General features: G+C 39.2%; 1 protein-coding gene across 10 annotated transcripts; it reads right to left on the reverse strand.

The window, feature by feature from the left end:
* Positions 1–10243: 10243 nt before the first annotated feature.
* ZNF644 (zinc finger protein 644) lies at positions 10244–58687 on the reverse strand. Of its 10 annotated transcripts, none has more exons than XM_084210937.1 (9): positions 58589–58687; positions 39397–39452; positions 30131–30236; positions 26857–28900; positions 25872–26427; positions 25099–25704; positions 22444–22566; positions 15090–15192; positions 10244–14596 (listed from the first exon to the last, which is right to left on the reverse strand). In XM_084210937.1, the coding sequence occupies exons 4-9, from the start codon at positions 28867–28869 to the stop codon at positions 14404–14406; spliced, it is 3594 nt and encodes a 1197-aa protein (XP_084067063.1). In that variant the 5' UTR covers positions 28870–28900; positions 30131–30236; positions 39397–39452; positions 58589–58687; the 3' UTR covers positions 10244–14403. The 10 variants fall into 10 exon arrangements, with proteins under 10 accessions (XP_084067063.1, XP_084067059.1, XP_084067058.1 ...); XM_084210933.1 differs by adding an exon at positions 45199–45276 and having other exon boundaries at positions 25872–28900; positions 58589–58605; XM_084210932.1 differs by having other exon boundaries at positions 25872–28900; positions 30164–30236.
* Positions 58688–72089: the final 13402 nt, after the last annotated feature.

Raw genomic sequence — 72089 nt, forward strand, 5'->3', positions numbered from 1 at the left:
GCTGGAGGGGCCCTTCCCTGCTGTCTCCTTTCAGCTTGTCCCTCCTGCACAGGTGTTCAGCATGGCAGGACACCGTGTGCCCCTCACCTGGCTGCAGCCCAGCTCACACAGTCTGCCCTCACTGCCCTGCCCTGTGCCAGGTGAGGAGTTTCAGTGGGTCAGACCACTCACAGCTGGGCCACACCAAAATGTTTAAGGTGCATCCGTAACCAGACCTCTGAGGTGATCCCAAATCTGGGCATCAGTGCTGTCTGTAGGGCAGGATGTGAGTCCTTCCTTGTTCCATACCATAATACCAGGGCCTTCCCTCAGTAAATGAGAAATAAGCTATGAAAAATATATTGCTTGCATAAATATCATATTCCTAGCCTAAATCTCTTCCCACATTTCTAATCACACTTTGCTACTATTTCAATTACTGACCTAATGAGTTTTTTTTCTATTATTGCAAATTGCCCATGATGTTAGGAAGGACTGACCTTAGAAGACTTCAGTAATGTGAACTTATTACTTTTGTGTCATCTTTTCTTGTACCTTTTAACCATAATTAGCTTCATAAGCAGCTTGCGCTCACCCAGAAATTAGTTGTAGGGTATTGAGTAAAGAACTGAACACATGAAACATTCAGCCTTATGCACGTCTTTGCAGGGAAGCTTTGCACATAGTATTTCACATGCATCATTTTCATGTCACCAGTGAGATCAACTGAAATTCTTTCTTTAATTAGGAAAATTTGGCATCTCAATGCTACAATTTTGCTAATTTTTAAATTAGAATGATTAGAATAAAGGTATTTAAAAATATTTTCTGCTATGTATTTCTATTGAAAAGATTATCCTCCTTTATTTGGGTTTTGCTCTATTGTTTCCAGAAGATAAATAAATTATCTGGCACTTCTTAGGAGCAGACTTTGATTACTGAGAAGCCTATAATTTCTTGGTATTTGATAACCTTTTATTAGGGCTGACCTCTGGGGACTCTCCAGACAAGTGGCCACACAAAGTCACAGTTAGAGAAGGGGATTCACCCATCCAAGTGTGAGAAGGACTCCTTTGTAATGAACATTAAAAAAAACCCTCTACTTTCATCTTGCTGTAAGAGCCTCTAGCACAGCATATTTACAGAATAATAAAACAGAGCTTCAGGCCTTTTCCTCTCATACATCACTAACAGGATTCTCATCTCACACTCACATGCTCTGTACACTGCAGAGTTTTTTGCATCTCTCTTCTCGTGGCAAATAGTCTCAAATACACTAAATGAAATAAATCTTCTGCTACTGTTCTCACACAAGAATTAAATCAGGGCACAAAACTGGCTGAGAATATCCCTGTGATAACTTCTGTCCCCTCCCCCTCTGTGAGTTACCCAGTCCTGCCGTGGCACGCCTGCTTGCGTGACTCATTTATTGTAGCCTAGAACAAACCATTATAAGATTGCTATTTATTCATGCTATGAAGAAGAAACTTCAAATGAAATGCCTAGTATCAAAAGCTATACAGATACAAAGCTAAGATGCTTCCCCTATCAAAGAGCCATGCTCTAAAGAGACAGGAGGTGGGAGGAAGGAGCAGGGCGTTTTCAAGTACGGTCATCAGAGCCAACTGTGTGCACAAATAAAGGGCAACCACTGCTCCCAGAATTAATGTTTTCTCTCTTTTGCATTGATTTTAGAAATTATAAAAATCTGTGGAGTTACTAGAATTAGAAATGAAAATAGTGAATGAATGGCTTGTTCTGGGGAAAAGCATGAATCACAATCCATCAAGGTAAACTCAGACTTTCATCTCAAAAGCAAGAAACATCTGGGATTTTTATAACCACTTATGTTGGTAGGAAAACGCCGTAGAAAATTATCTGCATCTGATGTGCGTGTGTGAATGGGTGTGTCAGTGTGTATATATATGCTCATTGTTTCATTTAAACTTTATATCAATCAAAAATATATTGAATGTTACAGAAAAATAACCGTATTTATTCTCATGGTAATTTTAATCTGAGTTTGTACAAGAGAGGAAAAACCCAAAGGCTGATGCTATTTTGGACCATAAAGAGGGGGTGTTTTTTGCAATGGAGGTTCAGAGAGGCTGTAAACACTAAAGGAAGTCACTGGGCTCAGGCACCCTCAAGCCCAGAGATGTAGCCCTGGCCTGCAGACACCCAAAGCCCAGATTAAGGAGGGTGCAGCACCCAGCTGTCAGCACAAAGCCTACAGCCCCTGCCTGCTCTGGTCTGCTTCAGTAACCTCCCCAAACACAGGTCTGGCTCTCCTGAGTCCTCTCCAGCAGGGAGAAGCAAGGGCACCAGGAGTCAGGCACAGATCTAGAGGAGTCCTGCTGCCTGTGTGGGCCTGTGCCCACCCCTGCCAGGAATGCTGGGCAGGGCTCCTGGGGCAGGGCTGGTGCTCCATTGCGAGCTTCCCTAGCAAACAGATTGAAGAAGGAAGGAAAGCCCCTCTCACTCTGCTCTCTTATGTCTCCACCCATTGGCTCAAATACAGTTTTGAAGTGATTCAGGATCATGGCCCAGGAGTCCATCCACAGAATGATGGGCAATGCATCAGTGTGATCCTACTGCCATCCTGCTTTGCAGAGAAGTGTGAAATGATAACAGCTTCATTGGCTACTGACAATCCCTGCCAGGAACACCCCTATTCCTAAGCAGTACAGGGCACTTTCAATTTAGTCTCACTTGGAGCGCCAGATGCTCTAATTATATCATCCTGGTCTTCTATAAGGAGTTTCAGATGAACAAATGCCATATCTGTAACAGTGACAAATACAATTTTTAACCACATCCACAATGGTTTTGTTTCAAAGCTCAAGAATCCTTTCCCAGCAGACCCATTTTATGTTTTTACATGACCCAGGAGTCTCAGTGAGGAACTCCTGAGATACATCCACTTGTATGTGTTTACCAAAAGTTGAAGGCACATAAGGCTATGAACATTTCTTGCCCATCTGCTCCATAAATTTTTTTGTAAGGCTTGTTGCAGAGCACAGTAAATGAGTTATAGGCAGCCAGCTTCAGCTGCTGCTTTCCATTTTTGCTGCATTTGTTGCTCAGCAGGCTGCAGGTAAAGCCCATACTTGCATCAGGCTGCTTGATACAATCTCTGTCCCCGTGAAACTCTTAGATCCAGTATCCAAATTACTGTACCTGCATCATCTCCTAATTAGTCATCTACCCTGGTTATATACAGCTGCTGGAAATGACCCTGAGCTCTGTAAGTTATTTTATTAGAATGTTATAGAAAACAGATGTTTTCCCCCTAATCCTGATGACATGTTTAAACATAGCCTGGGACAATTAGAAATACAATGCCCTGGAGACTAATTATCCATCGCTGACAATTTTCCAGATTATCCTTTTTTGTTTTCACGTTTCATACTTTTATCATTACCTACCTCCACCCTCTTAGAGTGTAAAGAACTCTTCTGAAAAGCAGTTCTCTCCCACATTGCTTCAACAACAGCAGCAGTAACATCCAACCTGATGAGTGACTGTTCAGAAATAATGGATCAACTTAATTTAAATATTCAAATTAAAAATATGTCATTTACAGAAACTGTTTATGTAATAGTTATTTCTACAAAATATCCGTTTACATGTTTACTTTGCAGAACAATTTCAACTAACAAAACTGTGTGGTCCAAGTAGAGTCCCACAAATACAGCAACAATTATGCCTCTCTATTTATGAGATGCAAGGAAAAAACCACCAATTTTTTACATAGTGCAATCAGAAGGAGAGAGATGTAAGGAGACAATTCCCTTCAGAGCCAAGACAAGAGCTGACAAGAAAAGCAGAGAGAGACGTGACTGAGATCAATTCTCAAAAAGTTGTTTCCCGGGAGGAACGCAGAGCAGCTTGTGCTGGGACTCAGAAATGGGAGCTGCCCTGCCTTCTGTCGGTGACAGCCTCTGAGGAACAGTGACAATTAATCCGTGATGCTTTAAAGGACAGAAACAGGCATCCGCCCCAGACACACGGTACATCTACCGTGGGAACACACGGTAGATGGCACGTGTGTAGATGGCACAGGATGTTTAGAAGTGCCGTGTCCCCGTGGTGCCCGTGTCCCCGTGGTGCCGGGTGCCGTGTCCCCGTGGTGTCCGTGTCCCCGTGGTGCCCGTGTCCCCGTGGTGCCCGTGTCCCCGTGGGTTCCCCGGCGGCGCCCGGTGCCGAGCCCCCCGTGCAGGAGCACGGCTCTGCGGGGGAGGCTGCCCCACTCTGCTCGGTGACCAGGCTGTCACTGAATGCAACTCCGTCACGGTATTTAAATCACATTAAAGCTTTCTTTTATTACACATCCCCTTGTGATTTTGCCTGGCTACATTCTAATTACCAGCCTTGCTGCAGCACACGTGGGTTCCGCTGCTCGCTCCTCCTCCCATTTTATGGTAAATGGCTTATCTTGCACAATCCTAATGAAAATATTGCAGTGACATAACTCTCTCCTTCCCATCTTGCAGTTCCCACTCTAAAGTGTAAAACGTTTTCTGTGGGGGAGAGACCACAAAATATTCAGGGTTTCATGCACTTTTAGAAATAGCAGATCCATCTGTTAAGGCTCCCCAAAGTAGTTTAATAACTTTTACTGTTCTCTTACATAATGTCTGATCTTGAAGTATCAATACATTTTTCCATATCAGATGCTAGCTGCACCTGATTTTAAAGATTTGCCAATTCTTCTTTTCTTTTATTATTTTTTTTTAAATTTTGCTTTTCTTACACCCCACCTATTAAGTTCTTAAATAAAGTATTTTAAAGGAGATGCATCTCACTAACTTCTCCTTCTCATGACTTACATAGTTTTTTTCTGAGCAATCTTTTTAGCAGTAGGCACAAATCCTCTCTCCTATTCAATTAGCTCCCAGCTCTAATCAGGTCAGAGATCGTGTGAATTTTAATGGAGAATTAATAATGTTCAGGAAAGCTTAAGAACTAGGATGTGGTTTCATCTGGTGTGTCCACAACCACATCCTTGTCCACGGCTCTGCCGCCCCCCATTTTCCAGTTACAGCACTAACCATACCTAAACAACACAGAGTTTTTCTATTGCCTTTCTCTTTAGTAAGATCAAAACAATTTTGACTGTTAATCAAGGCAAAGTACCCATGTGGTGAAAGGCTACAATTATCCTTGCTATTTCATTTGATTTACCACAGTTCCAGATATAGATCCACAGTTCCTGGGTGCAGGTCTGGAGATGGGTCTCATTAACCTGCGTGCAGAGACCACCTTCGGGCAGGGCAGCAGTTCAGATCTGCAGAGTGAAGAGGGGTAAAAACCTCACCTTGGCAAGTCTTCTGGAACTAAGACAGAATTTTAACAAGAACCATTCCTGTTAAAAACAACACAACCAACACTTTCCTGAGGGCAGGGGAAAAGAACTGAGAGAGAAAGTACATGCAAGGAAAGTTAAAAAAAAAAAAATTGGGAAAGTGCTCAGGTTTGCTCTGATAATAAATGAGCTCCCTGTGACAGCAGCAAACAGCAGCTCTGGCTGCGGGCAGCACGTGCTGCTCTTTCCTGGCAGCAGAAACATGAAGCAATTGAAGCTCTGAATACATCTGGTTCAATTTTCTGTAACAACTCAATTTTTCTTGTGATTCCAAACCTGTCAGGTTTTCTCTCTGTGCAACAGTGATAAGAGCAACAGTAGAACATATTTTCAGCTTTGGTCAAATTCTCAGAGACACAAAGCTGAAATAAAGCACCTGGATGGTGGGCTGACCCTGCCTGCACAACAGGTGCCAACAAGAGCTGCTCTGTCATTTCTCAACTGGACATAGGAGAGAAATACAACAAGAGGCTTATGGGTCAGAATAAGCATAGGGAGAAATGACTCACCAATGGGCAAAAGAGACATTGAGAAATTAGTTGAATTTATTATCAATCAAATCAGAGTAGGATCGTGAGAAATGAAAAAATAAAACACCTTCCCCCCACCCGCTATTTTTCCGGGGCTTAACTTTTTCCCTAGGAGGACTGCAGTCAGTTCATCAAAGGTTGTCTCTGCTTTATCTTCCTCTGCAGAGGCAGGACTCCTCACACTCTTACCTGCTCCAGAGTGGAGTCCCTCCCCCGGGAGACAGTTCTCCATGAAATTCTCCACCATGAGTCCTTCCCACAGGCTGTAGTTCTTCACGAACAGCTCCAGCACAGGTCCTTTACCGGGTCACAGCCTCCTTCAGGCATTCGCTGGATCCAGTGTGGAGTCCTGCAGAGGCTGCAGGTGGAGCTCTGCTCCACCCCGGACCTCCCCGGGCTGCAGGGGAATCTGCTCTGGCGCCCGGAGCACCTCCTGCCCCTCCTCCTGCACTGACCTTGGTGTCGGCAGAGCTGTGGCTCTCACATATTCTCTCCTCTCTCTGGCTGCAGTTGTACGTGTTACACCCTTGAATGTGTTATCCCAGACTCACTACCACCATCACTGATGGGCTCAGCCTTGGCCAGCAGTGGGTCCATCCTGGAGCCATTCAGTTCTGGCTCTGTGGGACATAGGGGAAACTTCTAGTCCCTTCTCACAGAAACCACCCCACGACCCCTCCTGCTACCAAAAGCTTGTCCTGCAAACCCAACACAGCACCTAAATTCAAATGCAGCCTTGACTATTGGAGTATGGGGAGCTCTCACAGGCCGTTCAGGCATTTGTCTCAGACCAGGACTCTAGCTCAGTGCCTAGCATCAGACAGCCAGGACTGACATTCTTAATCTGTTAAGGGAGGAGGGAAGCTTGAAATCTCTAAGACAGAGCAAGATGAGCACCTTCCACTTCAGAAGAGGAAAAAAAAGTGCCCACTGTAAATATGGGTACTACAGCAGCAAGTATCATACACATCTAGATTGCAGACACTCTCCTGTAACATATGCACTGCTTTCAATTTCTAATGCAGCAAGAAAAGTCTGGGCCATGATACAACTTCCACAGGCCAGCACACAACATAGACTGCAGCAGGAGCTACTGGGAAGCAGGGCTGACCTCTCTTCTCTGCCCCCTTATGAACTGGGTGCCAACTGCTCCTTAACGCAGGAAATTACAGAAACCTGTAGGCTGCTGATTTTGCTGCTGGTAGTGGAGAGGGCTGCTCACATACTTCTTGCACAGTTCTTCACCTAAATCTGAAATTTCAGTTAAACTTCCTAAGAATTTGATGCCATCTATCCCATTTATCTTTCATAAGTAAATGGGCTGATATTCTTTTCTCCAATGTTTTTAACAGTTTTTAATAGATAACCCTGTTTCGCTTTGCTCAAAGAACCTAGCCAGCTGTGTATTCACAAAAATCATTCAAGCAAATGCTCCATTTTCTAAATACTTCTGTGATTTCAGAAAGGCTGCCAGAAAAAAAAAAAAAGAAAAAAAAAGAGAAAAAGAGAAAAAAGAAAAGACAATAAATTCAGCCCTGTGCAAACAGAAAGGCAACTTGAGTTCAGCTCCCAACAGCAGTATTAAGGGTTGGTACCATGTAATTGGGATTTTTGGTTTGTGTAACCCAAAATCATCCTAAGACTTAAACATTTCCTCCATTTAGGTACAGAGAGCTACTGTCTCTATATAAAATAAATCATAAATCAGGCCAATAGCTATGCTTTTAAGAATACTAAGCAGTACTCTATCTGTTGTCACAGTAATATAAGACTTTCCTAAAAAGCTTCTTCACTGCAAGCCAGCAGTAAAATAAAGTCCTAAAGAAAAAGAGAGATGAAAAATGAAGACAAAAACCCAGATGTGGATATAAGCAAAAACTGAGGAACAGGAAAATAAACCAAGCAGGGAATGAAGATAATGAAAATGGTCAGGTTAGCACCCAGTGAGACGCAGCTAAGTGCTGCTCCCAGATGGGAACCTGGGCCTGAGGGCAAAGAAATGAGTTTGGGATCCTGCAAGAACACTCACATTCTGGGTCAGGGTCTTCACTCATTTATTAGCACTCATGGTCAGCTGCAGTCAGAGAACACTGGGTTTAGCAGTGGGGGTTATTTCAGTGAGAAGAGAATGTTGCAAAATTATGGATGTCAAATAGGAAAGGAGAAAATTTTTGGAGGCAATGAATGGCAATGTGTCATGAACAGAACCTGAAAAATCAGATTTCAGTAGCAAATTTGTAACTGAGGCCATACATGGGAAGAATAGTTAATGTTCTTTTATGACTGGACTAAGTGTCTATTGATTTATATGCAGTACTTAAAAAGCTTCAGTAAATGTACTCCAGATGCAAAGGGAATGGGTACAGTTGACTTCCAACACAAGAAATTGGATTTAAAGCCTCTTTTCCATCATTGCCTATCTCTTTTAACAGTTTTGGGTGAAAACTCCTTCCATGGCTGTTCCTCTAGGGATATTTTCCCTAGCCTCCTCTGTGCCAGGAAGCCAAGTGCACCCCTGAAGATTTGGAGGCACAGCAAAGGCAGCCACCAGCTAGATTTCAGGGACTACAAAACAGGTGTCAACCCCAGGCTTATACTGTCTTCTCTTTGAGGTTTCTCTTTCAACCTATGGGGTTTCTGTTGGTTTTTAAAAGATTTTTTCTTCTGCTTCTTTATCCAAATAAGGCTGTTTTCTTTTTCCTACTTTCACACAATTAAGTTTTTTCAGGGGAAAGACAGATGAATTATTTCTTGTCAGCAAGACTTGTACCTGGGTGACACACAATTCCTTATTTGGTTGAAACACAGACTAATGGTGTTAGATTGCATTCCCTTTATCAGTCTATTATTTTCCAAAGCTGTTTTAAAGAGCACAGTGGGATTCAGAGCTTCAGCATTTGTTGCTACAGCAGTGAGGATGGACTTGGCTGAGTTTCACAAAGAGATACAAACATGCTGCTGCTGCTGACTTAAAGATACATAATCAAAGGTTCACATGTGAAGTTTTCCATTTCCAATAAACAGATTTTTAAAAAGAGGTAGATCATATTTAGGAACACTTACCATGAGTGTCATGTAAGCATGTTTCATGTTGCAGGTCTCTAATACAAAAGCAGAAGGGTTATCATCACTTGGTACACAAATCTCAGACCTTATGAGTTGAAAGTGTACTTTTGAGTGAAAATGTAGTATAGAAAGCCCAAAGGTGTTGTGATTTATATAACATATGGAGCACAAGCACCTTGGAAGCTCTGAAAAGGCTCCAAGGCTCCCTTTGTTCCTTAACTGGACAGTAAGAGTTGGAATTTTGGAACCTCTGGGCTCACAGTTAGTGAGAATGGCATTTGCTTGGGTTTTAATTGCAGTGAAAAGAGCATGGGAGCCTGCGTGAGAAAGATCTTTTAGGGCTTTTGTAAAAAAGTTTGCATTTACTTAGAGAAGAACATTCCCACAGGAATGCCTTTATTCTAGGGGTTTTTTAGCCAAAATAACTCCATGTCTGTCTTCAGGCAACGTGTGCAAACCCCCCCCAGTCAGTGACACACTGCCCGGATCCCTCCACTGCCATTCTGGCACACTGGAGCCACTGGCACATGAGCCAAGGCAGCCAGGACCCCTTCCCTGAGGGGTAACACTGCAGCCAGACACCGGCTACTGGACCACAAGGTTCTTCTACTTGATGGACTTCAATATTATCCAGCAGTTTTATAAAAAGGCTGTTAGCTGACTTGTGCTCAAATCTCAATAAGGGGAAAGGACACTGAAGTTAAGAGAGATCCCCACTCCAGCCCTTATTTAAAGCAAACACATCCCTCAACAGTCTCTTATGCTGTATTTGATCAACTTCTGCATTTTTTTCTTACAGTGTGTGTGAATGGCTGTGGTATGGCGAGGAATCCTCTCATGCTGCAGGAGGGGACCAGGACTTGCAGAGCACCAGGCAGACTGGGTTTTTCAGTGTGCTCTGTTCAGGTACATGTGGCAGACACTGCGCAGCCAAAGCTGCAAGGAAAAATGGCTCTTAACTGGGAGAGAAGGCAGCAGTGAGACCAGACTGTACAGTGAGAAGTGGGCAGATGGGCACAGATGAGAGCCACTGTCACTTGGGATTCAGCTTCAGATTTGGGTCCCTGGCTCTGGTGGCATTCCTAGCACCACCGATTTTCATCCTTAGTCTCCACCACTGGAATGTAAATACCCCCCTTGGCTCACCTCTCCAAATTTTCAGGTGGCTACAGCTAGCCAATCTGCCCTCTGCATCAACACACAACTGCTCTGGCTGGGGGGGAGTTCGCTGGTTAAATGACAGTGCGGTGCAGCTCACCTCTGAGCAATGGGAAGAACACCAAGAAGCCTGCAGTGTTAGAAAGGAACATTTTATTGCAAGAGATTACAAACCTGGCACTATGGCCAAATGTTTCCATTACATCACAATTGCTACCCATGAATCAGGCAACAGCACCTACAAAGCATGGTGGATTGAAATATCAAATCATAATGCAGTCAGGTCTTTAAAGTAAGTACCACCCTAAAAAGTTTGGGGTTTTCTTTAAACAAACTCAAAACTATAGAAATCAATTTTTAAAATATGAGACTGGTGTTTAAATATCCAGGCCACTAACTACTGTTATAAAAAGTGGAAAATTCTGTTAACCATAGTGCTGAACTAAACAGGGTTTGTTCACAGCCCATAGCCATTTAGTTAAAAGCAAGTCCTTGTTATTCGCTGCTAGTATTTCCACATTTGTTCAGCCCAATTTATCTTCTGTAGGTTTTCAGAATCAGGTAGATTTAATGCATAACCCCTCTTTAGAGCACTGCAGGAAACCTAGAACCATAACTAGCCCATGAAAAGCATCACAGTCAAAATAACATTGCATCTTCCCATCTCATCCTGTGACACTGACCTTTAGAAACTCTGGGTGCTCTTCCCTGAGCCCCAATTCGTAACTCACGTTTCTCCTGTGATCACTTACCTCAAAAAGCTTGCTGATTTCCCTGAGCACGGCTGAGACAGTAGGAATGAGCGCAGGCACACGGCCCGGGACTGGCCCTGGCTGTTGCGGCGCCCGCGGTGGGCGCGCCACGCTCGCTCCCCCCGACAGCTACGGCACCTACGGTCAGTGCCCGACCCAGCGGGACGGGCCAGCACCCATTTCCTGACACTGCTGCCTGCAGAGGGCCAGCCCTGAGGAAGAAGTTGGATCTGCGGGCAGAGCTGGACGCCCTCGGCCCCTGGGAGCAGCCCACCTCATACAGCTCCCCCAAGCCACAGGAAGCAGGACCGGGCAAACCGCAGTCAACGCCCAACATGTGCTGTCTGCTCGCCCCCGTTTTCCATGCCTGAACACACTGCCCCTTGGCAGCAGCCACCATGGGCACTTTTATCACCTGCCCAAGGCTCTGCAGAAACATCTTTTCAAGGAATGCAAGCAGCGTATTACTTTTTGAAGAGGATTTGGAAATAGCATTGGGACTAGGGAATATAGGCCATCATCTTATGAAAAGTGTATGGGGGTGGTCTTCTACAATTTTCCTGAGGCTACTACTAAAGAGACCTTTACCAGATACTAGGATAACTTCAGAAACAAGCAGGACTGTGATAAAGAACCAAAATCAAGCCAACAGAAATCACTGTGCCACTGCAGCCTTTACCCCAAAGCAACCAAAGCCAACCTGAACAGACCAACTGGTGTTTAGACGAGCAGCTCTGGAAGTCCAGCCCTTTAGCACAGACTGCCACAGAGCCCCTCGAGCCACATAACATCAGACTGGCCTCACAAAGTGACCGATTTAATTTACCCTCTTCTACTACATTATTTAGAATTTGGGTAACTCCAGAGAGGGGGATTTATAGTTCCTTGTAGATAATGATAAAAAATATCTGTATCTTCACACAACAGAAACCAGGAAAACAAATAGCCCCACTTGAGGACTAGAGGCTAAGGACAGCTAACAGTACTCAATTCCTACATATTTGTTGAACTATACCACAAGGATCTGATGCCAGCAGGGCACACAGCCTGTCACTGAAAACTGTTCATCAATAGAATCTCATTTTGGAAACTGATCAGCCCTAGAGCTCACTGCTCTTCAGACACAACCTTGCATTTTTATTTTAGTATTACATAAAGTAGCTCACAATTGGGGCTTAATTAATTAAATAGAATTAATTAATTAACTAGGGTTTTAAAAATTATTTTTATGAATCTAGTAAGAGTCTTTTGCTAACGCAAAATTCTGCACGGTATGGCTTCACCTTACAAGCATTCTTAACAACACTAGATAAATATCATTTGCACTTAATTGATTTTTTCATTTGCTAAACAGCCATAAAATATGGTGCTCTCACAAGCACCTTTTTTGGTGAGAAGGGTAAACAAGCACTCTATTAAAGCATTATAAACATTCAAGGTGATGTGATCACTTCCCTCTATTCTGTTTCAACACACTGCTTTAAATCTTCAGTTTTCACATCGTATAAAAAAAGCTCCACAAGTATCCACAAATTCAGAAATTTGTAAGTCTGCGTACACTATTTGTCTGCAATACACTTCAGCATCCCAGTTATCTTTTCTAAAATCTCTAAAGTATTTATTCCTCCAGCCTTTAAATGTAATGATGTAGATTTTCCACTTACAAGAGAATAAATTTCAACAAGAAAGCTAAACTTAACTGTATCAATTTGTACAGTTAAACACCTGACACCACTAATTTAATGACAGCCTTGACAGAGCTAGGATAGTCTTGTCTGAGGCCTCTGTCTTGCACAGCTGTGCATTTTTAGCCCATCTATTCTATCAGAACATTAACAAGCCTCATGTGTTAACTCTGAACTCTGTGCATCCAGGAAGACAGACATTTATTCATACTTTCCACCAATCAAATGTAATGCATCTGTGAACAATTCAGTTTATTGCAAGTAAATGTACTTAAGATCATGAGAAGATTCTAACCTCAAGCAAGACAAATCAATTCCACAAACTTAATTCACACAATGCAAATAAATGCTTCACATTATAGACATTTAGATTTTCTTTAAACCTTTTATTTAGAGATTTTTCTGGTAAGGAGATATACCATAGGAAAGCAATTTCACTGGCAGTGAGGTATGTATATACTCTACCAAAATACTCCTCTTGCTTTAACTGCTTTTAACTTTATTTACATATAAAGAAAATATCAATGCATATCCTTGGCTTAACTACAGTATCTGTTACCCTATATGAGTAAAATGAAATGTTACTTGCATACAAAATTGATTTGTAGAGGAATCTAATTTGATTTAAACAAAAATCATGTTCTGAAGACAGTTTAAATGAACAAACACAATTCATCATGACCAAGACACCTGCACCATATTTCCATCCTCACAGCACATTTATTTCAATAATTCTGTAAGTAGGTCCTTAGCATGAGCATAGTGTTACAGTTTTCATACATATAATCACATCCAAAACAAGCTCTAAAATTTAAGTTGTAAACATTCTCTTCATATGTGGAAACATTTCAATCTGTGTTTGAATTTTCTAAAATGATCAATCTTTTAAACAGAATTATAAATGAAAAGCCTACTCTAACCGTGTAGTGAGCAATGCTTATTAGTACATTTCTACAGTGTTAAATAAAATAGTAGAGGCAAACTTCTGTAAGCAAGTCAGACTTTAAGTAAATTGTCATAAAAGTAACAAACTTGTTAACAAAAAGATGCTTTGTAATAAAGAAAGTTGGATTGAATCTACTATGATACAAAAACATAAGGGTAAATACCATCTTTGTTGACAAGTAGGAGGTAGCATGGATGCACCACTTTATTGTCAGTGAGAAATGCAACTGAAGTAAAGAATATTTCCTTACCACAAATTTCCAGTATTATGTACATATTTCTCTTAGAAATTTGTTTAAACAAGTTTCCCTCCACTTTTTAGTACAAAAAGCCTCATGTGATTTAAAAAAAACACTTACACACCTAGATAGAATAGTACTAATTGCCCTATTTGAACGAAACAGTCTCTTGAACTATGAAGTACATGGTATTTAATGCCCTAAGTTGAGTAAATTGTATTAGCAGTTCTTGGTATTATACAAAACACTACATACATACAAACAAAATATAATAGTATCTTATTTTACTATGTAATTCTTTTTGGAATAAACAGAACCTTGATTTGGGTAACACTGAAGAGAACGTGGTTTCTTTGTTTTATTAAAATCTGTCCTTTAAGTACCCATGTGCAACAATTTAAAAATGGCTGCCATACATATAATGGTCTTGTATTGATAGTGAACACAGTAACTGACAAAAACATAATAAACCTTAAAAACACATCTTCCACCCTATATAAAATATAAAGACTACTTACTGTAACTGTTAAGTATTCAATTTATTTTGATGTTACTGTAATCCACTTCCTCTATTTTCTGTCTTTAGCATTTATAAACATAATTTAGTGTAGCCATTTACTTTAAAAAATGATGAAGTATTTCAAATTTACATCCAATTAAAATTTAAAATGTTTCTGTGTTCTATGATGCTGCTTCTGCCATCAGTAAAGAAAATGAAGTTTCAGTAATTGAAGCAGGCTTTTTAAGTAGTGATGTGACCTCAACCATGCCAGCTCCAGTCCGTGGAAGATTTGCGTTGACAATGTGTCGCTGCAAGTGCTTTATCCAGTCTTCTTGAACAGACAAAGGTCCTCGAAAGACCAGACCACAAAACCTATGCAAATATTAAAATTAATCCATCAAGATACATCTATCTCTACTGAAAAATTATAAAACAAAGACAGTAAGAGGAAAAGTCTTAATTTTCTTGAAGTTTGTTTCTAGGTGTTTTAGCTGAAAAACTTAGTAAATGAGTTCATTAGTAGGAACTGCGAGCACAAAACCCTGCAGCTTATACAACTCACATTCTCACACTTTCAATGCCAGTAATAACAATCTCTTGTTCTTATATAAGGTTTCTTTTGAAGGACAGACTCTTACTCAGACACGACCAGTAATATTTTAGCTAGAGAAACAATTGGCAATCTAAAACCCAAGTGCGACTGAATCAAATCCTCTTCTTCAAATTAATGAAAACAGGCAATTCTTTCCCCCCTCATTATTCAATTGAATCGCAAACATTTATGGATACAATAATGAATCTCTTTATGACTAACATTAGTAAGCTCTTAAGAATGCATTCTTCCAGTTAAAGTAACACTGTGTACCTGCATCTGAGTATGTAAACTTCATCAGCACTATGAGGTAACGGCAGCATTTTCTTCTTGCTTCCAGATCTTGACCTTGACTTCTTTTGTTTACAATCTAAAGCTAAGAAGAGAAATTTTCGTATGTGAAAGTAATACTTCAATGAGTGTTAGTCAAATAGAGATATTCAGTAAGCATTCCCTATGGCAATAATGAAAGACATCTACCTCCTTGTTTTTCTATATTTAATTATAATGTAAATCCAAAACAATTACAGCGTATTCTAAGAAATATACTGGCAGAACACATGAAGCTGGTTTTTTAGGTTAGCATTGTGCTTGCTCTTTGAAAGACTAGATAATTGACATTCAGCATTAAACTGTTGTTTTAGTATCAGCAAGCACCTACAAACCTACTGCAGAATTATACAGAAGCAAAGCACCATTGGAAATTCCCTTTCATGCATAAAATACTGTCAAAATCTCAGAACTTGTTTTGTAGTTCAAGTACCATCATAAGACCACTCACGTTCAACCAAGTTACAACTTTATGATGTAGCTTTCAGCTAGCACAATCAGGAATTTCTAGTTTGATAAAACACCTGCCATTTGTTTTCAACACAAAGCAAAAATTTGTCCTTTTCTTCTAAGAGTTTCAAATTAAGTTTCCCTTTCACTCCTATCTGAACTCTAATGAAGCTCACAAAAACTATGTATTAGTCCTTGGCAGTGGGAGCTGGTATTAGGACAATCAACAGGGATGGCAAGGCCACTTTTTCAATTCAGTCTAAGCACTTGAAACTGTGTATGAAAGTAACGTGTGTGAACAGGAAACATATAGCAAATGAGTTCAGACAGCTCTGAGGTCTGTATCTCCCACAAACAAATGTAATGGGAATCTGAAACAAAACCTGGAGATTCTAAGAAGCAGCCCAAGTGGGAAATGAGTGGATTAAACTGAATTAATATTGTTATGATACAAACAGCTGATAAAGCTCAAGAAGTTTGTGACTGCTTGAACTGAGAAATGTATCTAGCTACACTCTATTCCAAAACACAAGACACCACCAATATAACTCCAACACAACAACTTTGGCAAACAACCAGTTACACCACTTCAACAAAAACTCCACAGAAACCAGAAAGACAGTACCAGGTGGTATTCTTGATACCAAGAAGGCATAATGCTATGCTACTGAAGCATCTTAACAGTAAAATGGGAAAAAAAAAATTGTTACACTTGGCTAAAGTTTTGACTCCTAGAATATGAAACAGAAGAATTAAACTCTTAGCATTCTGAAGCGTAAGACATTGTCTGGTGAGGTAAAGCGTTGATTTAAAGAACACACAGTCTTGATTGTATCCTTAATTTTTCTCATGCCATCCAAATGAACACCTCTCAAGCTTTTACCTGGTAACCCAACTTTCAACTTGGCAGACATACCAGACGTTTTCCAGTTCTATCCCAGGACTTAAAGATTCCTACCTAAAATTTAGAATGAATTTCTGAGGTTTGAAGGTATCAGAGAACCAATAAAATAACTGGAAAGCAGACACCAACCTAGATAGACTTCTTCAGATCAACATTAGGAAAATGAGGCTTAACAGCATTTTTTTTTCTGACAGCAACAACAAAACCAGTCTGGATAAAAAGGCAGTAACCCAAGGTGGCAGGGGGGAGAGAGAGAGAGAAATGTCCAAGATGCTTCTGGAAAAGCATCAGGGGGCTCTTAATACTTCATTCTCTCACAAGAAACATACTCTTCATGTAATTAGGAAGAACAATACTATCTATCATATCAGGTAGGAACTACCACATATATAAGCGTTTTACGTACCACAACTTCAGTAACACCATCAGCAATGTAAGCAGATAAAATACTGGAACCCAGACACCCATGCTTTGAAGAGAATTGTTTGTATGAGGCACAACTTATCTGCAGCACTTACTACAGCAAAAGCTTCGCCTTTGCCATTTTGTGGAACATCATGGGAAGAAGGGAAACAGAAGCTGGTATAGCCCAAATGCAAACATGTCCAGGAGTTGCATCTGACGACAATTTAGTTGATGTCAGTTTATATGAGTGGAAAAAAAAGAAGCAGTAGTGACAACAGACTCCTCCTAGAGAGGCCAACCTGCACTTGGAACAAGAACTTGCTGATTTCCTTGATGTTGGCAAAGACATTCATTCTCATCAAGAAATTTGATTCTACTCACATGCACATGGAGCATTTCAGAGAGCTTTCCCTTTCCTCTAAGACCTGGGTTGGTCTTCTGCAACAGATTGCTGACACCTAATAGGTTTATATGTGTGTGTGTGTGTGTGAGTGTGTGTGTATAATCAAAGAAAAAAAATTCCTCTGAACTACTGTGCAATCAAACAACAGCAACACTGACAGAAATTGCCATAATGAACCAGGAGAGGTAGTTTCTACTTCCTTGAAAGATACCTTTTCCATGAACAGTGAGAAAACAAGGAAAACAAAAGAAAGGGCAGGTTCTCTCAGCCATTTATGATAGAGACTCTATATAAGGAAATTATAAAACAAAGAGAAGAAAGTACCACAGTAAAAGACCACAAAAAAAGGACTCAGATTACGCTACAAATTCTCACAGCAACTTAGCTAAATTTGAAAGTAGATTTGCCCAAGCAAGAAGCTGTTATAAAAGACAGAAAACACTAAGAACACAAATCCTGTGTTCTGCAAGGGTAATTTTTTTGTTCCCTTTGTCTTCTGAGATAGTGAACACATTCTTCCACATTTTCGGGAGCTCAAAGCAGCACCAGTGCGTTTTGAAGTTACTCCAGTGAAGATGGAAAGTGAGTGAAGAAGGAGGAATATCTGAGTCAAGCTCACTGAAAACTACAATTCAAACAGCAGTTATGAGGCATGCGTACCATCACAGTTTTCTCTATCCAGAGAGCAGCAACTTTAAAGTCACAGGCACACACTAGAGTACTCTGTTGATACAATGCTTACAAGTGGTTGCAAACATCAACTAAATCACACAATTGCCTCAGCCACTGCCTCCCCATGCTCTGACCAAAACTCAGTTCCTGCTTTTTCTATGCCTTTACTGTAACAAAACATGACCTCCTCAGAAAGTCTTTTATCATGTCTGGGAAGAGACCAAGGATAATTTAGCTCTAGTAAGCTGCATGGAAACTGCAGCAAATTGCTAGAGAGAGGTAGGAACTACTGATCATTAACAGCTAGTTTGCACTTATAACAGCTTCCAAACGATCATTCCTCATTCTCCATAAAGGCCTACTTCTTTCTGGAAGAACTCTCTTTCTTTCAAGTTTGGCCACCTGGTGTTTCCTAGCTGATAACTGAAAAATTTCTTGTAAACAACCAGTCATACAACATCTTCAAACTGCTGATACAACATGATGGAGAAACACCCCATTTAAAAACAAAAGACTATCAAACTCTGGAGGATTCTACTCGAGATACTTATGTACCATTTCAGAGCACACTACTTCAAAAAATACATGCTAGGTAAAAGCACTACATACAAAAACCTCTGTGATGACTTATCAAGACTACAAGCAGATGGACATAGGAGGTTTGAATGAGCATGCCTAAGTGAATTAGACAGGTCACAATTAGATGTCCTTTCATGCCTACATTTGGTCTGCAGATCCAAATTAAAATGCTCCGCTTCCTGATGTCCCCCAACATGAAATGCTTCTTATTTCAGGAAAACTGAAGCTAGATCTTGTATTTGGACTTTGCTTTTGTCAAAGTATACATAAGCTAAAACAAGCTGAATAACTGGACATAGAAATAGAACTAATGTATCATTTGAAAGCACTGCCAAGTAAAAAATAATGAACTTTCTTGTACATTTAGTCACTAATTTTTCAAATTTAATCGCTTGCTATGTATCCTCATCACTACTGCACAGTGAAGTACATTAAAAAAACCCCTCCTATCATTTGCTCTCTGTAGGATTTTATAAGATGCTGAAAATGAGCTCATCATGCCAGTTGATTTGTTATGACTGTAACATCACAGAACAATGACACACAAAGCCAGTGGATCTCAGATTCCTGCATGCTTGATATGCTTCCACCACAAACATCCCAAAGCTACAAGTTTGAAAAAACATTTGAAATTATTTGAAAACGTAGTAGCCCTCATGAAGTGAACCACTACCTCAGTCACACTGTTGGCTTGAAGGCCACACTCCTTGCTCTGTACTATATTGTTCCCTCTCAAACTTCTGAGAAAGCAGTCTCCACCTATAGAAGCAGAGACCAAAGAAGTGGTGATTCCCAGAAGAGGAAAGCCAGTAAGAAAAGACTGACTATATGAAAAGGGTCAACAAAGAGAAGATGTAAAAGCCAGCGTGCAAGAAAGAATCAACAGACTTGGGGAGAGCCAGGGCAGGAGGGAGCAAGAGAAGCCCAGAGAGAAAAAAAGAAAGGAAGCTGAATTTACAACTATACAAAGAAGAGTGAGATGCATTTTGAAGATTTTGTGTAGGTTTGTTCAATGCTCTAAAGATACTCAGAAGAAAGAAGCAAGTTGACCACTGGCTCTGAGAAACACCAATGTGTTGCTGTGCAGCAAAATAGGTATAAAAGGAAATTAACATCTACTCAAGATGAGCAATTACATTGTTAAAAATGGGACTAAATAACAACAACAACAAAAGTTCCAGCCAGACATCTGAAGACACAGGTATGTGCTCTACAGTGGATCTATAACGCATTGGTATAGGCACAAATAATGTTTAAAAAAGATTAACCTCAAACAGCCAACACTGTTGGCTTTCACTTCCAGGATGTTTTTCTTGAGTCCATTCTCCAAAGCTACCATTATGCTTAACTATGTCTACTATACTGCTAAAATTGCAAATGAAAAGAAAAATAGGCTAAGATGTAATTAAATATGATGACATTACTGACTGAAGAAGCAGGACATCTGCTAGAAGAGCAATATGGTAACAGTCAATATCAAAAACACGTGCAGACAAATGGAAAATCTGAGACTAGTACATAAGCTAATGTAATGCCTGGAAAGTTCTCTCTTTGGTGGCATACAGGGATCTCCTATTTCTTGTGTTATTTCTTCTAATAAACAGTAGTGCCCATAACAACTTCCAGATAAAAGAATTACAGTGTTCATGTATAGACACCATTATTTTATTACAGCAAGAAACTGAGATAATTATTCAACTGATGTGATTTATTTTTGGTAGTTATGTTTGCTTTAGAAAATATAAGAAAGGCTTAATGAGACGCAACATGTATAAACATGTTCTCATTGTCTCCATACAATGGTACAATGGTTGAAGATCATTGAAGGTTTAGCTGTGGCTGAGGCCCAACTGAAGGCATCTCGAAATTGTTCTCAACCACATCTTTTAATAAGAAAACCTAAGATCTACTCAAGAGCAACACTCATAACAAGAGTGTACTTGTGTGTACTTTAAAACTAGTGTATACTAGTGAAATCTTGCATTAAAATAATTATCTTCACAAAACTTGTATTATAAAGTGGAATATCAAACAGAACAACTGTTTAAAGAGTATTTTTTGGTCTAAAAGCCTTGCATTCAGCTTGCTTGAGTGAGAAGTCAATGAGCAAAGTTTACAACCTTCACAGAGTTGCAGCAGAGTAATGACTTAGTTGCTACAAATATACCTTGGTTGCATGATGTTACAGCTAGAACTCAACACTGACACTTTTAAGTCACTGGTTGCAGTCACAGGCCTTTATCCATGGTATAAGTTATCTGGCTTAGCTCCAGCTTCTGAAAGTAAAACATTTTTTTCCCAAACTTTTGTTTCTAATCTTTTATTTAACCTTTGTTTCTAAACCCATTTTGTTTCCAACCTAATTAAAACCCAACTTCTAGGTCCAATGATAGAAGACTCATGAGTTTTTCTTTCCATTCTTTAAAGAAAAGTGGCACCTGTTCTGATGGCTATGCAACTACTTCACTAGCAAAATACGTTTCTTAGAGAAAACAAACAAAAATCCCTGAAAGTACCTATACCAGCTTCCTTCACTTTTCCCACTTAGCAAAAGGGAAGCTAGGTACAAAGTGCTCATCTAGGATTCAATCTCTGTACTATCACATTTGCCAGTGTCTCCTTCATTGATTTACTGTTATTAACGTGCAATTTAAATATATAGCTATTGAAAAATATTTCCTCAGTAGGTATATAAGAAAAGGAACTTACCACAGGGCTAATATCAACTCACAGCAGTGGTAAATGAAGTTCACTACTATCACCCTTCTACTGAATAAATATGAAAATTTCAGAATCACTGACTAAGGACATATTCTTCTACATGTTAGGTATTACTGTGTCTGCTGACTTCCTTCCAAATCTGCTTCGCTATAGCACCAATGTAAAGCAACAGAAGACCTGGCAGCCACAGGCCTGTATTACAAAAATATTACTTTCAGCCTTCTACAGAGAAAGCCTGCTACTCAGTTTGTCATTCTTAGCATAATGAATTACATTTGCAGATCAAAAAAGGATTATGCATTTTCCAAGAGCATTATGTAAAAGTCTGTGTTTGTTGACACAGAAAACTGATGGTTGCCCTTCTTAATTACAGAATATTTCAGGCTTCATATCTCCAAATTTTCCTCATTATATTGCATCTCTGCTCCTCAATTTGCTGTTGACCGTGTGAAGTCCCACTAATCTCAGCAATAATCCAAGTAAACTCAGAAACTGCCTACAGCCAAGCAAGCTGCAGGTCTCTGAAAACAAATCAAAATATGGCATATTAGAAGAATTTCAAAATGAAGTGTGTTTTAATAAAAAACATTAATAGCAGTGCCAAATGCTACTGTATTACTGTACTACCCTCTCTCAATGTCAGAGCAGGTAGTTTTTGGGTTGTGAGCCAAACAAGATATGAAACCAACTGCATATCATATGTTGTTAGAAATATACAGTGTAAAAGGATTTGCTTTTCCTATTTACTGGAGTATTCTTTGTAACTGTATGTACTAGACAGCAAAAACTACTTGTTGTATCGTTGCCTTTTTCCTCCCCACCACTCTCATTTCCGAGATACTTTGAAACACTTCATTAGAAGGCAAACTATCTGGTTTGGAAGTTGCAATATCATAGGAGAATGAATTTAAGCAACCATCTCTTAGTTTTGCTTACATACCTTAAATGTTGGATCCAAAATCAAAGACTAGGAATGAAAATCAGACATGAGAGTGGACAACAGCAACATACTTTTTCTTACAAGTTGCTGAAGTTTTATGGCAAATAAATTGTTTACAGGCAGAAGCTTCAAAATTATTTTGAATTAACATATGCTTTTGTCCAGTCTGATGAAGAAAATGTATCATAGACAGACTTGCTTTTACATCTGTAACAAAACATACCTGTCCCAGTCAAAAGTCCAGCACTCTTCTTTCGTGCATAAGCGCGTAAGTGGTTGGACAGGCTAACAGCACTTGTAAACGTCGTATTGCAATGCACACACGTTCTAAGCTTCACAGGCATACCTATCATTCAAAAGAAAACTATAATCCAGTTCTCTCTTCAAAAAATGAAATTCTCAAAGCGTTGTAAAAAGTTTTCTGCAATAAAGATGGTTTAAAATATATTCACTGCATTGACGCAATTGTTTAGTATATTAGAAGGATCCAAGTTAACCGTTATTAGTTTTCCACCTAGTGCTTTAAGCCAAACCATGTTATTTGAAAAAGAACAGAAAGGAGGCAACTTGAGCCCAGTAGGCTACTCTGCATTTAATACCTACTACCAAGCTCCTACAGATCTCCACATAATGAAGCTCTAATTCCAAAATACAATCCTGCAATTTGAATAGCAAAATTCTGTTGAGAAATTTCAGAGCTTTCAGAATTTCCAATAAAGAGAATTTGAAAGGTCAAGTTGACAAAGTGGTAATTAAAAGTGTTTTACCCATAAGACTAAAGCGCTCAATACTAAAATTAGGCTGCTGTTGAAGGCTCAGAGAAAAAGGTGGTAAAACACACCACTGAACAACTGTTAGATAAAACATTTTGTTCAGTGCATTTTCTATTCATTAGTTTAGATGCACAATTGATAATGAAAGTAAATGATTTGAAGTTTTTTTGCTAAAATCTTTGTGCTAAATAAATATCAACATGCTATTTATCACACAAAAACAATGAAACAATACTGAACTCCTTACTGACAGACAAAGAAAGCATTATAACTTATCTCCTGCTCAACTTCACCATATTTCTCCCTGCATTTTACCAAAGATATATTGTTTTGGTGAACTAATATTTCAGGTTCTCTACTAATAAATTATTAGAAGAATAAATGAAAAAGCTAAAACTACTCAGCTGAAAAGTCTCTGCAGGAAAGAAAGAATGCTATTCTCCAGCAGCCCGCAGAAGACATGCTGTTTTTTCAGGCAAGTTACAGAAGAACATCTTGTTGGTAAAAGCCTTTGTAAAACTAAAACCAGAATTAGGAATATTTGCCTTTTTTAGGAAAAAAGATGATTTTCAACTTGATGTTAAATATTTTCTTATTAACTCAACTGGCACAGTGCGTTAGTTATCAAATTCTGTTACCTCAGCCACGCAAAACTATTGGGCCCCATTCAGAACTGTTAGTACTATGCGAGCATATGTTTATTTTTACTTGGTTGCTCATCATAACCAAACAGGTTCTACCTAGTATTGAGCAGTAAATATTACACAGAAAGCAAAACACAGTGTCAGGTTTGGCAAGCTATTCCTTGAGCATTATTTTTCAAATCATTAAACCTGTCAAAGATACACTTTCTTTATTAAGCAATCTCCTGTCTTAAGGGACAAGCACAGACGTATAGAAGACATAAAATGTAATTCTTTTCCACTTCTACTATATCATTTTAGAAAGCCACCCTTCTTAAGAGATTTACTGCCACAGTTTTATAGCCCCTAAAAGAACTTTTGAGCACATCAGATTGTTGGGGTTTTTTGTTTAAAGAAAGAAAAGACTACAGGTGAAAAAGTACTAGGCACTGCCAGTTTTACTAACCTGGTTAATAACAAGAAAAGAAACGGCACAAAAAAAAAGTCAGGGGTATAAAAATAAGATCCTGCTCTCCAGTCTTGAGAATCCTGCAGCATTGGTGGTGTCCAACCAAGAAACCGGTAAATGCAAACTCCATACACATTAAAAAGGATGTTGTAAGAGTTCCCCAAGACTAGAAATAATTCTCAAGTGACAAGTAAGTTAAAAACATCACCCTAAAAGCCTGCTCTATTATTATAGAGAGTAGCTAGGAAGTTGATTGTAGAATTGTTTCATTAGCACAATTCTCAGTGGAGGGACAATCTAGGTCTTTATTGGTCAGAGGCCGTGCATTGGAAACCTGCTGGCTACAACTGTAAGCCAACAAAGCTTGAACCAGCACAGGTTGTCACTCAGGAAAGACAGGCCCTAAGCAAGCATGAGTTTCTCACAGCAGCCACAATTTGCAACAAACAAGAATTAATCTATGTTGTAAGAGTATGTTTGCCTAACACCATCAAAATTAGTTGACAGTGATTCACCAATCTGCAGTATTATGCATTTATAATGGTACCAACAGTTCTGTTAGTTTGAGCAAATGCTGCCTTGCACAAACCTTGAAGACTTTAATGCAGTATTCCTAAACCAGATGTTTTAATGCCCAAAAACAGGGTTGCAAGCCCAAACATTTCAGAACTATTAGTCTACCAAATATGCATAGACACTTCAACTTGTTTACTGCAGGATGTGTCTTCTTCCTTACTGAGGCTCACTTTGTGTCCGCTTTCAATTTGCATGCCCAGTCATATGCAGCACAGGAACTATATTCCATGCAAAAACCCTTCAGTGCTGCTGAGGGGTTTTTTCACATTAGGAAAAACATGTCAGAAAAATTTCTGTGCTACCTCTCGCAGTCAAGTGTCCTCTGGAAATGAAACAAGAATTAAATGAACAGAATCCCAAATAAAATACTCTGCACTTGTACATTATCTATGAATTACAAGATTCTTTGGAAATGTTGTCAAGAAACACCTTCTTACCTGACTGCATAGTCAAGTCCATTTTTTGTGGCTGATACATCAATGGACTGTCTTCATTTAATGGAAGAACACATTTCTGAACAAACCTCTTTCTTGCAGTTTGATTATGAATCTTTTGAGGGGAAATATCAGGATTCCTTTCTTCTCCTAACCTCTTGTTTTTCAGGAGTTCTATCAGTGTAAGTGACTGATTTCTTTTTTCATCATGTAGTACTGCTTTTGTTTCATCACATTCATTTAGGAAACTCAGCCCTTCTTCCTCTGATGCAGACACAGATATATCTTCAGTCTTTAAGCCATTATGGTATGCTTCAAGAGGTATAACATTCTGAGATAAAAAGTCATCATTTGATGCAAATTTCTGAGCAACAAATGGTCTGGGAATAATACGGCGACTGTTCAAAGCCTTTAGGATTTTTTCATACTTCTCTTCATTTTGCATCATCTCATTCAGAACACAGATGGGAGACTTGTGCGCATCCCACTTGGTTTTGCCAAGCCTCTTCAGGTGTCCTCGCACATGATTAGACAATCCAATTTTAGTATCGAACCAGCCACCACAGAGCTGACATGTATGCTCAGAGGAAGTTTCAGATTTTTCGATTGCTACAAAGAAAATAATTACAGTGTTTTTTGACAATTATATACATTTAAACATGAAAACTGCAAATCACAAGAGAGGCTTTACAAGAAGCTAAAGCAAGCCTCGTTCAGTGCTCAATAAATCCCTTTGTCCACCCAACTTGGTACCCAAATAAAAAGCCAAATCTTACCTTTTCTAACACGTTTAACTGGAGTCCCTGTTCCAGCTCTTTTAAAATGCTGCATTTTGTCACTTGTTGCTATCTGCTCTGGTGAAACAACATGACGGGCTTCATAGCTTAGTCCAGCTCTGTGAAGATGTCCTCTGACATGATTGGACAAGCCAACACCTGTTTCAAAGGTTGCTGGACAGTATGGGCACGATTTCTTTTCAAGCGACAAATCAGTCCAGTGGAAAACTGAATTATGCTTTGGCAATGCTGATCCTACATTTTCTAAATTCTGAGGATCATGCAAGTCATGCAAGAAGTTACTACCCTCAGCATCTTCGTAATACTCAAAATAAAAGCCATCATTCTGCTCATAACCAAGTGAAGATTTATCACCAGCTTCATTATCTTCCATTTTACCTTTGAATATGGGGAATAGGTTTACATGCTCCTGATTAATATCACTGTAAGATTCATCCTCCACAGACTGTGTAGTGTAATCACATAGTTCAACATTATCCCATGAACTTTCATCCTCCGTTTCATAGCTGTCTTTTTTTTCAGCAGAGTTTAGTTTCTGTAAAACAACAACAGTCATTTTATGCAGAAAATCTGGATAGCAATCCAAATCATCTCCTGTAACAGAGCCTTCCCTCTTGGATTCTTTAACCACTCTTTTTACCGCTACATGCCTATGATCTTTACAGCCTTCTGCCCTTTTGCAATCAAGGCTATTTGAATCCATGACAAAACAATTATTACTTGATGAAGAAAATAAATGTAAAGCACTGACAGATTTGGACTCTTCCTTTTTTAAATGCAAAGGGTAAGAGTCACTAGATTTTTTAATAATCCTGTAGTTTTCATATTTGTGTCTATATAAATAATTACTTTTTTTGGCACTAGCTTTCTGCTTTGCTGCTTGATGAAAACATTTACGTTTTTGGTCAATGCTATTTCTAATAAAAAAGTTCTTGTTTGTAGAATTTAGATTGCACACACTTACAGATGACTGTGAAACGCTTTTCCGAGCCTTCTGTATCCTGTAGGGTCTCTTGTGAAGTTTTGCGAAGTTACTGGATTGTGAAGTAGAGCCAAATGATCTTTTTATATCCTGTTTTAAAGCAGAGTTCTTTGGAAAAGTAGAAGAATGTTTGATCAACTGTTTTGTCCTGCTACGAAAATCGAAAGATTCTTCTATTATACTGCCTTTTCTTTTCTCTAGTCTAAGATGGCTACCAAAGGGATCAAGGCATGATGCCGAATGCAAATATGCCATGTGTTTTTTTAAAATGCTTCTAGCTGAAGTCGCAAATGGACACAGCTTACACATATATGTCGATGACTTTCTTGAGGACCCTAAATAAGGATCTTTCAAGGATGCCTTTTTCTGAGTTTTTCTCTGGGACAAGTCGCTCCCAATAACTGAACATTTGACTACTGCTCCATGAGCGATCCCTCGATGGCATTCCAGTTCATTTTCTGTCACAGCCATGAAATTGCATTCCTCACAACAGTAATATCTTTTATCTTTTTCATGGGTCTTTGCATGCTGCACAAATGTTTTGGGACAATTGGTACCAAATACACACTGTGGGCATTGTAACCGTGCACTCCTACCCTCATCCTGAAGTTCTTTCAGCTCACGGATTTCTTCCATCAGTTTCTGCCTTCTTTCCTGGTGAATTATCATATGTTTAAGAAGGGAATTACGATCTCGGAATGTCCTTCCGCATTCCCTACATGCATAGGGCCTGGGGACATTGAGATGCCGGAAATGACTGTTCCCATCTAAATGGTACATCATATGCCTATGCAGATGTTTCTTCTCTCTAAAATTCACATTGCACTTTGTACAGGGATAAAATGATGGTTCATCAGTACTGAAAGTAGATGGTGGTTCAGAATCATTCTCTTCACATTTGTTTTTCAAAGTATTGGATAGAAAAGTGCTAGTGTGAACAGGAGAAGTATCTTCTGCACAGTTACTAGTGGGACTATAAATGAGCTGCTGGATACCATCAACAGTTTCCAGCTCTTCATCTGTAGATTCAGGCTTTACTTTACTCAACGAATATTTCTGTGGTTCTACTATTTGTAGCTCCTCATTCTGCTCTAAGAATTCAACATCTAACAGTTTTGATTTACTAAGAATACAACTGGTATCATCAAAACAGTCTTCAGTATAGCGTGTTATTTTACTAACATCCATTTTCCTTTTTCGCTTCTTTTCTAGCCCTACCTTACAGTGAATGGGAGACTTCTCTATTGTTTCTTCATTAGTCATAAGAAACTGTATAAACTCTTTCTGTGGATCCCAGCTGGGATCACATCCCGATCTGAAGCCACCTGTACCTGAGGAAATGCTTGTTAATGTATCGACACAATCATCTTTCAATAGTAAATTTTTATCATCCTCACAAACTTCTACTTGGTCTACTAAAGTGCTATCTACACTATTTCCTACTGTTTTCTGTGAATCACAACCAACTGAAGCAGAGGTAGGTAGATTTTTAATGGAATGAGTCAGGTTCTTAGCATGTGCTACATCAGGTAACAAAAATAAAACTTGGTGCTGATTGGATTTCTGTGTTGTACTCTTCGCAGGCAGCTGAAGATCATGAACCACTGTCAAAGTTGAGCAGGAATCTGCGAGATGACCTCCAGGCTGTCCAGTGGTTAATGAAACGCTGCCTTTATTCATAATGGAAGTCTTTGTTGAGGTGGAGTGTGAAACTGGTCCATTAACAGCAGTTCCTCTAGACAACATAAAGTTTTCACTAGAAACAGTAGGAGCACCAGTGTGTACAAATAGAGAAGCCTGGCCTCCACTTAAGGCTTTTTCAGATCTGTCCCTTGATAGCTCCTCAGTCAGAGTCAATGTGTTGTTCTGAAATGATGTGTCACTCTCTTCTGGTTTGGGAATGCCACCTTCTTCCTCCGATACAAAATTATCATCACATAGGATTTCTTCTTCTTTAGCACCAGTGACTCCAGTATTTGTCTCTAAATCATCCATATTGCTGGTCTGTCCATTAAGTACATTTATACTAAAAAACAAACAAGAAAAAAATCAGGCAATTGCAGAAATAAATAATGACAATTTTAATTTACAGCTTTTCTTCAGGATCACTCTTCACACTGTAATCTAAAAACATGTTTTGAACTTGTCAAAAATCTACTTTTCATTTAGGATATCCAGGACATTTACAGTGCATCAATGAAGCAATAAAAAAAACCCAATTTTTTGCTATGTATTCTTAATAACCATACAGCAAATTAGTCACTGCCAAATATCTCAGTTCAAAGAAGCCTGAGACCTACACACAAGCAAGATGGGGAAAATCAGACTGTCAAAACAAAAGCAAATACATTCTATATGTACATAAATACAGATTATCTTCAGTTGTTCTCCAGAAGTCAAAGTGAGCAGTAAAGGTTATACCCAGACATCTACTAGCAATTCTGGGGTATTTTTTTAAACATACTTTCTTTAGGAAACTAAAACAGTTTTTACATTTTTCAAGGTAGCACTTTTTTCGAAGTACTTCCATACAACTGACCTGATGCTACATGGAAGCCTGCAGAAGGGAAAAAACACAATGAAGCTGATTTTGAGCATCCGATTAGTGACAAGAGACACAGCAAAGGATCAAACTCACTGAGGAAACCAGATGTCTTCCTATTCCCTTTTTACAAAAGGACACTCATTGCTTTAAAAGAAATAAATCCCATTTGCTTATAAGGCTATTTTAAATGATAAGCAAATTAAACAACATCTTATCAAAGATGGGGGAAAAAAAATACTGTAAGAACAAAACAGCTCATTAGGATCTACCTACCAGATGAAGTCACCATGTTGAATCCAGAGCATGACACTAACAGTATCTTCCAGTACAGAGAACTACTGCATATTAATTCCCCATGGGTGGCCTCGTCTTTCTACAAGTGACTCTTACTAATGCATCAAATCATCTATTCAATGCTTAGTGAGCACAAAGGAGATGCCTACACATGAAAATCAATGTCTGACCAACAGAAATGTAAACTTTAGTCTACCCTGGCATTCACTTTTTATACGGGTCCTCAGAACACAGTGAGAATAAGGCATTAAAACATTCATCTAGGAGTCAGGACATCTATATTTTACAGAAATCACATATTTTACCCTTAGAGAGTACTACTCACTTTGATCTTTTGTGGGATTTGATTCCTGCAATCACATAGTTTCAGTTACAAATTAACATTTTGAATGGAACTCAGTTAAAAGGAGTTATTACCTAGAATCTTTGAAATAAGATGTTATAACTCACAACTAATACCCATGGCTTCCTGCAATGGTCCTTTATCGAAATCCAGGAACACCACTTTGGACATCCTTTTTTCCTAGGGAGAGAAAACAACCTAGTTAAACAACACCAGTTTCATCTTTATATATAACATTTTAAAATATGTCCAGTATTTTAAATTCAACAGAACGACAGCTATCCACACAATTCAAAGCTAACTACTGCTTCACAGAAATTCTCTTTTATTGCACTTGTTTTGTTTCAAATCAGCAAAAGGACCAAACAATTATTTAACCTCTTCTGAGTTTGTAAAAAATAAACCCTAATGTAAGATAACTTACTTTTGCAGATAAAACTATTTGGAGTAGAAATACAATGAAAAATTCAGTTATTAAAAAAGTATTTCCTTTGCTACTCACTGAACTAGCCAATTTAGAAATACAGCAATGCTCACAACAGAGGCATAATAAATGTTTAAAGTGTGTGAAATATTTTATTGTATTATTATCTATAACATACCTTTACGCAAATGTTCTACTAGACACCCAGTTCCTCATCTTGCCATTTCTTAGATTTTTTTTCTTTGCTTTGCTGTTTTGAGATGGGTAATTTTTCACTATAATAACGACTTCCAATAAGATCACATCCAAAGCTATCACCCTAAAATGGTGATAATGCACCACCCAGCAGGAGTCTTTACATCACCTACATACGTTAGCAATGGGCAGTGCAAACATGCGCTAAGAATCAGTAATGCAAAAGTCAATTAAAGGAAGTGAAGCCTCCAATCATGTACAACAGCTCCAGCAATTTTACAGCTCAGAAATGTAGGCTTCATGTAGTATCAGGCAGGAAAGTATAAAACTGTTCACGAAACCTTGGTAAGAAATTGAGTAAGACAATTTTGCCTGGAAGATGTGCGTTTTCCTTGGTTTATTGCTGCAGAAGCAGACAAAAGCGTGCTCAGTCAATCTGAGAGCCTGTATTAGCTTTTCTCAACAGGAAGCAACGTTGCTAACGAAGTGGTAAATTCAGTGTTAATGAGTGGCTTCACTGTTACCACCTCTGAGGTAAAACCTTCCATGTTCCAAGTTCTACCCATCTGTTCTGGTGTGAGGGGTTCAGAGGAAGAACAGACGCTTCCCATTTAAAGCAACTTCACTGGTACCCCCGAACAGCGGGGAGGCAGACTGAGAATACTGCGCTGCTTGGAGACTGCAATCCTCATTATCAGAACGGCTCCTCAAAACTGCTCACAGGTTTACAAGATGAAGACAGAATTATGTTGCTCTACATACAAAACCATACTGCTAATGAATATTAGTATTAAAGCTGAAGTTAAGAAAGTGGCTAAGACACCCTGTGGTCACCATTGAACTGAAATGCTCTTCAGAGTTATTAGATATATCTAAAGCATTACCTAATGCAATGTAATTACCTAATGCAAGTAAGAGACTCTTCTCCATACTGTGTATTTATGGAGATTGGGAACTATTCCATATGGCTATGATCAGAAGTCTTCTATGGTAAAATAGGTATCCCTACAGATTTCAGTAGTTGAATCAAGCCTGAAATGCTTACTGTATCATTAGTATCACTGCTACATTTTAATAATTTCCAGCTAATTATCACTTTTATTCTTATCATCATCTACTATTATTTTCTAGCTATCAGGTTGGTACAATTCACTATTTTTTCTGCAGGACAACAACAATCAAGTTAACGGTTTTAACAGTGTGGCATTAGATAAAAACAGAAAATGTTCTTTTAAATTACAATAATTTAGTCTTGTGATAACACTGAACCAAGATGCAATAATTCAGTTACATTATCTACTCCATGCATCAGAATTTATGCAGTAACAATGACAGGCATAGCTGAAGACACAACGCCATGTTTTTTGAGGAAATGAATATTATCATCTAACTTATCTCTTGGGGAAAAAAAATCAGTCATTGTAACTAAGATGTAACCAAGGCTATGCAATACACTTTGACTGCTTCCATAAGAGTTTTACAATTATCTTCTCTATACCATATCAGGAGTACAAAATGATTAATTCTGTAAAAATATACAGCATTTAATACTTGGTATATTTGAAAAATTAAAAATTGAGATCCAACTTTCAATTTGTTGAAAGTACTGCTTATCATATCCAGGACTACCAGGACTATATTACCACAACTAGATGGTTGAGGTAATTTTTATTTAAGCATCTAGTACAATATACCTAGGAGATACATACACGTAAAAATGGTGATGGAAAGTGTCTGGAAAAGCCTACACAAGTGTACACAATTCCGGCTCCTACCTTTGAAACACACTTTATCTAAAGGCTAGGTCGAATTCAATTATTTAAATTAAATTATTCACTTCAATTATTTCATTTAAGCCTAGAATAACTGCAATGCACTTATCAGTGTTATTCTTGATTTACATGCTATGCTATTTACTATACAGAAATTATTTCATATTCAAAAGTAGAAAGAAACCAATTATTTATTCAGCTAAGCCACACTCCACTCTCTATTAACTGATTTAAAATCTACCTAATTTTAAATACTGTTTCTATTCATAAAGTATCAGTTTTAAAAATCATAATGTGTTCTGCAGATATGACTGCCTGTGGCCAGACAGTCTAAGCATTAAAAAAGTGTAAGGTCAGATCTATCTTCAAGCTGACAGATCATAATTTAAATGCCTTAAGCTAATCTTATTGTCTTAAAAAATCTTGAACATCAGTATTTTTGCAAACTATCAGCACTTGCTATAACACCCTTACTACACTACATCTTGAGGTTACTACAGAAGAAATGAGGTGATAATTGCATATTAACATAATTATTTGGTAATCCCTCCAAGCAGGCTTCCTAGGTCACTCAGTAATTCAGATTAGATGCAACCTTCCTGTCATCAGATCTATGCTGTCCACTTTATGTTCATTAATAATTCTTTTTGATAGGAATGTACTTAAATCCATTGTTCTATGTACATTATTAATTGTATGTATTACCAGTAGGTTTATGACATTTCCAAGTTCTTATTTCATAACTACAACCTTTATGACACAGTAGGGTCACACACCAAATTAGGAGCGCTGCCTTCATGCAATGCTAGTTCAGTCAAGCTTACACCTCAGTGCAAGCCCAGTATCCTTTCACTGGGAGTTACAATAAATTTGAAAGCACACTGGAGCTGAAAAATAAAGACAGAAGAATCTGGCTGAGTTTGTGACAAGCATGAAGTGCCTTTATGTGTTCTGATGTCAAGTTTCTCACTAAATTCATAAATGTGAGCCAATGAGCTAAACGCACAGAGCGACTAAAAAGCAAAACAAAAACTTAGTAGCCATCTCCTAAATGGTTTGAATTTCATCAGCCTAGTTAAAGAAACTGAAGCAACACAGCATCTTTCAGCAGTGCTGTAACAAAGGCAAAAACGTACTTGCCCTGTGCTAAATAACTCCTCATAAGTCAAGTTCTTTAAGCAGATATGTGAATAACCAGGACACTCAAGGGACTGTTCAAATATTCAAGACATTGAAAAGGTGCTTCAGGTTTGCACTGCTCCAATTTAGATTTTCCTTCAAGACTTCATTATATAAATAGAGAAAACTAACAAAACCTACCATTTTTCCACACATGCTCCTGTAATAAAGCTTTCTCAAGTGACAGACTGTATGAAAGGTGATGGAACCAAAGTCACAGATTTTTAGGCAACAAACAGAAGACCAGAGAGAGTTTAAGGACATCATGGCACAGGACTAAAAAAAGCATCTCCTTCCATTTTGTCCCATCAGTCTATGCTTTAAAACCTTAAAAATGGCAAACATCAAGCACAGAATGTCTGCCAAAAGAGAAAGGTTTAAGTTAAGAACCTCTGGAAAATTAAGGTTTGTACAGAGTAATAGAAGAACTGGTAGTGTACCAGCACAAACCAGCCACATCTTGAGAAAAAAAAAACAACCTTAGAATTCAGCTGCACAATATTTTTGCCTCCTCCATCTACTAATGCACGGAGTTTATGCCTCTAGAGCGTTGGGTGTTATCTAGCAATATTAATGGCCCAAATCAGTAAAATCACGATACTTTGATCATTAGAAGAATACCTATTTCTTGTTTTCCAGTTTATTTTTTTTAAAAAGCTATCCCACTCCACTCTTCAGATGGAAATAAAACCACAAAGCCTGACAACTAGAAGCGAGTCAGGGACTCACCTTGCCTTCCCTCACTTCTATTTGTGTTTGCAAATTAAGTTGTTGAAAATACATTTCCTTCTGCACAACAGAAACAGTATTTGTAGACCACCTTACTTAACTTTGAAATCTGCAAATGAACCCTTCTGCATTTTTTCAAACTTCTGTAGTGAAGAGACAGCTTGCTTAATATGCCTAACACCATGAGTACTGCCCCCCCCACCTACTTTACACACAGCCCACAGTTATTAATCTAACTACAACATGAAGAGTTCCATTCAAAACTAGTTATCTTCAATACAATTCAAATCCACAGCTGTTCATGTAACAATACAAACACTGGAAAACTCCCATAGCTAACTAGACTGCCAGGTTAAAATTTTTTAAAGCAGTATGAAATATTTCCAATACAACAGTTGTATTACACCTAAATAAATACAAAGTTACTGCCACCTACAGTATAGCCTTTTATAATACTGCTAGAATGTTCACTGAGTTGACAAATACCGGTGGAAAAAGGTGACCATAGAGAAATTCTCAGTTACAGAGCAGCCATGACAAAAGTAGCTCATCTTTTCAGTAAGATTATAATTGGGAAGATCAAACCCAAAGCTATTTTCCTTAAATTTAGTTCCTAATGCAACAATGTCTTCAAAAACTCTCTGTCAGGAACAGTAAGGAAACCAAAACTTCCTTAAAAATGTCAAAATTTCAGAAACTCAAATTCTGGTCTAAAACATCTAAGAATGATATGTTAACTTCTCACATGAAAGGAAACTGAGCAAAACTTAAGAATAACCATCATACAATTAGACATCACAAAAGAGAATTCCATTACTGCCACCAACCACTCTTAATCTTATTCCTCAAGTATTGATTTGCTTGGGGAAATAACCAGTTTGTAACAATGGGGGGGGGGGTGCATCATGCTAAAATTCAATACTGAAATCAATAATAATAAATGACAGTACAATTTAAGTGTGACAAGAGCCACATGTATCACTATAGAAAATACTCTGGTTTTAACTGCTCATTCAGCAGTTTAAGACAGTTTCATGGGCAGGTGCTTTTCTAGGTATTTCTAAAAGATGACTAGCCAGAACACAAAACCAAGATGTTGAATCTGGTAACTTAAGAACAGTCACACACTGTCTGGCAACTCCACAGGCATTTTAACTCCTGCCCAGAATTCCACAGCCCTGTTCACAGAGGACAGCCAGGTACTTGTCTCCATGTTCCTGCACCTCTCTAGTTTGGATTTTTAGTAGCACAATGTCGTTTGAATTGTACTGCCATTACCTCTACTAGAGATGACAACTACAATCAAATATTGAATTGTCCTAAATGCAGACATGCATGGTAATGACTAGCTGTATTCCAATAAAGACACAGAAGTATTAAAAATACAAAAGTAATGCTCTGTGAAAACACACACTATTTCTCTTCCTAACTTCTTCAATATAGGTATGAAAGTATTTTTAAAATGGTTTCCATCAACCAACTTTGAATTTATCATTCTGACAGCTGAAGAAAATTACACAAAAATTATTAGGGATATGGTAAAAGCATATTCTCTCTATCCCAAGTTATGCAGAATATATTGACAGCAAATTTAATATATATAACTATAATTTAATGCTCTTCTCCCTTCTACCCCTCTTACAGGGATCCTGTTTTCCAGAGTTCTCTCACTAAATAAAATAACATTATCACTAAGTAGAGTACTATTATCACACTCAAATTTATAAACATGCATTTCCCAAGTCCCACCTCATTTTCTAGTTGTATTTCTACAATTTTAAATTTTACACAAGATGAATCCCTCTTCTTCACCACCATATACTTAAATACCTTCCTGGTGTGTCATACCTCAAGAGAGGCTTCTCAGTGTCAGCTCTTCGGACAATACACTAAAAGTATTTCCTCCCTGCAGAACCCACTGCCACCAGCAATGTTCCTCTCCAGTCACACTAAGCGAGACATTTCACGAAGAGAGCATGTTTAGGAAAGTACCTGCACGCTTCCAGACTTTAAGATCACCACTACAGTCCTTAAATGGGCCATTATACGAAAATTAAAGAACCTGCTGACCACTGCAGAAGATTTTGGCTTGCAGAGAAGAGGAAGTATTTTCAACATGGCATCATATACTGTCAAATTACTGGGCTATTCACTGGAATGATGCTTTTCTTTGAAGCAAAGCCAGTTTCAATAATTGCTACCTTCTTCCACTATCCCAAGTTCCTCCTTTCACACTTTATCAACCATTTTCATTATCCAGTTTAAAAGGCTGGGATCCAAACACCGCTGAATCGGCACAGTTGAGAGGCGACAACTATGGGTAAGGGCACAAACTTTTACTAGCTTTGTTGACAGAAAAATCCACTGGGGAATCTTTCCTAAAATCTACATGAATAAATAAAAAAGTAAAAATGTACAGAACATTTCATAAGGCAAAAAAGAAGCTTTGACAGTCCTCTGTTAAACTGCAGAATGCAGCACTATAAAGAATTCTACCATGAAGCAAATTTTATGTTCTAAAATTATTTCAACTAAACTACTCAACTGAAGCAAAATGCTAGAAGTAAATGCTAAAATAATTCAACTGGGGAACATTAAATACATCTTCTGAGAATACTATTAACACAAGCAATACTCTTAAATGGCGTATTAGACATGATAGCTAGATTTTCCATAGAGACATACAAATGCAAATCCTTCCAGTGGGTTAAATAAAAAGTATTTTAATTTCTACAACACATAACTAACTTTCAGAAATTTAAAAACTAATCTACTCCTCCTTAACCTATAGTTTTACGGGATCAGCCACCCTATCTGCTCAGAGACAAATCCTTTTGAAGCCAGGTACTGCCACCAAGTGGTGGTGACATTTGGATTTGCAAATCCAGTTATTCCCCACGTGTAGAGCATACAGAACTGAAAAACGTTCCTGCAGCTGCCAAATATAAGCAATGCTCTACTAACACAAGACATTTTAAAACTCTTTGAGTCATCCCTGCTGCCCCTCTCTGAACCTTCTTCAGCTTTTCTATGTTGTTTTTCAGTCACCTGACTACAAGAAGCAATACACATTAAAATGCAATGCAGTTCTGTGAATTCACAAATTCACAGAACTGGATCTGGGCTTTGTTTTGCTCCCTAATAAAGCACAGCAATTTTACTGATTTACTGACTATTCGGTTGTCATTTTTACTGAACTCTGGAAACCTCAAGATCTCCTCCAAGCAACAGCAGTACTGATCCAACATCATTACACTGCTTCCACTTATTCTTTTACACATTTTTCTGTCCTCTTGCTGTGAATGCAATCCTACAGGCATTCTCCTCAGAGGCCAGCTTTTCCCTACTAAACACAGAAAACCACCATTAAGATGAAAGGTCTTCAGACTTTCATTCAGAAGACTTCATACTTAAAACTGCACTCAGTTATTTATACATCAGACTTTTCAACTAATTTTCTGTATTTAAACAAGTAAATAGATAACCACACAAATTAAAAAGAAACAGCATAAATGGCAAGCTTTAAGCACTGAAAACATTAGAAGGCACAAGGAACAGTTTACTGAATTGAATTTTATTGAATTTTACTGTCAATCCAAGTCCCTTTTCCAGCCATAATTCTTGTTTTACACTCATCCTTCGATGAAGTTTTTCCTTTTGCAGAGTTATATTCATTTGTTTTCCCAAAGCAGCACATTTCAGAAACCAGCAAAGTCAGGCTAAGGCAGTAAACATCTTCTACACATAAGTATATGCATAACACAGTGGTAGAGCTTATTTTTAATTGGGCATAGTTCAGAAGACAATTCATAATCAAAGTCCTGAATCAGTTATACATTATACAAAAGATCAACACTCAATAGAAGAGTTATTTTAAATTCCCCACAAAGCACTCTTCTATAATCAGTATTTTAAAGTTGACAGCAACAGCTCTGAAGAAGTCTTAGTGGAACAGAAGATATGAACAAAGCAGTTCATGTCTATTTTAATATGTACATACTACAATTTCAAGGCAATATTAAGTCTACATAATAATTGGAGCTTGGAATTGAGGAACAAACTCATTTAAGCAAATGGGATCTCCCTCTCATCTCTTCAAAATATCAAGTCACTGCAAGCAGCTACATTCTGAGATGGCACATAAGTCAAACAGCAAGCAGGAAACTTGAGGAGATGGCTTTGGCTTGTTACAGAGGTCTCTGTAGCTGAGTCCATCATGCCATGTCTCCAAAGTAGAGCTTACTGAACTGTGGCGCCTTACCTAAAGATTCGCTTGAAAGACTCAAGTTAAAACAGATTAAAGCTCATTGTTCATGTTTCACATAATTATATGGACACAAGATTAATTTTATAGCTCAAATTATTCCTGGAGTAGCAAGCAAATGGAAGAGAAAAAGATAAGCTTCTTCATTCTTTTTCTCAAAATAACAGAGAAAGGGGGTTTGGGGGAAGGAGGAAAATGCCAGTTACAGGAAATTTGCAGATGGGCATTTAAGTTCTACCAGCAGTAAATCTCCATAAATCTCTTTGTCTTTCAAATAGCTTGCATATGGGTTCCTAAAGACAGGAAGAGAGGGCAAAATTCCAACAGAATTTCATTGTTTAAAACTTGAAATGCTATTCTGATAGTTAGTCAAATTTCCCACACCGTTATTTATTAATACATAAAGTGCAAGTTTAACATGCTGCTTTTACAGTGCAAAGTACACTTTCAGTACTTTGAAACTAGGTATATGTAGAGAACAAAATTATTTAAAGTGCTCATAATTTTGTCTCTCAACAGCTAGCAGAACACCTTGATAGTTTTTTAACTAAAATAATTTATGGAAGAAAAACATTATTATCATCCTAAATAACAGGGGAAATACCTTTTTTCCTCTTCTGGTTTTGCAGAAGTAACACTGCACCATTACAGTACATTATAGTAATCAAGATACAAATTTCAAGAGAATTTTCACTGATCACTTTTCCGCAGGTTTCAGAGCATATGCAAATGGCATTTTTTGGAAAAAAACCCCACCAACACAAAACTGCTACTCACCTTTGCTTGTTCGATTTACATTATGCTGTAAGATCCACTTCCACATTAAAACAAACCTGCAAAATAAAACAAGAACTTATTGTACAGCTGTCATTGTTTTCTGCTTGTGCCCTAGACTATGAGACAAGACAGAAAAAGAAGGGAGGTAAGAAATACCCAGCCATAAAACTATTCTATGTTTTTTTATCTCTGGGTAAAAGTATCAACATTCCAGTGGTTTTCTCTTAAACACGTGTAATTTCCAAATAACATAGCTACTGGCACTGTAATTTTAAAATTCTACCAGGAAGTTGTAACAAATATACACTTGCTATTAAATTTAGTGGGCAGAACAGAGAAAAAGGAAATTGCATGGGAAGAAAAGCTCTGCATTTGCTGCTAGTGCCTTCAAAGTCAGCTATCTCAAGGTCCCTGAACAAGGAATGATGCACAGAAAGGAAATTGTTACAAATGAATGCTTTGGAAAAATCTTTTTAGCAAAAATGATCAACATATCTGAGATTAAGTGTTGGAGGACTTGAAGCCTGGGCCCTTCTAATTTCTCACCTTTTCTAAGGCAAAGTTGCATTTATGATTCTAAGGTTAGCTGGCCCACTTAAAAATTGTAATTTATTTGTCTGCATGAAAGCTGATCAATGTCAGATGAACTTGTTTTGCTCATGTATCTTTAGAACTAACTATACAAGGTCATTTTTCACTTCCTATTTGGAAATTTTGAAGAGACTCCAAAAGCACTGAAGCCACACAAAAGCAAGAATGGATTTGGGTACGGTATCTCTACAGAACTGGGTCTACTAATGAAGACACAGCTAGTAGCACAGAGCTCTTCAGAAAGGGTAGGTTGTTCTTATCTAGACTAAATGTTTACGGCATCATCAGAACTGACCCTGGATGAAGTAACTATCATCACACACTGTCCTTATCTCATTTTATTCACACACAGCTTTTTGATTCAGAGCTCCCCAATCAATCTGCAACTCTCTCAAAGCCCCTTGCCTAAATTACAAAGACAGAGAGTAAGGGAAGACAGACCTTTCAAAAAAGCCTGACTGGATAATCTAAAACAACAGAAGATAAGTATCTGAGTTCCTGGTCCCAGGACTGTGTCCCAAGTATCACATTAAACTGCAGCTTTATGCATGAATGTTACTCAGTAAACATACTCATTTCTCAAGTAAGATTTATTACAGAAACAATACAATTCTTTGGTCAGATTTTAAAGTAATATTCATTCACCGAGAGAAGCAGAAGTGTTACTTTCAAACAGCAGTGGAGTTCTAGTGCATAAATGTAAAGCTATAGTTATAGTCCCACAAAAACAACAGCCTCCATATACAAAGAGCCAAAATACCTTTCAAAAAAACCAGGAAAAAAGTCAATGGTCATGGCTTTACATGATCAAACATTATGATGAGCACTAAACCAGACATCTCAGTAAGCCTGTGCACTTTGGCTGGGGAGTGACAACCCCAAGTCTAACACTTCTCTAATTAAGAACTACATTGACTCTTCCCCCATGCAAAATGGCCTCAACACCTACATCTTCTAAACTTTGCAATGAATGAAACATTAGTAATAACTGTTCTTAACACAGATTTCATGGCTTGTGACTCGAGTGCAGACAGAATCTTTCAGTCAAAGAAGTGAGCCCAGACAACTGCAGATCACTGAGGTGATACAGCTGCACAGCGTCACTACTCTCTGTAACAGCCCTTCAATATGAATACTTTATTTTGGATCAATCACTTGATTTAGTACAGGGTATTTTATGTGAAAAATCTATCTAGAGGATACTCTTATGCTCACTGAAGGTGCACTTTGCAGAAAACTCAAATGCAAGTACTCTTGCATTTTACTATTCTTTAGATCACAGGGAGCTCACAAACCACGCTGGGGACAAATCTGAGGTTATTCTACATCAGGCACAGAGGGCAAGAGAAGGAAAAAGAGAAGATGGGCCATCATAATTTGCATATTGTCCAGCTGAAGAAGAGGTAACAAGTTTCACAAAGAGATCACCAGCAAGTAAACTACTGAAGGACCAAAGGGCTGAAGGACCAAAGGGCTGGTCACTGTAGCCCTGCATCAAAAACTTCAAAGGGCCCTAGAGAATTAACTCCCCTTTTTGGGATTTCAAAGCCTCTGATGTACAAAGCTCCACCCAATGCGAGATGGTACTTGCAGTGTCATGCGAACATCTTCATGAAGGCAACACACTCCACAGCACAACAGACCTTAGCCCAAACTATTGACAGCATCAGACTGTTTAAAGCCACCCACCTACAGTACTTAGCCAGCACTCACATCTCCTCTCAAAGGTCTTTCTGCTGTCAAATAAGATTCCTCTCACTCCACTACAAACTCTAACACCTACTATTAATTTCAAGGGTGATGACATTTGAAATAACTGAGCGCCTGACATTCTTTACCAGCAGATTTGAGAAAGGTAGTTCTCCAAAAATTTCCTTAAGGAAAGGCAAAGATTTCAACTTCATAAATGCTTCTGCTTCAATTTGCCTGTCTTAATTCTCATTATCAGGAAAGGAAGTGGGAATGAAAGTCACTCTCCCATACCAGGTAATAAAAGAGGGCATGAAAAGGGTGACAGAACTGAGTAAGAAATGTAGTTACAGAGCATTCACCTGAAGGCCTTGATATTCAGAATGAGAAGGGGGACCACAGCAAGAAAAAAAGACCGCTGTGAAATGGTCAGGCTTCTGATAAGCAGCTTCCTGTTCTGATATGGGCTGTGAACAGGAAGTGGAAGAAAACCGAGATGGTAGAGAGAGAACACAAATGCACCCCCAGTGATACTAACCAAAAAAAGATGGACTGAAAACTCTTGCTATAACGAAGTATCTCCTAACAGCACATCCTCTCCCTCTCTGAGGAAAAAGTTTAACAAACACTAGAATGCAAAGGTATACAATGACTAAATAAAGTCTGTTGTAATAACAAGAGTTTTGACCCATGTGTTTACTATGCAAGCCCTTTCATAACAGATCTGCATTGTAACTGACATTTCCACATCCATCTGGGAAAAGGCACCATCACTTGAACCACCACCTTCTCTTGGAATGACTGCAGCTAGGAATGTAAGTCATATGGAAGCGTCTTAGGTGGTTTATTCAACGGGTTTTGTTTTGCCGTGTGTTGCTGTTTAATACAAAATCAATTTTGCCCCTATAGCTGATTATGCCTGTGTGGGAAGAAAAAAAAGAGGAAGAAACAAAGACTAGAATAACTATACTATTCAAACTACTTTTGTTGATATAAACTGTGGCTAAACAGTCAATTTCACCAGCTTGACAAAACGTAGCAAAAAGGCTTGCAACTGTAGACTTGACTTCATGGCTTAGAAAATTAGATTAGTTAGTCCAGAGCGGCAGCTACATTTATTAGGGTATGACCATCCCAGCATTAAATTCAAATGCAGGGTGTGGAATAAATTTCATTCTAATATCTGTTGCAGCTCAGGAAAAAAATCTATACTCTTACAAAAATATAATACTAAATATCAATGCAGGAAAAAACAGCCAGCAGAAAGCAGAGATTACTAAGAAAAGGCTATTACAAGAAAGCCAGAAGATCCTACCAAAATTGTGCATGCAGTATCAGGGATAAAGTAATTTCAGAAGACGACTGAAAAGGCAAAACCTCAGCTGATGAGAGTCCTACATAGTTGATACAGATGAAAAGCTCTTTAAATACAAGCCTATGCTGCCATTTTCCAAACAAGTAGTCAGCAATGACCTTGTCTGTACAAAATGTAGTTTCCTGCTTTCTATTTGCAGAAGATTTGATTGTCTTTGATTTCTATTTAAAAAGTATAAAAACAACTTAATCTACATTCTGTACCCACAAATATCTAGAACTAACAGCCAGTGTAGATTAAATAATCATTTGAATTTAAACATGAGGTTTTCTAAAACCACAAAATTAATCGCTTTCAAGAATTTGCAGAACCTCTCAATCTATGCTATTCCAACTGTAGTTTAACCAACTGAATTATATATGCCACAGTCCCATTTACCAAAATCAAATTTGTAAAGAAAAAATAATAACCACTCTTCTTAAAACAGTTAATGAAGAGTAATACTTAAGAACAGGCACTATGCCACAGTCTGAATTACCCAAAAGCCAAATTAAACGAAAGCGTAACACTTTATAACATGAGGAGACAAAATTTAAGTCTTTACTGGAGATGCTCCTGACTTCAAAGAATCTGCAGTGAGTGAACAAAAGCAAGCAAGAAACTGCAAGAGAGAAGACTGCCTCCTGCATTTTGAATCTCCTGCTAGATTTTGAGAGTTATCTGAAAAACAGTTCAAAGAAGTTACAGTTCTTCCTTTGTCTGTTCATCAGAGTAAAAGCCACACGCACAGTTCCCAAAGCTGTGGTAGGGCTTTCACGTGGAAATGTTGAAATCTCTCATTTTTCTTCTCGAAGAAAGTTTTGCTTTTTGACAACACTCCATATGGGACAGTGAAGCACTTCAAGGAAACGTGTGACAGCACAGGAAATGAACACTACTGATCATACCTCAGACTGGGAAGCTGTTTCAGTCCAAACAAGATTACAAGTAGTTCAATGCAACATTAATAGGAATATCACAGTAGGGGAAAAAAGTAGTCTCATAGAGTAGCTTGAATGGAAAAAAAGGAACCTCTGTTGACATCATCAATTAGGTCTAACAAATGATTTAATTATTATTTCAAAAATGTGCATACCATAAATTTAAAAAAATTGAAAAGTCATCACAGCAAAAAGTATTCTGGTAGGAAGGAGTTTGGACTACCAAAACATATTGGTTGAAAAGGTTATTTTTCCCCTCTATCAGTAAAGAGATCAGATGCAAACAGTCAAAGATGTACACAACAGACACACAATAAAGATGCAAAGATGTCTACAGAGAAGCAAGGGGGAACAAACAATTTGAGAGCTATTTACTTTGAGCATACATTACCTAGTAAGCAAATATGTAGCAATGAACACACAAATGAAAGCATCAGAAAAGCACTAAGCTGAAGCATCAGTTTGAAGATGTGAGTCCTGAAAACATTTAGAATTTCAAGACCTTATGAGAAAATACTACCCTGTTGTTTCTGAAGGTTACTTATGAATGCAGTTTCTCCCCTCAGCTAAGATGGGTGCAACATTCTAAGTATCATCGATATCAAAAAGTTTACAGTCCATCAATATCCTACTAAATTGAATGGCATTCTTCACAATGAGATTTACCATAAACAATAAGCCACAGGGAAATAATTCACCATCTTTATAATTTCTCTGCCCATTCAAGCTACAGATTAATCTACCACTTGCATAATATCCACACATTTTCAGTTACCCTTCAGCCTATTCATTTTGACCACATGAACTAGCTCTTCATTTACTGCACTTATATACCTTAAATATAAGAGCTTTTCTTAAACGGGGAAAGCTTAAAGCCCAGAATGACATAATCTCTCCACTCCATTCCAAACTACTAATGGCACTGTACACATCCTTGGCATCATCCTTGTCTCTGAACATTCCTCTGTTCATTATGCTGGCAGCAAAATCTCATCAATACCTCACCTGTACAGGAACTGCCTCTGCCCTTCCAGTTATACAATACTGCCTCTACCCTTTCAGTTATACAATCACTCTGTGCCCACTTATATATAAATATATTCCTTCACCATACATCATCACGTAAGCTTTACACAGAGCACCTCAAAATACAGTGACATACCCTATATGACTATAAGCACTGCAAAAAAAGCATTCCAGAAGATATTTACACAAAATCTTCCCTACCTCGTAAGAAACTGGATTATGGTTCCTTAAAAATTTTTAGTCCAAGTTTGCACCTCCCATTTCTCAGATGAAAAATAACTGAAATTGCAAACCAGGAAAGCTTGATCACTGAAGTGCTTTCTAAAGAAACAACAGCCTAAAGTAAAACCCATGCATTTTGTGTCCTAAACAAAAAAAGCATGCTTTTAAAACATCTGAGGCAACTGCTTATATTTCAAGGTTTGTTCTTAAAAAACTAAACTGTACAGTGATGACATTTCTAGTCTTGTCCTCTCCTTTCTCCAGAACTACAGAATTCTAATAAAACCATGAAGTTTTTATTAAAGTTAAGCATAAAAGTAAAAAAAGTTTAAGCTAAGATTGTGTCCATCAAATTACTGCATCCCCTTTAGTGTACCACTAAGCAACACCATTCTACAGTTCAAACATCGGTCTTCACATACTACTAATTCTTCTACAACTTCCAAGTTTTATCTGATGCATATTTGGCACACATTACTGTAAACAGTTTATCTGCCACACCTCTTACTGAATCAATCCAGTGCCTTTTCAGTCAAAGAAGTCCGAGAGCGAACCAAAACCCCAAAGATGAAAAAAGTACAGAAAAATGGGATCTTCTCTAGGTATAAAACACATCACACATATGGGACTTTGAAAAACAGTAGACACAGTTTACTGTCAGACCATACCTGTCCTCAATCTGCCACCTGTGGAATCCTGACAGAGACAAAAACTATTATTCACACATTCACTGAATTTGACATATCCCTTTCCTGATGTACTGCATAAAACAACTCTGAAATTCCTCAATGTAACTGCAACCTATTAATCAAAAACCTGCAAGAAGTTTACAACACAATGCATACACAGATGTCCTTATCAAAACAATACAGTTTCCCAAGCAGATTCCTCTCTATAATCTGACCCTTATTTATATATCTTGAACTTTATTTATAAATCTTCAAACAGAATTTAGGTTGGGCATATTTATTTCAAACTCAAAACATAAAAAAAAATCTTAAAAAAAAGCTTTGCTGCATGCAGAAAAAAAACCTCAGGGCTTAATTTTAGAAAGCCAGAATTATGTTACCATACACAACATATTTTGTGAAATAGTATCTCGTTACTGTTTTTTTTTCCTGCAAGTTGTTTTATAAGGACATTATGTTTATTACTAAAATTTAAAACCATTAAGCAATTTTTTTAGTGTAGAAAAGGCAGTAATGAGGTTTTAAAAGATATTTACTAGAAATTAGTTTCTCCACTAAGCAGACTGGCATTCTAAGACAAGAATGCCTGATGATATCCATTACATCTAAATGCATTAAAATATCTGCTCCCTTTAATGACATTTTTACTTCAAGGCAGTATCTCACACAACATTTCTAACAGTAGTTAAAGCAGCACATTAATAATCACGCCATGTTCTTACAGTAGCAACAATCATTTCTGGTAGCCATTTTCTTTCCAGCTTTAACACTGTCTCAAAGCCAACAGTCCTTCCTGCAACCTCAGTAAAAACCCAAAGGCAGCAAACTGCTCTGCGGTCCTCTCTGGCTACACTCTTCAGCTGCCTCCCTCCAGACCAGCTCCAGTCCAATGTACTCACCTATCAGCATTCTCTAGCGCTGCACTCGACTCAATTTCAGTTTACACTAAAGGAAATGAAAGAGCATGGCAGTTCCCTTTTTAAAAAACCCCAAACGACCCAACCCCCATATTTAGGAGACTGAACAGTTTGCTACTAAAGGATACTTAAAGGGGAGGGCAGCGCTGTAGTTCATTATTGTCACCTGCAGGCGCTGAGAACACAGAGCCCAGCGCAGGATCACCAAGCCGCAGGCAGCGCCTCGGTCACCGCACCGACTGCAGCCACCAACCTCTGCAGATCACAGATTACAACACCAAAGCCAGTGCTGGGGCCAAAAACAATTTCTTACTAGACCTATTCTAAGTATCTCTGAATTTTCTACGTTTTAAGGCAGACAAGTGCACACACTCATTTCCAAGTCTTCTCTGTGTTTCTAAAGTCTTAAAAATGACAAAACTTGAAACACTTTCTTGAATTAAGACTGCAATGCAGATTTCAAAAAAAGGTTGAGCCTAAAATCCTACAGCTCAAAATTAGTGATAAATGACTATTTTCTTCTTTCCTTTAAAAAAAAACTAGCAAAAAATCTCCCCTTCTGGCTATCATGACAGTTTGGAAAAAAGCAGTAGAGGACAGAAAGTTACATAAACATTTGTAACAGCTATGGCAGGAAATAGTGAACTGGTACTAGCACATAAGTACTCCCTACAAAACAAGATCCTAAGCCCAAATTCAGTTCCTCACAAGTTTGTTCCAGTTGAAAGGGTAGCTATGCTGGGATCACGAGCTCTAATGCCTGCTGTTGTCTGTCTAGACAGCATTTCTGACATTTCCTGACCATAGCAGGAAAGGGAATCTCCCGTTCCTAGCCTCAGAGGAAGTGTATTTTCTGGGCCTATGAAAATGTAAAATCTAACACAAATTTCCTAGAGATTTCATGCCTACTTTTCAAAAGTATTCACAAAGCTTTGCTCATTAAGTGCTAAGAAATATCTCATTAAGGGCTTGCACTTAAAATGAAGGAAGGCTTATGGTGAACTCTGAATTGGTGCAGCAGAGATTTTATTCTGATATCCCTATGACAGTACCATCCAGCAGAGGACAGAGCAGACACTCTGGAGTATCACTCCCTGTAAACAGCACTAGTAACTCTCAAACAGCCTTCTTCCTTATCAGAGGACTAAGCTGTGACTACAATGAATGTTTCAAGATGAAGAAAATAACCACATAAAACAATCCCCAAAAAATACAAACTCCAAACCAATCACCTAAAAACATAAATTCCAGTGCTGCCATTCTTCTAGCAAAATCTTTTTCCAAATAAAATATATACATATTTCATACAATAGGATTCAGCCACCACTTACCAGATTTGAAATGAAGCTACAAAATGCTTCCTAATTGGGTTGATATATAAGCTATAATCTTTACAATCTTTGAAAGAGCACTTTAGGGAGCCACATATAGTTAGCCAGTAGCATAAGGACTTCCCTTCATTTCCCTGGAGCCTGCTTTTTGGTAACAAAGGAAGGTTTTGGTGAAGAAGGAAAGTTATAGTATACTGTCAACACTATCACCTTAATTGCCATTGAAAACGTAAAAAATCCATTCCTCGTTGAGCTGCTCAGTGTTCATTTTTGGTTTGGTGACACTGTAAGTTTCCAGCATTGTCCATGGCCTACATAAATAGGTAAAAACTATTTCCTACCTTAGATAAGCTGCAGCAATGCAACATAATTAAGCCAGTTGTGTTTTATTTTACACCTTTATGCCAGATTAGTGTTTTCGGAATGGGAACAACAGTCATTTTACAACTGAGGTTATTCTACCAGACCTGGCAAATGCTTCCACATCCCTCTTTGAAATTTAGTTTGTGACCACATGAATACTCAGTCGAGCCAGTCACACATCACTACCACCAGAACCACAGTTCAGGTCTGACACAGCATCCACATTTCGTTAGTAAGCTCCTATTCATGATCCCTGTGTTCAATTGGACAGGGTCCATAAGCTTTATTACGAATATACTCATCATACAGGAGTGTTTCCTACAGTGAAATGTCACAGAGTTTACTAAAGTTACTGCCTTTGCTACAAAATTATTCCATGAAAAGAAGTTTGCTATGAAGCACGTGTTTTCAAGATCTACCCCAAGGACTCTACTCAAGTTACACAGTACCTTAAGGTCTACTTTCTAAACTGTTTAATAAACATCTCTGGAGTCTTCATGCAAGATTGCTTGAAGACCAAACTTTCAAAAGCAGCTCAAGAAACAGGAGAGACAAGACAGATACTCTAAGCCTATTTCATATGCTCTGCAGTGGATTACTGGGATAGCACAGAAGAACTGGATCTGCGTGGGCTAAGACTGCATAAAATCCAAGAGTATAAATGGCACAAGTCATTCACATCATTACTGTTTCAGAATACAGACAAGCTTTTTTAATTGAAGCAAAGAAACCTGTATGTTTCCCGCCCTAAAAAGAACATAACCCCAAGACAGAAATATTTTCTTCTAGCAAGTAAACAGCTTATGTTATTCACAGTAATAGCAAAGCTTCTTAAAACAAACCAAAGTCAGCACCAAAGATAAAGGAAACTTTGCCATTGTCTTGAAAATTCACGGTTAAAAAACCTCTGAATACCTTGTTCAAAGGCTTCATAAATTCACAATGACTAATATGTCCCAAAAGCTTAGTGTTCTACATCAACAGAGGTTCTGTGCCTTCTTTTGGGCCCCTAAATACAGCTGACTATTTGCCTACTGACTGGCCCCAGAGCTACTATATTTCATCATCATTGGGAATTTTGTAAGCATACAAGTCAGATTTCAAGACCTCCTCTTTGTTTTCCACTGAAACACTGAAGGAAATATAACCAATACATAAACGCTGAGAGAATACGTATGAATATGAAATCTGGTTTAAATGGATAAAAGGAGCAAGAGTAACTTTTCCTCAAGTTCAAAGACAACATGTAGAAGCACACAAAATTAAAGCAATTCTGATAAAAAAGTTCAGAACATACTTAATACCTACTTAACTTTTAACAGCTTCAGAGAAAACAAGAGCCATGAATGACACTGCAGAAGTCTGACAAAAGTACAGAAATACATAAGGAGTTTGTCAAAAATTTAAGAAATAACCTGTCTTTATCCTCAGATTCAAATAACTAAAGAAATTCTGAGAACAAGTAAAACAGAAAACGAACTTACAACACAGAACAGGTCAACTTCTCCAACATTAAGCCTTCAGAATATCCTAACCAAAGCTCTTCCTTGAACCAGAAAACTCTTTGGAATTTACGACATTTAGAGGAAAACAGTGACATTTGTATCCTTGATTTTTTTTATGAGGTATAGGCAGCCACAAAGCACTCAAATTTGTACTTTGGTCTTGAAAAGCCAAGAGGGTTTAGGGGTGGAGGTTTTTTTGTTGTTTTCTGGTCAGGGTTTTTTTTGGGGGGAGGTGGAGGGCTGAGAAGTGAGGTGGGTTTTTACACTAATAGGACTGTGCTGTGGAAAAGTACTGGTAACTTTAACAGTTTTGCATTCTTTCAAATAGCTGCTGATTTAACATCATACAGGTTTGGTTTTTATTTCTGAATGGTAAAATCTCCTTTAAGGACAGGAAGAAATGCTAATGAATCTACAGTGACAGAAAACATGAAGAAAAAGAACAGCCTCAAGCAGGTAAAAACCAGAGCACTCTTTCCTGCTGAAAATGGCATTCTGGAAAATTACTTTAAAAAACTAAAGGAAAGTTAAGGTAAAACTGTCTGTCATAACAAAAGTGAAACCACAGAGATATTTCTTTGGACAAAAGCACCCTAACTCCTAGTATTAGAATCACTAAGTTGGAAGAACACTTTGATCAAAGAAGGTCATGGAAACCACAACACAGGTGATCTCTAGTTAATCTTCCCTTCTTTATATTTACATCCTTTGAAAATAGTATGCATCAGCACACTTCAGGAGCAGCTTACTAGATGGACCTAAAGCAAAGTTACTAGAAATATATTAAATAGCACTTTACTTGAAACAGCACCCAGTATCGTAAAGATCAAAGCAATCACCTTGCAGAAGTCAAACAAACCAACTTTTCTCTAAATGACAAGAAAAAAACCCCAAAACAATCAAAACCTCCAAACTAGCTCATCATTAATGCCCCAAATGACATGAAGGAAGGAAGGTCCTGCTGTGATACTGCAGTACTTCTTATGCAAAACTATCAACTCAGCCCTCTAATTTCCTAATGAACATAGCTGAACTTCTGAAAAAACTAAAGAACCTGGATGCCTTCAGTTTTACTGAATGTCAGTACATTATCCTAAATATTGCCTTCCTTTAGAACTTTGTATGATGTTCCAACTTTAAATTGTTTGTCCATATACAAATACTGATAAATATCTGTAAAGACATACAGACAAAGAAACACAACTGCTCATTTGTTCTTGACATAACTCCTTATTAGACAAGTCATCATCTCTGCTCACCTCTGGTAACACTTCACTGGACTAAAAAAATGGAAGGCAAATTCCAAAGCTGTTTTTAGTATCTAAAAGACATTTCTAAAAACGAGTTATCACAGTACCTGTACGGTATTTTTAGAAATACTGTGACGTTTCAGTTATATAGGAACCTGGATGGCTTTCCCCAAGCATCATTTCTATTTTTGCACTCTCCTTTGTGCAAAAATACATTATACCTTTCCGTGCTCATTACTGCTGGTAAAACATAGAAAAGCAATAGCAGTCTTACCACTGTAGTAGAGAAAGATACTTGGAGAACAATTTTTTTCAGGACAAGCTGTTCTTCTTCCTCTCCAAATCTCACACATGCCAGAAAAGAAACAATCTCATCCACCAGCTCTTTCAGCCACATGTACAGCAGTGAGAATCACACTGAACATCCTCAGCAAGCCTCACCACCTCCAAAATCTGGGAACAAGGGCCTGGCATTTAGGGGAACATGGCACAGACCACTAGTGATGTACTGACTCCAAAATGGAAAGGTCTCTAAGAATCCATGCTAAAGCAGCTCACCAACAAGTCAACTACTTTTCATCACCTGAGTCACCACTGTCCAACACAGTCAAGGCTTTACAAGGACACAGAAAAAGCCAATCACTATCCTAAACCACTTTTTTATGAAAACAAGTTAAATAAAACAAATGTTCAATAGTTTCCTCAAAGCAAAGATCTAGAAAGACCATGGACAGTACCTACTATCTTTGGTTTGTGTAACATACAAGCAACCTTTCCACCTCTGTTTCTGCATCATTTCAGCTCAACCTGCAATCCAGACATTCAGTTCTACTCCCTCCCATTCTGTAATTGCTCCAAACCCTTCCAATTTTTTCACTGTGGCTTATCTAGGTTAATTCACCATCACATGTCTCCCCAACTTATCTTCCCCCTTTTACCCCAGCAAAAAAAATTGTCACAACATAATAGATTTTTTTTATTAATAACTACCTGATTAGGGAGTTCTAACTGCCATTTTGTTCTCAACTTTCTACAATATGAGAAACTGTTTAAAAAGTAATTTCAGAATGCTGATATTCACTAGAATTCATACACAGTGCAGTTATTTTCATTACATGCCACAGAGTCTCAAAGTTTTGCCCAAGAACATAAAAGATCAGGTGATTTTAGTATCTCAAGTAGCATGCTATGAAAAAGGAAGCAAAAGAGGGCAGAGTACTCACTTCAGTGTGGGAGAGAACTGCAAGAAGCCAGCTGCAGAACTGCCACTTCCCACTCCCTGTGATAGCACACACAATCAAGACTTTCTCACAGACACACTCACAGCTATGGTATTAAAACAAAAAACCCAGCACTTCTGTGTGAAGAAAAAAGTTATTTACATTGGAACTTTGCAGGCAGAGCCTGTCCTCTGTTGAAAATATTGTTTCTAATACCAAACTGACTGGGTAGCAACAACAAAAACACAGCTGTTGCAAAAAAACACCCCTCCTCTGCCCTCCCTACCAATTATCACAGGGAGAACACAGAATCTGGTGTCTGGGGAAGGCTCCTAAGAACATTCATAAGAATACACAATATTCTTATATGCATAAATACAATGACCTACATAGGAATAAAGACAATAATAAATACAACAACCTACAACCACTGTTTTGGTTGTTGGGAGCCTAATTTTAGGATACAAATTCTATAGATTGCCACAGTCCTCTGACTGAAAAGGATAAATTCAGAAAACTAAGTTAATTTCCACACTCCTCTGACTGAAAAGGATAAATTCAGAAAACCAAGTTAATATCAGAGACAGTTCCTGAAACTGAACAGTCACAAAACTGTTGTATATGCCCACATTTGAAGATGAAGAAAGGTACTGGCAACAAACATTATAAACATTGAGGGCTTTCCAAAAGTAAGCACCAAAAATTGTATCACGTAGTGCTTCTAGGAGAGCTGAGTAGAAGCAGAAGCAAACAGCAGAAATATACAGAGGACAACACCTCCAGAAAATAAAAACTGAAGCTAAAATAGAAAAAAACCTCTATCAGCCAGAACACCCCAACCAAACCAATGAAAACCCTAAACCATAACCACCACCCATCACCCACTGACTGCAGCCAGGCAAGTAACAGACACCAGCCACTTCCTACCAGCAGCAGCAAGGAGCAGCTTCAGAGCTGCCACACTTCACCAGCAGACATAAGGATCAGTTTCCCAAAAGCAGTCGCCTGACCTCCTGTTGTATGCCTTTCCTGGAAAACTCAGCCCTGTCCCTAGCAAAGAGCCACACTGGGAAAGTAGATGGGATAAAGCACAATTCAATGCCATCAACGTACCAAAGTATGATTCTGTGAAAAAGCAGGCAGAAGGGACTCATTACTAATTTCAATGATTACATTTGCTAAGGAATTCCTTGTCTTTCACTCAAACTAAAAACGGATGCATCAGGTAAAAGCCTGTAAATAAAGGTAAATTACATGAGATCCTTTGCTGTGAAAAGTATTTTTACAAATGGGTGCTAACAGATGGTCCAGAAAACAGGGAAGGTACAATGATCTCAATTAATGACTTCAACTACAACTGGACCAATCAGTAAGGCACCTTTAATTCCTCCCATCCTGTTTCCCAAAATGCACCCTCTCTCCTGTTCTATTGCTTTGTAAAAATGAATATTATCAAGTAGCCATTTAAGGCAAACAAAAAACACAGTCATTCAAATATTCCCAAAATAGTGTCCCTTTATAAAGAAAAGAAATCCAATTAAGTATGATAAGTATCTAACTTGTAGCATTCAGCATACTGAAAAGTTACAACACAGTAGCAATGGGCCTGAAGTATTCCTAAACCCAGCCATCTGACCTTTATTCTGATTTGAGCATGAGCTTCACATAAACTGGATTAAGTTTCAAGAAATACTGAATTACTAACAGCCCATCATCCTTTAACTAGTTAATTATTTGTAAGACAAAGCACTCAATATCAATCAATAAACATCAACTAGAGAATTCCATTTCCAGTACCTGGATTTAGTATGAACCATCAGTTCCCATACCAAGAGCATTACAATTACTTCTCCTGGAGTGAGAGTTCCCTGTAATCCCAAATTTGCTCAGACCTGTTATGTCAGTTAACATTTAGTGCAACCAGAACACACACACACACACTGTTAAGCCATTGTCTTCCCTCATTTAACCTCACTGGCAATGTAAGGGCACAGCTGCAACATTTTGTCAACCTAACAGCTGCTGTGTACAGTTGAACAGTGACACGAAGGCAGCACAACTGGATTTAAAAGAAATTATTTTATATGAAATTATTTTACAATATATTTGACTATGAAATTTTTAAAAAGTTCACTCTCCTTCTCCTCTACCACTATGGGTAAATCCTATAGATTCTGGGTAGACTTTGTACCAAGATGAAATATTCACTACACAACACTGAATTGCAGACTAGGTAAGTTACAGAGCCTATCATGCTTTTTCAAATCTTGAAAACAACACATATTAAAGTTTATGCAAACTCATGTAATGATCTTTCTTGATGGTGAACTGTGATTTGAGCATCAAATTACATCCCATAGGATTAGTGCACTATAGAGATGCACAGTATTTGCATCTAGTTTTCCATGGCCATTTCGCATCCTTGCCATCAAAGAGCTTTTCTACAATTCTGCGAACAATGTGGGCTACTATCACTGTTTGCATAAAAGGTTCCTATTAATTGATCTAAGGGACACAATGTATACAGGCATTAACGTTTATGTGAGCTTTCCGTCTGGGTTTTTTGGGATTTTTTGTTAATTAGGCATTAAAAGGGATATTTTTTCATGATACTACAAACTTAGGAAATCCTTTAACTCTTTCTGAAACAGTATCTTTATGTTTATCAGCCAGAGTGACCAATAATCACAATTTCCAGAGGTACTTAAGCTCTTTATGCAGTACCAATATGAAACTTACATCTACATTGGTAAAAAAATGCAGCATGGAAAAACGTTAATTAACAAAAATCAGATTATAGATTTGGCTTATAGGCAGAGTGCTCAAGAAGACCAACAAATATATTTTCAAAGATGACAAACTGGTTTTTGGTTCATTCCACCAGGGATTCCTTTACACTCTGAAGTAGGGGGGACATTATTTTCATCTGAACAAATCTGGTTTTGGAGGTTATGCCAAATTTACTCAGTCTCAAAATCAATTTAAATGAGTGCAGCATTGTTTAATTTTATTGTGATTTTCCCAATCTCTGAATACGTAATACAAAATGCTCTGCAATCCAGAGCACAAAGGAAACTAATTGAATGTGGCTTGTAGTAACTAACATTGGAGCAATGCATTTGGCACTAAAAGAATAAAGGGAATAAAACAAGTATCTTAAGGCAGCCCTCTGATAGCCACATCACTTGAACTTTGCTAAAGATAAAAAGTTGCTTGAAAATGTAAAAATATGAGGACAGTGAATCAGCAGCTTTTCAAAAACCTTTAATTCAAACCAACTTCAGGTGAAGCTGCTGAGCAAGTGACATTACTATTCTGTATTTTCTCCAGTTTTAAGTTCTCAGAGCTTTAAAAACCTGAAAGAGTTTGAAACTAATAACTGTGTGTGAACTTGTGTGTGTTTTATTACTGTTGAGAATTTTATTCATTATTCAGTTCCATTTACTCCATAAATTACTTGAAAAGGCTTGAATTTAAAAAGTATAGACACTGGCAGGCTGTGCTAATACTTGCAAGCTTAAGCACAAACTATTGCTCAAGAAACTCCACTAACAACCCTTGACTTCAGTGTCCATATGAAATTCAGGTAAAGTCAAAGGCATTGCCATTCTTGTTTAATATCTTGTTTATTCAGTTGCTGATGCTCCTTTTTCAGTCAACCCTTTCTGTATTAAATAACCTCACAAAGATGCTCCAAGTGGTCAGTGCCTTTTTCTACTACTAGCCAGGTCACCTGTTGAGAGTTCAACTACCTTTTTGCATTAAAGAACTTTCATACTTTCCTAGGCATATTCCTCCTAGTGCTACTAAGCATAAATCAGACACCGGACTTCATGAAGCTTCAAAAAGAAAGAAGTCAGAGCAGTACACCCTTGATTGTTTGGTTGGTTTTTTTTTTTTTTTTTTTAAAGTGATATTTACCCAGGGCTTTTTTTTAAATAAAAAAAAAATCATGCAGACTGAACAAAAGAAAACAATGTATAAAAGGACGAGGCAAGTCTCTTTGGTGACATTATGGGTGCTTTCCTCTACAAAATTCTTCTTCCTTGGGGAGGTCTTTTTAGTAAAAATGAAATCTGTAGGAATGAATACTAGATATCAGAAGAAACTATTCCAAGAGGGTATTCTGAAGATTACTAATTTCAATTCTCACTGTATTTCTTGTATAACTCTGCACCATATTCCTCTGCAGTTACATTAAGCAGGTTTGCAACATCAGCTCTGACTCTAAGTCAGTGTAACAGGATTGTCACACTGCACTGCTCTTTGATGCACCCTGCTTAAACTCCTCTCCAATAAGAAAACTGCTGCATTTTCTCTGCACCTAAGTAACCCATTAAAAACTTCCCCAGATTTACCTGCATTGTCTAATCAGTCCATTTATTCTGTTCTCAAATCACCAACCTTGCACAACTCAGGTAGTAAAGAATTCTACACAGAAGAATTATGTTACCAAAACTCTGAAGCCCTCCACTGTGAAGAATCTTCTCTTTAAAGTTTGTTTTATGATTTCAATCAAAAATTATGTTGCAACTTGTATTAAAAACCCTGTCAATTAATTAATGTGTTAATTCATTACTCTGTACAACAGGAAATGACTTCTCACTCTAAAATCTGGTGCACATTCATTCTTCATATGTATTTGAAAGCAAAGTTCCATGACACAATCTTCATAATTAAATTATGCGCTGGAAAGGGAGGCAGGAATCAGAATACCGCTGCAAATGAGCTTTGGTTAAAGGGCTAGAGCTGTACAGAACTGATGAAAACCTATTTTGATAGATCATACTTGTTTTCCACGACCAATTAACTTGTCAGTTTAAAGACCACACTACCACGACATAGGTACTGCCAACAGTCTGAAAGTTACACACAAGCCGTAAGAAGAAAAAAAACTTTCTTCATTTCACACCCGTTCCATTTGTCAAGACGATGCTCATCACTGCAATCTGGTAACACAAACTTTGTCAGAGAAACCACTAGATCCTGAAGCTGTTGGGAGCCCGAACACACGACTTTGGTACCTGAACTGGTAACTTTTCCCTCGCTGTTGTAAACCACCTCTGCGCCTGGAGCTCTATCACCGCTCCCGGAGGGCACACCGGCCAGCGCCGCGGCGGGCCGGGGACTCGCCAGCCCTTTGTACCGACACCAGGCGTTTCAGAGCCTGTCCGCTTCACGCCAAGAAGGAAGGGAGCGAAGGGGAGGGTGAGAAGCGCACGCTCCCTCTGTCCCAGGACGGCAGCACAACCTTTCCCGGGCTGGCCGCCAGCAAAGGGGGGCAGCGCGGGCGGGACCCGCACCAGAGCACAAGCGGCCTTGCGGGACCCGCCGGGACGGGCGGCGGCAGGGCACGGACGCTTGCGGGTGCCCAGGGTAAACCCGGCCACTCTCGAGCGACGGCACTGTCCCACCCGGCCGCCCCCGCCCGCGGGGCATTACCTGGCTCCCGCTGCCGCGCTGCCGCCGGCCCAGCCCCAGGCCCCGAGCGGCGGCCCCGGGTCGCCCAGCTCCTCCGCGCCTGGCAATGGCGGCGGCCCCGCTCCCCCTCCCCGCTCCGCGCTCACTGGCTGCGCCGCTTCATGTGACCGAACAAAACCCTCCTCGACACAGCCCTTTGTGTCCCGCCCGGCCGGGGCACCGGGAACGCCGCTCGTCGGCTCGGGGAGGTGGCGAGGGGCGCTTGTCGGGACGGAGAGACGACAGGGCGGGCTGGAGAAGGAAGGGCCGGGGAGGGCAGCGCCTGCCGCGGCCGCTCGGCCTCCGCCACGCCGCCGCCGCCGCCCCGGCCCGGCCACTTACCGCGGCGCGGGCGGCTGCGGCCGAGCCGCGGTGCCGCACCAGGTCGGAGGCGGCCGCCATGTTCCCGATGCGGCAGGATGGGGCAGAGCCGCCCGCTCCTCCACCCGCCGCTAGGGCGGGCGGGCGGCCGGCCCGACCCGGCCCGGCCCGGATTGGGTGGGCTCCGCTCGGCCCCGGCCCGCGCCCCCCGGCCCGCGGGGCGCTGCGCCTCCCGCTCTCCCCCTTCACTCCGCGGCCGGGCGGAGGCGGCGGGGGCGCGATACAAAAAACTAAATCGTAACGGGAAACTCACGGGCTCGCCGGGCTGTGCGTCACGCCGGGGTTACGTCCTGCGCGCGCCGTCGTGACGTCATCGCGCAAACCTCTCGACCGCCCCGCCGCTCCGCGCGCGTCTGCACGCACACGCACACACGCGCGCACGCGCCCCGCCGTGGGTGAAGGGCGCACGCGCACGGCATCCCCTCCCTGCCCCCGCAGGGAGCGCGCCCCCTCCCCGCCGCGGCGGGCACGCGCCTTGTCCGGTCCCGGGAGCGGCCCCGCCCGCGCGGAGGGAATGCTCCCCCCCGCTCCCACCGGGCTCGGAGGGAATGCTCCCCCCCGCTCCCACCGGGCTCGGAGGGAATGCTCCCCCCTGCTCCCACCGGGCTCGGAGGGAATGCTCCCCACCGCTCCCACCGGGCGGCTCCCCAAAGGCACGGGGCGCACATCGCCGGCTGCCAGCGCGGCCATCGCCCCCCTGCGGGCTGCCCTTCCCAGAGGCCGGGGGAAGCGGGTCAGTGCGGCAGGATGTGCGCCGGGGCGGTCCCGAGGCAGCGGGGAGGCAGAGGCAGGCTCAGGATGCTGCGGCCGGTGCCGGGGGCGCGGGGAACCTGAGCGCAGCGGGCACTGCCCGGGGGGCAAGAAGCCATGAGGTGACAAAAAGACAACGTTCGGTGCCATTCTCTCCTCAGACTAATGCTGCTGAAGCGAGCCCAGGCTCACAGAGGGAATTCTCCCGGAGTCAGGGGAGAATGCTAAGTGCGTAGAGACCGCTTAGACGAATTAATTTTTTCCCTTCAGACTTGCCGGGCCCGGGGGATTTCACAGTCGAGTGAGAAGCTGATAAAGGCAACGTTAGAGGTGTGATCGGTGGTCAGAGTGCTCAGGGACACGACAGATGTCAGGAAAGAGAGGAAGAGGAAAAGGAAAAACACGGCAGATATAATTCAAAAGGGGGGAATAGGTAGAGCCAAGCACTGTCAATCATTCCAGCCTCTATTCCCAGAAAAGTACTGAAGCAAATAATCACACATCTTTAAGTACATGATAGCTAATGAAGTGGTAAGTTACAGCCAACATAGATTTGTCAAAGAAATCACATCGAGCCAAACTCATCCCAAGCTGTGACAGAGTAACGGGCCTTGGATGTGAGTAGTGCTCGGCTGGTTATGGCCTGACTCAAGTCAGGTTTTTGACACCATCTCAGAGAAGTCTAAATTGAGCAAGCAAAAGACATAACATAATGAAATGACTGCAGAGGTGCAAAATTACATCAGCAACGTTTCACTATGACAAATAGCAGGACAGCAAATACGGTTCCCTGGAGGTGGGTATGCCATGACTGTGGTCCTGAGTCTAATTATATATGTGACAGAACACACTTTACATGGATTGGATTTGCCAACAGTGCCAAACTGGCAGAGCTGGAAGCATGTTACAGAACAAGAAAAGAATTCAAAACCTTCCTGAAAAAATAGTTGCAGAAATATGATGCAATTGAATAAATACGAGTGCCAACTTCAACATTTAAGCAGAAAAATAACAATTGCACAATTGCAAGACTGGGAACAGATGAATAAACACCAGGTTTACAGAAAAGGGGCTGGGGATCAGAGTAAATCACAAACTGAACATGCATCAACAATGTCACACCGTTGTGAAAAAAAGCTGCAGTACAGAGAGATGCATAAACAGAACTGTCATATCTAGGACATAGGAAGAATTCCTCATCTTTAATACTGGTGAAGCCTCATCTCTGTGTTCAGATTTGGCCTCTGCATTTCAAGAAAAATTTCTTTCAAAAACTTCCAGTAGAACACAGTACAAGGAAGGGAGGGGGAAAAAGTCACCATTTTAAAAGATGTGACCCTAATTAAAAATAGGAATGCATGGGATTTTTTAGTCTAGAGAATAAAAGAGCATTGGGAGAAAAATCCATTGTTCACTGAGTCCACTGCAGACAAGGCAAACGTAACAGCTTTAAATTGTACTGAGAGATTTCAGTTAGACGTTAGGAACAGTTCTATTGCGATATGGATAAGTAAAACTGGCATATATTCTCTACAGGATCCTGGAAATGGTATTAGTATGGGTTTTAATATTAATTTAAATATCTATAAGGAAAATATAGAAGAATTTGACTGCTGTGAAGTAATGGAGGCACACTAGGTTATAGTTGTTTTCAGCATAATTTTCTGTAGCTGCAGTTACTATCCAGATACCTAGATATCTGTTCTGATCCTATTTTTTTTCTGGCAAAAGTGAATCCCAGAGGCATTTAAACATTTAATGTGTTGTCATGAGCTTATGCACAGGTGTAGATATCCCCTTTGGGAGTCTTTGTCATGTTACAATCATATAGTTGTGTGGCAACATATGTCACATGCTCAGCTAATTTGCTAATTTATAAATTTCATATATCACTATAAATTCCACATTTAAAAATAATGTGTGTTAGTGCTCATGTAACCATCATCTATCACAGCTTTTGCTTTTTTTTTTTTGGTTTTTCTCCATGGTACTAGAGGCTAATTTTTCCCAAAATCCATTGAATTCAGGGGTTTCTCTGGAGCTTGCCAGGTAGGAGAAGGCAGTGTGAGTGGTTTGTGTTGCGGGACTGAGACCCACCAAACTCATCTCATTACAGATGACTAAAAGGCCATTAAATAGGCCAATTTTCAATCTCCACTGAGTTAGACTGAATTCAGACTGATAGCCCACAGGCAGAAGGCTATGAATTTCATTAACAGTACCCCAAAGCATTAAGTCCCCTAATGAGTGCTAATATTATTCTTCTGAGAATTAAGCTTGTTTTCTGAAAATATACATTTATAAAATCGAGTTCTAATTATTTTGGAGCTTGTAAGGACAGTTTTTCCACTGCTCTTAAACAAAAAAAACATTATCATCTTGTGCAATCCACAGATTCCTTCTAAGATTCTTACATCATATGTGCTCCACGCTAACCAAAATACAAGAAATAAAAATGTGAAAAGGCAAATACTAATACTAGCCCTATACTTCTTGCTGAAAATCATATATTTTATTGCACGCAATTACTTTAAGGTTATCACACTTATTTAATTTAAATATATGTTGTCCCATAGAAGGTAAGATTTAAGGAACAGCAATTCTTGCTTTGATTCTGCAATTAATAATTGAAGGAAATCACCAGATTCCATAAAAGTATTAACTTATAGAAGATGCAATGGTTTATTATATTTCCCATCTATTTGTGAACAAGTAAAATGCTTAGCATAACAAAACCTGAACTTTAGTTCTAATGCTGCCAAATCCCACAATTTATTAATAGTTTAAAGATATCAAGCAATTTTTAATCTCTCAACTTAATACTTGAACTAAGAGGCCCAATTCCATTAGCACTAGTGGATTCTTAAAAATGCTTATGATTCACATAATCTGTGGATCAAAAAATCCACATTTGGTGTGAATGAATAATGAAGATAAATGCAGTATTCATTAAAATGGCAGCGTGGTAAAAGATTGTCCAGTGGTGTCAGAAGTCTTTTTTGATTTCTAATTCCACTTCTGTTGCCATTTATAGTATGTAAAAAGTAGTAGATGATCTTAAAGGTTGCCTGATGGATTAAGAAGACTTGAGAAATAGACACAAAATGACACAAAATTGGGATTGCGTGTCTGCACGAAATAGAAACTTTAGGACCAGTGAAGCATTTTAATGTCAGTAAAGGAACATGTACGGCCAGTAAAGAACAACACAATAGGATCCTTGAAAATCAAGCCAGATACTGCACAGCTGGCTTTCTGTTTGCAGGAATTCTGGCTGTGGCCTGTATTATTCCTCCACCAATGCAGACAAGGCCTAATAATGGTTAAAAAAGCATTTGAAAATCTCTTGAGAGAATGATGCTTCTAGTTCCTCCTGATCTTCAACATGGCTATAAAAAGCTTAAACCAAGGCAGGTTCTTTCAAGTTAGCAGCAAAGTATGATTAACTGGAACCAATTTAGAACTGTTTCTTCATATAAACGTTTTTGTAGCTGAAGCTGCAGAGGGAGAGTTGGAAAATGTTTAAGCTGAAGCATTTTGAATGAAAGAAGACTGCAAATGCCTCCTTATAACACATAGCAAAATCCCAAATGCCTGGAGGGAAAAACTTTTTAATGATAATTTCTTACATTTATATAGCACCTTTAATTCCCTAGAACCCCAAGCACTTCATTAACTCTATGCAAAAAGCTTCACCATGGAAATATAGCCACTATATGCATCATTCCTTGAAAATTTCATATTCAGTTGACATATATTCTGGTTATCCTGTGTACAGCAAACAAAACAACAGCAGATAAAATATTAAACTATATAATTTTGAGTTATAGAACATTTAAGGTTGTACGGTTTACAAAATGCTGTCATGTAATGCATACATCACATTTAGCCCATTAATTTTCCTTCTCCATTTACTATTTCAATCTCATCTTTATACCATAGCCCTTGGTAGAAAATTTTGTCTTCCATAATATTTTAAAAATTGAAATGATTCTTGATGTCTGAATTTCAGACAAAAATGGTCTCTATAGGAAAATGTAGCATCTTTTATGAAATACACAACTACAGTCTGAAAAACTAGAGTTTTTGAGTACCTGAGATATAGTGATGGGATTTTTTTAAGGTGATATGGTTGTACTAATAAAACCCCTTATCTTTATGTATAAAGTTTGTCTTGTCTTTGCCTTTAGACCCTTGTAACTACAAAAACAAACACACAGAAACATGATATGAAAGATACCTGTGTTTCATTGCTCAACTTGCCACAGAGTTTTTCTTTACACTCTACAGAGATGTTTCAGGTTTCTTGGCCTTTCTTCTTACAAAGACATAATGCTGATTTCACTAATATCCATGAATTCAGGAATTCAATGTACTTGTTGTTTCAAGAAACAGTAATCAACATTATTTCAACTGAAATATTACAAGAACTAATAAAAGAATTATTTGGAGCAGTTTGATTTATTTCAATATTGTAAAAATAAAAAGGGGGAAGGTGACTTTTCCTAATCTTTTTTTTTCTGCTTGAGCTGTTGATTCATGTTTTGCTGGCTTGCTTCTTTGACAGGCCCTTTTGAGATACAGCTGTCATATTAATTAAAGAGGATTGTCTCGTCTATTTTTCAGACAGAACAAAAAAATATTTTATTTATAAATTTAGTCTCTGCCATAAATCAAGATATTCTAGTCATCTTTGTCAATATGAATTAAACTTTTAAAATTACCAGTAAAATAATAAGAGATCAGTAAGAATATATAGATAAAATGAAAACCACTAACCATTAAACCTACATCTCTCTTAACAGCGATCCCAAGACAAGGTTAGTTCTGAAATAAAGTATTTTGCAACAGAAGGGTGTTTAGACAGCGTGCCTAGGGAAACATTACTGCTTTGCACTGTGGATTGCCTCTAGAACTGCCCTACTGTTGTGTGTGTTTGAAATCTCAAAGATTGCTCAGATTACATAATAAAGACAACTGCCACTGTTTTCTCACTGCTCAGCTTCTGTCCATAGGCAATGGTACGAAAATTTCGGTATCTGTCGCTCAGACCTGCTCCCCTTGGCCAGGCCTGTGCTTGCAATTACAAACCAGCTTTTGTCGGGACAGCAGCTCGTTCCCAGCTTCCCACAGTTGTCTCCTGTTCTCAGTCTCACCACTATGGAGTGTTCCTGTGATCTGCCTCCGATCAGAGGGGAGCAGCTGCTGGGGCAGCATTGCCTGCCTGGCACACCAGGCTCCATTCCTAGCTGTTCCACAGGTACCATCACAGTAAACATTATCAATTACAAATCCTGGATTAATTATCAATAATCATTAATTATCCTTAGCCCTTATGCTCATTTTATTTCATCAGGTGTTATTCTAATTCATCCTCCAAGACAATAGCTAAGCCTAGATCTGTGTTCCTTTCAGGAGGATCTGCCATCTCTCTTCTCACAGTAACTCTCTGAGTTACTGAGCTCAAGTCTCACAGAATTCAAAGATCACAAGAAAGCAGATTAGTGTGGGAAAATACCACCATACATTATAACACTGACCTTGTTAAAAACAATGCATTGCCTTGGAGAGTTGCTATTTGCATCATACATAGGAAGCATTAATATATGAAAATATGCTATGAGTAACAAAACCATAACAGGTTGCTTCCTGAATCTGTTGATTAATTTGATTTTAGTGTGAGAGGAAGAAATCAGTGGCAATAAACTGGCCTTCAATGGCTGATGGAAAGGGACCTAGATCTAATAGGTATAAATTATCATAGCTCTGCTTAACTGATGATTCAGTTCACATTATAGTGCCAAAATGATACACAGGGAGAAGATAGACATAGTAATTTCAAGATCCTTGTTTAAAGTGTCACACTGCAGAGGTCACAGCACAAATGAATCCAGCTCCTACCACTATGGGCCACATACTGGACCTTTGTCACGACTGTGCTACACTGGCAGAGTGCTAGTGATGAGAGGGAAAGTGCACTAGGCCTGAGACTGTCACGTTCTGTCTCCTTCAAGGTGTGTCACCCCACTTCCCACATCCAGCTCTGTGACTAGCATCAGGGTCAAACCCATGGCTGCAGCGCGTACTGGAGACCAGAGCAATGTCAGTGTGGAGAATTAGAGACAAGAATCCTTTCAGGCACACTCCATCTCTGAAGTTGTGATTTTTCTATGTCCAGTGAGGGACACAGGTGCCACAACATGGGGAAGTCACCTCCCTCAGACAAAGACCATTTCAACACCCTCCCCAAACGGAAAAGACTTTGCAAGCCAACCCCCACCACTTCCGTACTTCAAAGTCATCTGGCCAGATGGAAGCCAGGACGAAGATCCAAGTGAAGACATCTTCACCAAAACCCTTTGCCTTAAGAAGCAAGTTCCATATGTTTTAGCAGCACTTGAAAAATGAACAGTGTCTCTCAGTCGTCAAAATCATTACCAGGCAGGATTTCAAACTGCCTTCTTTTCTCTGCAATTTCCTACTCCTCTGCCTGGTAGGCAATTGCTACATCAGCAATTCTGATTTCTCTCACCATTCCATGGACATACACACCTTCCTGTCCTTATGCTTGACACAATTACAAAAACCTTTATTATTGTTTGTTTGTAAAGTGCCAGAGGTTTGTGTATGGGAAGACATAGCAATCACTTTTAAAGAAGAAGTAAAGAAAGCAAAAAAAAAACCATTTTACTACTATTAGTGTGGAAGTACTGCGGATCTTATTTTGTGTTTAGGTAAGATCACAGCAGCAGAAAGTCTGTTTGATATGCCATACCTTCTGTTTGTTTCTTAATTGTAAGGAGTTTGGTTTTGATCAAGACAATTAATTATGAATACACCTGAGTTTTTGAACATCAGGGATAAAGCTTAAAAAAAAAATCTACAAAAGCTTTTTTTAGACTATATTGTAGTGTATAGATAAGTATATATCTTCAGGGCATAAAACCAGACATCTTTGTAATTGAATCCTGAAAAGAAGGGGGGGGGGAACTTCATAAAATTGTGATAGTTCTACAGAGTCTTAGAGTTAATATGCAATTGTGAAAAATTATTTATTAAATTTTGTGGTTGCACAGAATCAGTATATGGCATGGTTTGTTAACAAAAAAGACCAAGGTACAACCTAGGGTTATTATAATGACAGCATTGTTACCCAGGAACTTCTTCCTTTCCAACCTCCCTGCCAATCCCTTTTTATGCCAAAGGAAGAGGAGTATCTCTTAGCTCCTCACTTTGACCCACATCCATTACTACTCATCTGCTGAAATGTATCTTCAGTGCAATGATCAAAAGCTATATTAAAACTTCTGCTTCTCTCTTGTCCATCCAGTATTTCCATATCACATCCCACTTAAACTCTCAGGTGAATTATTTTAACAGCAGTTCATTTGCCATTACCTCATTCAGGAAATACTGTCAGGTTTGGGATTTGCAGGCAGATCTTGTATTATACCACTCCTGGTTTTAGTGTGACACTCATATGAACATGAATTGTCTCATTATAAACTCATTGAAATAATTGCTCATTGAAAGACTTTAATGAACTTTCAGCCAGGCTCTGGTTGAAAATTCTAGCACTAATTTTCCTACTAACAAAAATATACATATTTAAAATAACTGCAAAATAGTTATTTCAGTATCCTGGAATGCATGCTGAGTAGTAGTTTCTCAGACAAAAGAATGAGTGAGGAAACTTAGAAGAACAGTCATGTTCAGTTTTAAAATTTGTCCCAGTTTCACAGGCCTTGGCTCTGGGTTCCAACAAAGTGTGTGGAAAGGGACTCAGATAAAGCTTTGGAAGTGTATTTTTAGTTAGATTGTGCAGATAATTCATAGAGTGAAAATGGGGTATCTGTAAAAGCAGAAATAGTTGGCAGAGTAGTGTAAATTTGGGAATTTCAGCAGAAGACACTATATCTGAACACTCAGGAAGCACTCAAATCTGTCTATTAGTGTCCGTCTAATTCCATCCCAAGCATATTAGAATTTCTTCTTAAGACATTATGTGTGAATTGTCATTCAAATATAGCTCTAGCTTTTACTTACTACATTTATATTGTACTCTAAAACAGCACAGAAGTTTTTACTTAATCTGCACAAAAGAGAATCCTGATTTTTAATTTTAACAGGAGCCAGATAATGGTGGTTTAGTATTTCATGTAGATGTCTTAATCAGCAAGTAATTTAACCCAATCCATGTAAGAGAGTACTTTTTAAAGGATCCCACTTACAAATAAGCAATAACCGTGTTTTGTCGCATTTTATCAATTATGCTTTCCAAAAGAGGAGAGCGTTGTCTCATTTGTGACAGTTTTAGGAAGCAGAGCTCTCCACAGTGACTGTTGAAATGGCACATGCTGGGGAAAACAGTGCTCATTAGGATTAATTTAAGACTATGGGTACTCACTAAGGCTGAATTGTATATGTTCACTTCCACCATTAATGCATTACAGTTTATCTCATCCTTTAAAAAGAAGTAATTCTATATTGCAGCAGGACAGTGCAGAGGGCAGTTCAGGCCAGCAAGGGCTACAAGGAACAGTGACAGCCCATCCTTTCAGGAGTTTCAAGTAGTAGGTTGTGGAAAATTAATGATGCCTGACTGTCAAAGCTTGTGTTGATCAAACAGCTCTGCAGCCTGCTGAGAGCAGGGAGGCTGAAAACGCCCTCTGAGAACACATCCTGCTTTTGCTGCATAGGACCCAGAAACAGGAGATCACAGTGCTTCAGTTCAGGGAGCTGATACCTGGTGTTAACAAGAGGCCCAGGCTGGAAACAAGGGTGAGCATTCAGGACACAGAGCCACCATTTCTAACCCCAGGTGTCTGTGAACTCTGGCCCCTTTGTACCTCTTGTGCCAGAAAGGGTCACTGTGAAGTACAGCCTGGGGCAGCAGCAATCTGGGGAGCTCCTGAATGCAGAGATGTTGGGAACCAAGGTAGGACAACCACGACACGTGCGCAGGGGCTGGCTCATAGGTACCGCTATCCCATAGAAGTAGGATACCATGTGAAGCCTTTCCAGTACTCATGTGACATCAGAACACATGTACCACATACAACCCACAACCTACACACCCCTACCTTTACATTAAAAACCTCACCCATGACCAGCCTTCTGATCCTGCTGCAGCAGCCAGTTGGTGTCTTCACTGGGATGGTGAGCACCTCTCTGGTCCTTCAGTCCATTCTGAGACAACCCACTCAGGCCTTCACTTCAGAAACAAAATCTGTAGTGCTTCCTCCTTTTGCTTTGCAAACAATTTAGAGAAGTTGGGAAGGGGGGTGGGGGGGGGGTCACTCTTCCTTCTGGGAAGGAATCCTCCTCTGGATTAAGAGATGCAGAAAAGGCTTGGCTTGTAGCTGTGGCCTCCCAAACGTGGAAGAAGACTGTGAGAAGGCCAAAGTGTTTGCAGATGGCAGCCCAGGGCCATGTGGAGGGGTAATGAGGAACACATCTCTGTCAAGCAGAGGGCCACGTGGCCAGCTGGTGCAGCAGGCATGGCACACACACAGGTGCAGAGCTGCAGTGTAAAGACTAAGCCACATGGCTCTGTTGGACAGGTATGGGGGTGCTTCAAGGAAAGTCACTTAGTGGAGATGATCCAGATTCTATGCATGTTGGGAACAAACTGAGAAGGTTTCTGAGCAATTTTCCTGTAGCATCCCAGCTGGAGCACTCCCAGGGAGTCCCAGAGGGCACATCATGCTCAGGCAACACAGCCTTACTGGTAACACCACAGCACTTTAACTGTACAGAAGGACGAAACTATTTGGCCTGCCTACATCTAGCAGTTCTTTTGTTCTAAGATGGATGAGGATATTTTACTTGCAGAGAGGGGAGGCTGACTGAACAAGTCCCATTTCCCAGCAGGAGCAAGAAAATTAAATGGCTTGGGGAGTACCCCACTGGAATTGTCACGTGAGTGATTACCTGTGCACCTAAAATGAAAAATAACCTATTATAAAATGTAGTATGTATCAACCACAACTTAAAATGCCTCCTAGCTATGGGATCTCAAAAAAACCCCACAAACTCAAAACTTGAGTTTCATATAATTTAGAAATTAAAATTTCGATTTTTTTTTCCTTTACACTGGGCTAAGTTTAAAAAGAGACTAGACAAAGGAACTACCACAAAAAAACTTGTAGAAGCCCCCAAAATTTCTCCTTATTCTTCAATGGAACTTTAGGTGTAAGAAGACTGGCCTGGTCCAGATTTGATCATTCTTTTCCAAAGCCTGGGAGACTTGCAGAAGTGCCTGTGCTTTACATTCTGCTTCATGGGAATGTTATTTTGATTTTTATTTTACTAGTATTTAAAAGCACTCACTAGAAGTTCTGCAGCTGTTTGGCCACATAATAGCAGCCAGCCTCTAATTCCTCATGCATGGCACTCAGCATGGTGTAATCAGAAAAAAGGCCCCAAACCTGTTCCTGCATTCTAATAAGTGTGTGTGTCACTTTATAGGACATCAGAATCCTGTCCAAATTCTGCAAAGTCTAACAGAACAACAGTTGCCAAATGACAAAACCTATCAGAAGACACAGAGTAAAAAGGCACATCTTTCTTTCTGATTCTCACAGCACCAGTACTGGCAAGAGAAACATCAAGATTTCCAAAATAAAGCCAGTTAACCACCATAACTGCTATTAAATATAAACAAAGACATAAAAGTAGGGTGCTTGGAAGCCAGTATATGAATGTTTGAAACAGTGGGTATGTATACAATTACTGCTTTGTTAACATTATGTACTCCTGGAGCTGTGCAGCTCCACTGCCTGTGCTGGGAACACAGGCACAGACCTCTGGGACCTGCAGCAGGAATCCCAAGAGCAAAATATTTGTGCAGCCACACTGTGGACTGGTGGGAGGAGAAGAGGGACTGCAGAGAGGCGAAGCTTCTTCCCCTTTACTGTCAGGCAGGACACACTGCACAAGGAAGCAGCAAGAGCACCTTCACTGTCCTCCCCTCCTCCCCTCCCCAGTAACTCCCCTCATCTTAGTAAAGGCCAGCAAGCCAAATTCGTCACAGCAGCTAGTTGTTTAAAAGGCTCTGCCACTGTGGAAGTAACAAAGTATGTGCTGGCAGCTTAAACCACATAAAATTACTTGAAAGATAACATAACAGTGAGAGCTTAATGGGTATTAATTAGTATGTTAAAAATACAGCCATTTTTCTTGCATTGACACAAAACCTGTATCCATTTAATTCAATCAGTAAAGAAATGGATGCAGTACCAGCAACATGTAGACAAAATGCAGGGGGTAAAATGACATTGTATGAGTCTACTCAATACTTACAATTTCAGCAGCCTTGTTTTTCTGCACGTACAATGCTGGAATTTTTCATCTGAGCAAACCTATAATCATCCAGATTCTGGATGTAAGGCACAAGACTCTGATCCACTATCCACTGGAGTACAAGCTGGTCTTTTGGGGAACTGCTGGAAGACTCTAAACAGAACTGTTTGTGCAGAACTGGACTGAACTACTGTCCGAGGCATGGCCATTAATGGGAGTATTCCTGGTGCTTCAGTATTATAAAAGAAATACACTAAAATAATTAATTGATGTCATTAAACTGCTGTGGTGTTAAGCACGTATTGCACTCAAACATACTGAATGTTGACAATTTATTATTTCAGCTTTCATGACAACACCTCTGTGGTAATATTTCTGCAAAATCTGTAAGATATAGGAAAGGGAAGTCTGCACACTATAAAGTGCCATAGAACTGAAAACTTGTCAAAACAAAATGAGCTATAAAAACAATAATATTCAAGCAACATCACTCTCATTAAACACCTAATGATGCCACAGGCATATTAGTGGGGAAATGCTCATGAGGCTCACGAAGAATTAGGAGTGAAAAAAAATAAAACCCCTTCTCCTAAAACCGCTTGCCAAGCTGTTTGAACATTCTGCCGCAGGCAGTTTCTTGAAAAAGATGGAGATGTGAATGGAGACAGGCAGTGACTACTAGATGCTGATGATGGTGAGGGCAAGAAGAAGTGATGCTAGAGATTAAGGGCTACATTTTGCTTTCAGTTGTCTCGCCTGTCCCAACATTTCATAGCATTTAAATGAATCTGTTACACAAGGCATTTCTCCTGTCTACGCCACTCAACAGCCATATTCTCCTTTCTGGTATGGATTGTCTTGGGAAACTTGCCAAGCTGTGACAGAGCAGTGCATAAAAGGAAATCATGCTCATAAGCTGGGGGTGGGGAGAGCTGCAGGTGAACAGATTCAGTGCAGCAATATATATACACTCTCCTGTCTCAGAAACTGAGGGTTTAAATGAAAGGGGACCCACAGTGCTGCTTTTAAAAAGTGCATAGGGCTGCTAAAGACCCCAAACATCCCATTCATTTGCTCCAGGGAGGGTGTGAGCATAGTGGAGCAGAATTGCTCAGGACTTCACTGGCTGCTGCTTTGGCAGATTGGAAGAACAAATAAGTACTTTCTCTTAAGATGCCAAAAAAGCCACATCCAGTTTTGGAGCACATTCATGATACACAACACCTCCTTTACACTACTGAAGGCACTAGATCTTTTAATGAAAGACAGAGGGAAACACAGGTGGACACTGCCTCTTGTAGGAGTAAGTTATTACCTGCCCACAAGGACCTGCCTGCAAGGTTTGGCATTTCCTATAGAATCCAGGGAATGCACTCATTGCTAATATTGATTATTTACTCTTAGTCAAACTCTCAGGTAGCTGCTGACTTTTCATCTCTATACCTCAAAAGGCTTTATAAAGGAGATCATTACCAACAAAAGAACACAGACATCTGCATTTGGGCTTTGGCATGGAAAGAGTGTCACAGTTCACCTGTAAAGTAGATTTGCCAGCTCAGCTTTACTCTGGCCACCTGCCCAGGAAACAATTAAATTACTGGGGAAGAGTGGAAGGATTCATAGCTGAAGTTCAGTAACACAAACATTTACAGGAGATAAGGTAACCCTACACAGTGTTGTGCCAGGCTGGAAGATGTGGA

Source organism: Fringilla coelebs (assembly GCF_963513975.1).
Source record: "Fringilla coelebs genome assembly, chromosome: 9".
NCBI classification, from domain to species: domain Eukaryota; kingdom Metazoa; phylum Chordata; class Aves; order Passeriformes; family Fringillidae; genus Fringilla; species Fringilla coelebs.

Bases quoted from the DNA above. Each gene is read 5' to 3' on its own strand.
- ZNF644 (XM_084210932.1), bottom strand. From the start codon at position 28,869: ATGGATGATTTAGAGACAAATACTGGAGTCACTGGTGCTAAAGAAGAA. The intron at 15,193-22,443 runs GTATGTTTTGTT...TTCTCTTCTTAG, and splicing joins TGGACTTTTGACTGGGACAG to CTTTAGATTGTAAACAAAAG. The intron at 14,597-15,089 runs GTACACAGTGTT...ATATTTGCATAG, and splicing joins GTTTACATACTCAGATGCAG to GTTTTGTGGTCTGGTCTTTC.